The sequence below is a fragment of the Numenius arquata genome, chromosome 2 (genome assembly GCF_964106895.1).
Source record: "Numenius arquata chromosome 2, bNumArq3.hap1.1, whole genome shotgun sequence".
In the NCBI taxonomy this organism is placed as follows: Eukaryota; Metazoa; Chordata; class Aves; order Charadriiformes; family Scolopacidae; genus Numenius; species Numenius arquata.
The window spans coordinates 98716703-98784722 of record NC_133577.1 but is presented as its reverse complement, the minus strand read 5'-3'; the positions used below and the strand labels follow the sequence as shown (position 1 = coordinate 98784722).

General features: G+C 40.8%; 1 protein-coding gene across 1 annotated transcript; it reads right to left on the bottom strand.

The window, feature by feature from the left end:
* Positions 1-7897: 7897 nt before the first annotated feature.
* SCAF11 (SR-related CTD associated factor 11) lies at positions 7898-45751 on the bottom strand. Its single transcript, XM_074144657.1, has 15 exons — positions 45695-45751; positions 40792-40870; positions 39804-39958; positions 29765-29842; positions 28013-28110; positions 26933-27000; positions 26237-26292; positions 23733-23839; positions 22262-22351; positions 21630-21736; positions 14846-17362; positions 12574-12917; positions 9605-9823; positions 9053-9172; positions 7898-8679 (listed from the first exon to the last, which is right to left on the bottom strand). The coding sequence occupies exons 2-15, from the start codon at positions 40850-40852 to the stop codon at positions 8551-8553; spliced, it is 4149 nt and encodes a 1382-aa protein (XP_074000758.1). The 5' UTR covers positions 40853-40870; positions 45695-45751; the 3' UTR covers positions 7898-8550.
* Between the last annotated feature and the right edge of the window lie 22269 nt (positions 45752-68020).

The window sequence follows — 68020 nt, the reverse complement described above, 5'->3', positions numbered from 1 at the left end:
GGACTAGATGATCTCTAGAGGTCCCTTCCAACTCCAACAATTCCGTGATTCCCTGAGTAACAAATCGTAGAATGTGGGGTAAAGTATAGATTATATAGTTACAGTCTGTGATGTGGAATGGTGGCGTGTGTTGCTTATTTGTGGGCATATTCAGTGTTTTACTGTGAAATATTTACTGGCCGATTGCTCCAGGAGAACATCTCTTTTCAGAATATAGTTGCCAAAAAGCAAAAAGATGCAGGACTTGCAGAGGCACCTTAGCGCTGTAACCGCTATCGTGGTGTGATCATAGAATCATAGAATTGTCTAGGTTGGAAGGGACCTTTAAGACCATCTAGTCCAACTGTAAACCTAACTCTGATAAAAACCGTCACTAAACCATGTCACTAAGCACTATGTCAACCCGTCTTTTAAATACCTCCAGGGATGGTGCCTCAACCACCTCCCTGGGCAGCCCGTTCCAATGCTTAATGACCCTTTCAGTGTAAAAAATTTTTCCTAATATCCAACCTGACCCGCCCCTGATTGCCAGGTCTGTGTCATCTGCAATTTAGTGCTTGTGAGCCTCATAGTTCTAGGTGGGAGTTTGATGCAGGCTTGCTGTCACTTCGCTCTTCACAGCTCCAAGTTGTGACAAATCTAATTTTTGAAAAGTCATTGAGGAGGAGAGCAAGTAGCAGCGTGTGTTTCATGTTACACGTGATACACAGCATACTACCATCGCAGATATTTTTGGAGCGGGTAAATACATAATTTCTATTTTGTGTATTCGTTGTAAGTTACTTCAGCGACAGCACCGCTCGCTACAACTGATGGAAAACGTCCTGTGGTCTCCAGTGAGGGTCAGCTCAGGAGCACGGTCATAAGGGATTCCTGCTCTGGCTTGGGCTCCACAGCAGCTTTTTGAAGAAGAGTACAAAAAACCGTAACGAAACACAACTATATTGTACTAATTTCAGGTTAGGTATGTATTTTAAATGAGAGAATCTCTTGTATCTACAGTTCAAGTTCTTTTGAAGTGTCTCTCGGCGTGGGATGCTCATAGCACCTCTTGCCAGAGTAAACATCATTCCTCAGTCATCAGCCTGGCTTTTCTAGAGGTTGTTAAGTTACCAGCACAGTAACCCAGCGCTTTGGCGTGTGGTCTCATCTCCACTGACAACTATTGCAACAGCCTTCCCTGGAAGGGTTTGGGAAAGCGTTACAGTTGTTCACCTTTAAATTGGCTCTTTTCCCCATTAATTTACCCTTGGCTTTGCCTGATGATCTGCTTCCCGGTGTTTCTTCTGCGCTGCGTGACAGCCGTGGGTGCTAATTACTGCCTGCCTAACTAGGGTTTGGGGCGGAGCACATCCTAGATTGAAATAATTTTATTACTACTAAAAATATTTTGTTTTCAGTTTTTCCTTTGTAGTTTCATTCTCCAGCTTCGAAGGGGAGTGGCCCGGAGAGGGGAAGAAGCACAGGAGCACGTTAGCGAGGTTTGAGTTGAGTTCACGTCGCTGCCAAAGGTCTCCTCTGTGGCTTGCAGCGAGTCACGGCGCGTGGAGCTCTCTCCTCTGCTGTGACACGGGGATCACGGTACTGCCCTGCCTCCTGGGAAGATACAGCAGGGGTTTATTGTGATAGGATGACGTGCGGCGGCATGCGATACCCGTAATCATCCCGTCCGGCTCTTCCCCCCTCCGCTGCCGTGTCTGCCGGGCTGTTGCAGGACTGCCAGTCGTCCCTTGCAGGGGTGGCTGTGGAGAGAGCTTTGTCCTGGTGTCCTTCTGCTTGCTGGGTGAGGTGGTGTGTGCGCAGACTGCAGAGAGGTGGAGGTTGTGGAGCCGAGAAGTTGCTCCGTGTGTGCCCTTCTGGGCTGCAGCTGGTAAGGGGTGGGTGAACTGTGAGTAGCTGGATCCGTGGGGCGAGACGGGGGTTTCACACGGAGGGGTTTGAGTTCAAACGGACCGTTTTCAGGTGGCGGAGAATTCAAGGCTGATGGTTACGAGTGAAGTTACCACTGCTTGCTTTGTGGTGTTCCTGGCAAGATGACAGTATGTTCTTAAATTGCTGGGATTTCAAACCCAACCTCCGTGGGCTTTAACAGCCTGCTGGATTTTGCGTGGCTGTATCACAACTTACCCTTTCTCACAACATCACCCCATTTGTGCCTGGCTGTGGTAAGATAACCAGAGAGTAACCTGAGCCGGTACCTTTAAAAAAGCTGGCTGCTTTTTACCTGAGGTGGAAAGAAACGCAACATTAGAGTGACAAAAATCTCGTAAAGATGAATCATGCTAAGGTCTGTCTTCTGCTCCTGTGTTGGGTGGCTTCTGGACAGCTGGTTTAAAGTGGCCTTCGAATACCTCTTAGGTGGATTTGCCGCAAACTACATTGTGAGAGAGTTTGCTGGGTTTGTTGTTTTGGGGTTTTTAAATCCGGGTGTCCACAGGTGACTTGCTGTCCTGGCTGAGAGTAAATTTTTCTGATACCCAAATGTCTGCTTGTTCCTTCTCTTAGGGCAGAGCTTTCTGTCTTTATGTTGTTTAGGATGGAGTTATGTGGTGAACCATGAAGTATGGAACGTGTCCTCCAGGATGGGAGGTTGTACCCTCATCCTAGTTCTGCTGCTGGCCTCGGTGGCCTCCTCTCTGGCACAGGGCCTCAGGAAGGTTCGCTGGAGCTCAGGTGCATCGCCAGCCCCGGGTGAAGGGAGCAGGAAGGGAGGAAGGAGGCCAGCAGTTGCTTTTTCCTTTGGAATAAGATCCTAGAGACAGGGAGCCAGCACCTTTACAAATGATTATGTCATTCCATGTGGTGTCATTGGGGTAATGAAGGAATGAGGTGGGCGCTGGTCTGGGTGCGTCTCCCTGTGCTACTCAGATGGGACGTGACCTGCACAGCCCGAGAGCTCTGTCACCGCAGTGTGATGGTGGGGCTGTCACACCTGCGTCACCTGGGGTCCGTAGGGTTTAGAAGGCTCACAACTCCAAATCTCGCTTCTGCCATAAGCTTCTCTGAAGTCTTGGCCAACTGGGGGGGACCTGGGGGTCCCTGCCCAACCTCTGCCCGTGGGAGGAGAAGCTCTGCTCTCCTGCTTTCTTTCGTCCCACCCAAGCTTCTGGGGATCCCTGGCTGGTTTTGGTTGATGCTCCTCATCAAACATTCAGCGGTTGTAGGTTTAATGTCTGCAACGCTTTAGGGCTAATTATATGACGACCTGCTGCCAGAACTCCTTGGGTTTGGCTCCTGCAGTAATTTTTCTCCGTGCTGGATTCCACTCTGGCTTTGATTGTTTACCGGGTGTAACGAGCACCTCCTGCACTGCTGTAACCCCCGGCACTTGGTGCACAAACGCTCTATGAAAATGAAGAGCAGGTTGAACTTTGCGGTTGGTGCGTGAGATTCTGGGAGGAGTGAAGAAGATTGGAAAAGTAACAGCCAAGTTTGAGTCAAGTTCCATATCCCAGCCTCTGCCTTCTCACGGCTTCACCTCCTTATACGTGAGTAGTTACTTGTGCTTTTTGGTTGTTGGGTTTTATTTTTTAATTTCTAGGTTAGTGATTTGGTTTTTTTCAGCTTCATAGATGAAAGCTGCTGCATCTAATAAGGACACTTTAATTACTGAAATTGGTTATCATCTACTTTATTGTCCTTACTTACTGTCTCTACTTTTTTATAAAGTATTAATATGAATATTGTAATAATAATGAAAAATGTTGCCAGCATAGTTTCATAACTGTAATTCAAAAGGTACAAATCCACCTTTGGAATCAACGTATTTGTTTTACACGCGGATATATTACAATGCTTGAGATGTGACTTTTGGGGAAAAAAAACCAAGCCCTTTTTTTGGCATTAGGTTCCATCCGGGTGAGCCCTACGGCAGCGCTGAGTGAAGGCACTGCAAGGCGCTGCTTGCAGCGGCTTTGGCTGCACAAACCCGGCTCCACTGGCTCAGCAAAATTACAAATCCTGACTGATGAGCTACCTCTGCCCCTGCCGTTTGTCCCCACGTGCTGCTCCTCTCCCCGTGTTCGGGGCCGGCGCACGCTCAGACGCATTTCTGTCCTGGTGGTGCCACCACAGCTCAGACCCAAACCGAGAGACCCTGCCTCCCACCAGCGCACTCCATGCAGCGACGGCCCTTTGAGGAGATCAGGCAGATGGGTTCCCCGACACGCAAGTGTAATTCGATTTTAAATGCATGAAACTCCTCACCTGCTCGAGTGTGCAGGACACAGATCAAGAGCTTTGCGTGTGTAAAAATTGACTTCTGTGTGCAGCAAACTGCAGGTGGAGGCTGAGAGGGGACCAGCAGACGTAGCTTAAGTCAACCTGATGTACTGAAAAGGCCTTTGCAACAATAGGTGGTGGGTTTTGCTGTTAGGCTGCTTGAAAATGTCCATGCCCCCAAGCAGGCACGTGGAAATTGAACTGGCTTACAACTCTGGCAGTAAGATTTAAACTGCAGTTGGTTGGTTTTAATTACTTTCTTCTTCAAGACCACCCTTTTTATTGGAAATTATGTCTTTCAGCATGTCTTCCCTCAGCTTCCATTGCAGTGAGCTCAACTGTATCGCCAACTACTTGAGGTAACGTCACAGCCATCATGACTGACCAAACCCTTCCTTGGCTTAGTCCGACTAGCCCAGCCTCACTACATAATTACAGCTGCAGGACACGCCGCTAGGGGCTCTTCTGCCTTCTGGAGGCTTGGCCTCAAGGAACTGACACCACTGAGCCTCCCTCCCTCTTGAGTCTGGACCTTAATTTCTACCCTTGCTCCTCAAAAAGTGGTGTGTGCTCTTCCCTAAGACCACGCGCCCCTCTATCAGGGCACCTTTAGTGAACGTAGAACTAAGCCACCACCTGAGCAGCACCAGGGTAAGACTGTCCTGTCCCATCCTGGATGGCAACACCAACCCACATCTAACAAAGCTGCTTTGACTTTCACAGAGCAGCCACGAGCCACCTTGAAGGCCATCAGGCTCTCAGCTTGTGCCTCCATTACCTATGGAGGAACCTTGTGGTGGTACAGTGGGGTTAATCCTAGGAAGTGAAGTGATGCCTGGACTACATCGTGCAGGGAAGGCAGGCCATGTGCTAAACTCCCAGCGAGCTACTTTTCAGCGAAGCCCACTGTTCTGGTTGGTACCTCTAGGACACGGCCTACTTGGTTTAAGTCCTGCCCTTGTTTGGCCCAGGCAGCAGATGATAAACCACACTGAGGCCCACAGCCTTTTGCCAGACCCAGCACCCGCAGTCCTCACCCCGACACTCACTGCCCTCAATGCACGTTTTGCCACAGGCATTTGTTATTCTTTCAGCAAGGCAGGGTAACGGTTTTAAACTGAAAGAGGGGAGATTTAGATTATATATTGGGAAGAAATTCTTTACTGTGAGGGTGGTGAGACACTGGCACAGGTTGCCCAGAGAAGCTGTGGATGCCCCATCCCTGGCAGTGTTCAAGGCCAGGCTGGATGGGGCTTTGGGCAACCTGCTCTAGTGGGAGGTGTCCCTGCCCATGGCAGAGGGGTTGGAACTCGATGATCTTTACGGTCCCTTCCAACTCTAACCATTCCATGATTCTATGAAGTCAGACTCATTGAAAACAAACGACATGTAAAAGGAGAGGGAGCCCTGACAACACAAAACAAAATTAGGTATATATGTGTGTAGGTAAGTTACAGTGATTACATCACTCTCTGAGTTAAAGCAGTGGAGCCAGAGTCATCGAAGACCAAACACAGACTACTGCCGGCTTCGTGAAAAGAATTTATTAGAAACTGTTAAGCACTACACAAAACTAGTTTTTAGAGTTTTTTTTTTTCAGTAGACAGCACTCCAGCCGTTCGCTACAAACACCGAACTGTGGACGCTGGAGAGCAGCCACTGCGCCCCCCAGACCCATCCTCAGGCTGAGCCACGGGAGCAGCAGGCACAGGGAGACAGCGGGAGCTGCGCAAGGAAAACCCTCTCCATTCCCGTGGGTTGACAGAAGGTGACGTGGTTTTGTACTTGTTTTCCTCAAGGCAATTGGGATGGAAGGAGTTCCCGACGCCCGAGAGGCATCGGGGGGGGCTCCGCGTCCCCAGCGCTTCGCCGTCAGTGCTCCTGCGGGGCGGGACCTTCAGTACAAGGAGGTTCAATAAATAGAAATACAGCTTTCACACTTTTTTAACAAAAACCATGACCCCGTGCCTTCTCGGGCGGCCACACCAACAGAGCCCTTACTGCTTTTCAGGAAAAATAGGAGGAGAGTCCATGTATTAAGGCAATGCATTTTTTTTTTTTTTTTAATTTGACATAGAAATTGTAGCGAACTGCGTATTTTCTGAGTATTCCATCGTAAAAAATAGTTACCGATCACATGCTACTCTACCCGATGTTCTTCATTTGAAATACAGTGGAGCATCACTATAGTCACTGCCCCAGCAACGTGGCAGCAGGTGACATCTGATCTTCCAGCCAGGAGCTGCAAAACAAGAAATTAATGACCCCCCTTCTTCCCAGTTTAAACCCTCCATTGGTCCTTCCCACCCAATTTCCACCTCTCCTCTAAAAAGAAAAAAAACAACCAACCAAACCCCATAAAACATTTATTTGTCTCCTGAAAGGAACTTTATAGCAAGGCTCAACTGTATAGAGTAAAAAGATATAAAAAGTCATTCAAATCCGAAGAGTCAGAGAAGGAAAAATGTAATAAAAATAGTTACGCACGGCGTGAGAAACCAGGAGAGACATAGCAATTTGCTACAACATTTTTTTTTTTTTTCCAAAAAGTGCTAACCCATTTTAGCTTAAAATAGTTCAAGAGATCATACAAATTGCTACCACACTGTAAAACCAAGTATTTTGAAAAAATCTAAAACCTGGCTTGACTGTAGAAAATGTATTATATCTGTTTCTAATTTACATAGTATTTTTCTTTAGGCACACAAAAATAAATATAGCCAGTCAAATGCTTCATTAAGTCTGTAGAAAGCTATAGTTAAAACCAAGTGAGCAACTGTTGTGATAACATCACGTTTTTTACACATATATCTCTCTCTATATACTCGTGTGTGTGTACAGGGGTGCGTATCCCTTATTTCATCCTCAGGCTTCTGTAAAAGCTACTGCCAGGGTAAGACTGTTTCCTGCCACCAACAGTTAATTTGGGAACTAGTGGGTACCAAGAGGCAATTTCTCAGAAAAAGAGATTGATACTTTTTGACAAAAATGGTTTATTCCTGCTCTTGGGCCAGGAGCCCTGGGCTGGAGCAGAAGCCGGGCTGAGCCAACGCCGGAGGCGCATGGAAGGGCTGGAGGGGGAGCACTGGAATTCTATCTGTGCTGTCTGGGAGTAGGGAACAACTACTTCTATCTCAGAGCACGGCTCCTTCTCCACCCAAATCCAGAAGGATGCCCAGCTGCTCTTTCCCTAAGGAATGCACAGCTAAGGGAGTGGTTCAGCACCTCTCCCTGCTGCTACCTCAGTGAAACTGGTTTTACCTCACTGGATGTCCCCACACCCGCGTGTGGCACCTCTGCTACCCTCCCTGCCTAACAGCGCCGGGGGAAGGAGAAAAGCTGCTGCACCTGGCCTCGGATCGCGCCATTCCACGACACCGGTCTGCTGATCCACCCTACCAGCCCTGGTTAACGAAGGAAAATATCATACAGCTAAGATTGGCACAACTGGCCATCTCTGATCAAGCCTAGGAACGCATTCCAGCTGTTTTTGATTTTACTTGAAGAAGAAACTGATTTACTGACCATCCAGCTCTCACTTGCACATCCCCTACTGGCTCAGGGCAGGGTGAGACCCCAGCTGAGGCTGTCGGCGTGCGGTGATGGAGGGCTCTCAAGCACATCACAATTATTCAAGGTCATCCCACTATCTTAAAACAAACTGAAAAACGTCACAAACGAAACCAAGCAGCATACTTTTTATTTGGTGTTACAACAGATGTGCACCACCCGGGGCTTTGGGCGCTGCATTTTACTGTTTATGATTTTTCTTTTTAAAATCCAAACAGTTCTTCTGTTCAGGCGACTCCATGTGCTTTTTTTTTTTTTTTTAATATATACACATTGTGACCCCTGCATTCAGCCTGTCCAGTTAACGCTAGAAATATTTGTCAAGGCAATACATTATTTTATCTTTGCTATAATTAAGGAGAAATCAAAAGAAAAAAAATTTTCCTTTAATCTGACCGATTCCATGTACTGTACATACCTGTGCCAAACCCAAGGTACTCAGACAGAAGCTTCTAATTTAATGCACTCTGTTATTCAAGTCAAAACGCTGTACATCTAAGTATCCACACAATCGTACATTCCTAATGATTCTTCTTTACACCTTTATATTTTTTTAGACATCTGTTTTTAAAAAGGAATAAAGAAGTTGCCCTGTAGATCTATATTTCTTTAGAACAAAACATTATATACTACATTGAAAAATAATTTTATCAAAACCAGATTCAAATCACTGTCATGTACAATTTTTCAGTTAACGGTTCATGTTGAAATTGCACTTTGCAGATAGAATAAAATTAAAAACCGAAACCACATTCTATTTCATTTCCTTTCACAGGAGACCGCCTCTTCGGGATTTTTCTTCCGCGAATGTTTGTATTTGTCTACATACGCTTTCACTAGATTTGCCACTTTCGCAGAATTAACTTCTCCGCTCTTGCTATGACAAACCTATAATAGTTTTAAAGAAAAAAAAAAAAAGATGCTTGAAACACTTCTGTTCATTGGCCGTTGTTTCATGTTATTTATTCATCTTCCCAACACCCCAGGTTTCTCCATCCAGGCAGGACATCTTGGAAAACTCCCGGTACTCCCCCAGCTGCTCCCCAAGTACTTCCCAATCTCCATTCAGCTCCTTCAAACAACGAGAGTCACTTTCTGAGGAGCTGAGAAAGCTCTCGTGGATGGAGAACGACCAAGGTGTTTTTGCTTTTCCTGTTCCCCTTCCCAGCAACCACCAGTTGTTCCCACAAGATCCAGAAAACCCACCCCAAGCCCCAGCTCAACTGCAACGTACGCATTTCAGATGAACAGATCAACTTACTTTATCTACAGCTTTCCGTACAATCTCTTTGTATTCCTCCTTAGTGATGTCTTTATTTTGGTAGAAAGGCTTAATAGCTAGTTTGACCTCTTGTGCCGCTTTTTCTTGAATTAACAATTTCTGATGAAAAAACAAACTTGAGTTTTAATTTTCAGTGCCTGGGTATGTATCTCTTTATCCATCGCAAATTAAAACTTCACAGGTCACAGTTACTCCAGAAGACCAGAAAACCACGCTCCCCTCGCTCACATTTCAGCTCCCGGGCGAGCTGCCTGTCTTCTATCTACTAAGAAGAGAATGTCGTCCCACAGCAACTTTTTATTCATAATAGTGCTGCTTTAAAGAAAACTATATTAAAAAGAGTCAGCTTGCTAGTTTAATGTCCTACAGCTGCCAGGAAAGTATCACATATATGATGGTATTAAGTATATGACACAGAAGGGCTATTGCCATAGCTTGCTATTTTTTAGTATCTCAATTTTTTTATTTTATATAAAACATATATATATATAAAAAAACCATATAGATATAGACTCTGAACTTTGAACTTGCCTGGTCCTTCTTGGAGCTATCTGCGCTGGCTTCCACCGTTACACTCGCTTTGTTTTCTCCTACTTTTACCGCTGCATTAGAACTTTTGAGGTGACTTGACGACGTCGCGTTACCCGAGCTTGGTCCCTGAACTGTTCCCACGCTTCCCAGGACTGCTGCTGGAGCAGGCAAGGCTGGAGTACTCATGTTATTACTCACGTGAGCAGCATTTGGAATACCCTGTTTTAAAAAGTTACCGGTAGTTAACACATTATCCTGCAGCATGACAACGTGCCTTTCTAGAAGTCTCAGCAGCTCTAGAAAGAGCATCGATCTGAAATGCTAAAGCAAGCGACACAAAGAACAAGATGAGTGACTCTTCTCCAGGTCCCGGGTGACCTTGGCTGGTCTCTGTTTATGGCGTCTCTGGGGTAGGTAACGCATCTGCTTCTTGCATCCTTGCAGGAAGGTCGGACTAGATGACCTCTGGAGGTCCCTTCCGGCCTGGACCAATCTATGAATCTATGAATACTACATGCTTGAGTTCGTTAGCTCATTTCCACACTGTCCATTATTATGGAAGGCACAGAAACTATATCGGATCCACTCAAAGGAAAAAAATAAATATAAAGCTTGAAAACTAAGGCGTCCTCCATGTCACCGCCACGTGGTTGCTCAATTCTGGCTCTGATCCCACTGATAAAGCAAGCAAAGCATCCTGCAAACAGGCAGGGAGGGTGTTGGCACAAGGGGAAGGGAGCTTAGGGCTGCACAACCTCTCTGCTCGCCACAGGAGAGCACAGGAAGCCCTGTTCTGTAAATCAGAGTAACATTTTTTTCAAAATCAGCACCTAAACATACATATAAACAGTTACCTTCAAACACACTTGCATTCATGCAGCCTAACGAAGCTGCTTTGAAAACATTTATTTTCATGTTTGTTAGCAGCTTGAACTTGTGAATGGATTTCAAATGCAAACACAGCGATAAGTCTACTCCAAGCTAGAGGTGAAACACTGGCTGAAGCACCAGGGGCTGTTCTTCAAGGAAAAGCCATTTTCTGTACATTTCCAAACATCACCAAAAGACCATAGGCACTGTTCATACTTTGGAATGGAGATATTTAGTAGCTCTCAGACCTCAGATAGAGGTCATTTTTAGTAAAAGCCTAGAACACAACATGTTTCCGGTAGGCTACCCCAAACGCTACTTTTTTTGCAGGTAATTGCCACTACTTATTTTCACATCTGCATTTATCCAGATGGAAAATAACGAAAGAGGAATTTGAGCTCCTCAGAAAGGCCACAGCTATTGAGCTGTTACAGTCAGTACACTAAAGCTCACCAGTGTGTGCTCTTCATCTTCCTTTCAGGAGGAAGGACAGGTGGAGCCCCGCAGTATTCACTGATTTGTATTGTGCTACCACCAAGGACTCGTTCAACGAAAGCTCAAAGCAAAAGCAGCAGCAGCGGCTCCCAAGAGCATCCAGGTGCACGGAGACCATTCCCCAAGAGCAGGGAAGAGCAACAAATACAACAGGGGCTTTTCCCTAACAGACAACTGTATTTCGGAGCGATAGCAATCTGTATAGGAAGGTTATTTGTTGCTGCACCAGCCACTGTATTTCAGAGAGGTGTGTAGCCTACATTCTGACTTCTCACATTTTTAGAGGTTAAACCTACTGAATTTCCAATTGCGAAGATATTTTAATTACAGACAGCAGGCTTTAACGAAATCAGCAAGCAATCTACCAGCATTTTAGTTCCAAGAATACCTTACTGTTTTACCTTGCAGAGTATTAAAGTACTTCATCCATCTGGCCTGTAACCCCACCCTGTATCCCCCACAGTACTTAACTCCTTTTGTTCTAAGTTAATGAATATGAATGGGTAACAGCAGCTGGAAGTGAAAAGAATGCAGGTAATTTATCAGTTCCCTTCAAATCTTTAGAGATGACGCATGAAAACAGAGGGTTAGAAATCACTGTTGTAAGACATCACTTTTTCAACCTGGAATGCAGGGAAAGCATTTTAGGTGAGAGCGGGCAGCCTGCAACAGGAGGAAAGCACAAACCTCACTCAACCCCTGAGGAGCCCTTTACACATCACAGACGCAGCGTTTCATCCCCTCGTGGGGCCACGCATTCTCCTGGAAGTTGTTCATATTCCTTTCCCTGATATGAAAGCTCTTAATACATAAACAGCTGGCCACAGGAGGAACTCACACACCCAGAGGTTGTTTTAAGGTATCTTGAGAGGCACAAAGAGACGGTCTGACCTACCCCAGGCAGGGCAGAGTCTTTTTGAAATTGGAGAAACGAAGTGGGAGTTAGGTTGGAACAGGGCATGCAAAAACAGGAGAATCAGGCAAGAAGAGGAAATTAAATATACTAAAGAAAGCTTGGAAATTTTTAACAAAAAGGCTCAAAAGATTAAACAGAAAAGAAAATGGGGGGCGGGGGGGAAGCTGCTGAGATACTGACAGCTGGAGAATGGAAGTGTGAAACAAATGGGTGCCATGCAGTACTCAATAGCTTTCCTCTGCTGATACACCACACGGGATGAGAACCACAACAAAGAGGTTGGGGCCACTTCCTAACGCTGCTGAAAGGGGATTCAAGCATAAGCTCAAGAATCAGATTTTGAAGGGGAAACCTTGGTTTTGGAAACAGGGCACTTCCAAGAAGAAAAAGGTAATGGACAATGTTGATGGAATTTTTCAGCGTTCCATTCCCAGCTGGAACACCTCATTACCACCAGTTATGGTGGCGTGTATTATTATTTAAAAGCTACAGCTCCGTATGTATGAGCATACAACTCATATCCTCGTGGATACTTCCACTTCAAATTTGGTGTGGGGTAGAAAAAGCCAGGCAAGAGAGAAAGAAACAGCAAGTATAAATTTATCAAGACTATAGTAATTCCATAGAAGAAATCCATAACTGATATTCCTTCAGAACTGCTCTTGCCATGGCTTTCGCTAAAGCCTACCTGCAGTTGTTTTCCATCCTGCTGGGAAGCGATGTAGCTGACTTGTTGAGATGGTGGGGGTGGAGGTGGAGGCGGAGGTAATCCCTGAGACAAATTAGCGGGAGCAGCTACCTGTATGAGAGGCACTCCGGCAGGGAGGTGCATGGGCATCGGAGGGTGCATGTTGAAAGGATTTCGTGGCATATTCATCATGGGAGGAGGGACACCCACTGGGTACGGGAAGATATTCATGGGTTGGTGCTGCGCGTTCACTTGTGGCATTACATTCATTTGCTGCTGCATCATATTGATTGGTAACTGAGAACCGTCGCTTTGCTGGCTGCCTTGGTCTTTGAGGTTTGGATCTGTCAAAAGAAAAAACAGACGGTGTATGAAGTAGAAAATCCCTACTTTATAAAATAGAAGTGGAGCCAGGTGTCTGACTCTTCATGAAGGATGGAGTATCAAAAAGCTTAACATTATTACACTCATCACCAGACACGTCACAGAGCCAATGCTGGTTTCTGAGCTTAAAAGGTTTGGGTTACTATGGCAGCCTGCATTTTGAATTTCTATTTTCTCTACTTGTTCCCACAGCACAGCTAATAAATTGTTTCATCACAACGAAAAGAGTAATTCTCCCCCAAAGAGCAGGAAGACAACATAACTTATCCAGTTTCTGCAGTTGCAGTCACACCTTATCACATCTACAGTGCCCTCCTCCCCTTGGCCCGATTCACACACACTCACTGTAGCCCTTTCTGGTAACTATAGAAATACTCTGCTGTTTTGGCTTTTTTTAAACTGAATAATAAATCATCCTCAACCAAGTTCAAAGATGTTCATACTCAGAAAGAGTTGTTCAAAACCCCTGTAATGGTACAATGGGTAAAGCCTAGAAGTAAAAATAACCTCTTGGGGTGGCAATTACTTAAAAAATTGCTACCTCACTTTATCTTCAATAGAAGCCAAAATATTAAAGTCTAGATACAAGCAGCAAACCTTCCGAAAGTCAAGAAATTAGTTCTGAGCAACAGCTGATGGGTTATAATTAAGATATCCTTCCCTTAAAGTCCCTTCCCTGAGGAACTCTGTCACTTAATTCACAGGGACTGGTATTTAAACGCTTATGCCTCACCCCAAATCACCTTTTTTAAAGATCACGGGATAACAGAATCATGGAGGTTGAAAGGGACCTATGGAGACCATCAAGCCCAACCCCCCCCGCTCACACAGGGTCAGCAAAAGCAGGTTGATTGCCAACCCAGCCTGTTTTATCCAGTTTTGAGAGATGACTGTACTATTCTCAGCTGAATTCATGTTCCAAAAGTGAATATAACTATGATTGGTCCAGAACGACGTGAAATAAAGTCTGCAAATCACACAATACTTTTCAGTTAAAGGTTTGATAAATTTTGCCTGCAGCAGGCTGAAGGTTGACAAAGTTGCCTCAAAATTAAGAAGCCACCGATGCAGTTGTCTCTGAAAAGAGGGAGAAAACTGCTGGCATACAGGATGAAAATGGATAAAAACAAAGGACAAAACGAGAAGCCAATGGGAAAGTGCAAGTGTGGTTGCCTTCAGAACTGGATTTTACAGGTTTTAAATACAATAGGCGTCTGTGTCTTACTTCAGAGCATTAATAATCTGTGGATGACTTTGTAGCTCTTCAGAATCTATCTCATCCACAGTTAACTCACTTTCTACCAAAAAGTCTTTTTTCTGTCAGGATGGTTAGTTTTTTAGATATAAAATAATCAAAAGTATTAGACTTCTATTGAGGCTTTCGAGGAATTTTAATGAAGTACAGTAAAAGTATACCATTTTGGCATTTCTAAATCTCCCTAGGTTTTTTTAAGCTTATTTAAAAACAAGAAAAAGGTCAACTTAATGATTTGTCATCTCTAGAATCTACTGTGTGGGTCTGCACAGGCAAATGCAAACCTCCTTGAAAAAAATTACCCTTTTTAAAAGGTGTGTGGAGGCTAAAAGTAGCCATGAAGAGGACGTGCTTTCTCTTCAACCAAATCGATTTACTTCAGTAGCACTCTTCAGATGCATAGTCCTTATATTATATCTAACTTTAAGTAAAACCAAAAAGCCATTAAAAGGCCACGAAAACACAAGAAATCCCTAAACTCCACACCTGCTGTCCTCCATATTGCAAAAAGACTATAGATTCACCTCAAATTATTTTGAAGAGCTAATCAACTTGAGATGGGTCAACATGACTAGGATTTTACTCGGCTACTGCAGCTGTGACTAAGCTTTTACGTTTCAAAACTATGAATACCTTGTTCAGGTGTCTCCTCTTCTTGTCTCATTCCCCATCCAGACTGTGGGCTTGATGAATTGCGTCCCCTTCTTGAATAATAATTCTGCACATCAGCAGGTAAAGTCTTTCTTACAGCCCAGCTCGATGCAGATGTCCACCCAGATCTGTCAGCAGGCGTATCGAAAGAGTAATCTTGTTCATTCTTACGCTTGTATGGCTGATGCTCTGGGAACCTTGAAGTTTCATTCCCAGAACCATTTGAGTTCCCTGAGAGAGGTTTTCTATTTTGCCAGTGATTTTCACTCTGGTCTCCATACATGAAACCACCTCTTCCACGCCCACCTCGGCCACGCTGACCTCTCCCTCGATTTGGGATCCAACCCGAACCAAAGTTTTTATTCCAAGAGTGTCCTGAATTATCGTGCCTGCCATCTTCCCAATGTGGCTTCTCTCTCTCTCTGTTCCTGACTTCAGGAACGGAATTTATTCTTTCCATTACCCAGTCTGGACAATCATTCCTCCGCTTGTCGGAAGAACACTGATCCTCATTGTTTTTTTCTGTATTGTCTTTCTCTTTTTTAAGACTTTCATTCTGTTTCTCTTGATCACTTCTCCTGTATCGATCATTTCCTCTCGGACTCCTCCAGCTGTCATTTGCCCATCTCTCTTTCCATCGAGGTGAATGACTGTCCCTCTCATTTCTAGAGAAGGAAGAACCTTTATTTCTTGTCCTAGATTGAGATCTTGACCTAGATCGCGACCGTGACCTAGACCACCTCCTATTTCTTCTGTCTCTGTCACGATCTCTTCTTTGACTATCTCTATCGCTGCTTCGAGATCTAGATTTTTGCCTCGGAGACGAATCCTTAGTTCTTGACCGAGAAGACGATCTCCTGCTTTCCCTGGCAGTTTCCCTTTTGGGAGATCTAGACGGTGTTTTTTTCTCATCTTTGAGTGCCTCTCTCTTTGGAGAATGAGATGAGGATCTCCTTCCCTCCCTCACCGTTTCCTTCTTGGGTGATCGTGAGCTCCTATCTCTGGTCATCTCCCTTTTAGGGGATGGTGATTGAGATTTCCTGCCCTCTCTCCTAGAAGGAGACCAAGTTGTTGATGGAGAGTGAAACCTAGACCTTCTAGTTCGAGTCTTTTTCTCTTTTTGGGGTTCTGACTGGCACTCTCTTTCTTGAGGAATACTTTCATCTTTTTCATCAGAAAGTCCTGAAACTGATGTATAGTTTCCTGCATCACACTGTGAGAAGTTCACTTCTCCTTGCTCTGTACTTTCAGCTGGTGGTAACGGCTCAACCTGAGGTTCGTTCTGGTCACTGCAAAATGAGTCACAATCCATTGGTATCATTTCATTGTTATCTTCAGCAAAATGCTTATGTTCAGCATTTACCTGGGGTGACTCTGAAGTACTACCCTCTTCACTTTCTGGCATGGTGTTCTCTTTTAAGGATTGTTCTGATGTACTGTCTACAGAAATATTGTGTACTAATGTGTCTGGTTCTTCATCTTGAACAGCTTTTAAGTTTTGAATACTCGTACTTGCACAGTCTACTACTGTTTTTTCTTCAGCCTCAGAAACATCTATTTCTGTGGCTTCTGGATGCTCAGGCAATTCACTTCTGGGGCTCTCTAATGGCTGATCTTTTTCCAAAGGTTCTGGATATTCCAACGATTCATTTTCTGGGCTAGCTATGGGTTGATCTATTTTTGTCAGAGTTTCTACATTCTCCATCGATTCACTTTGAGGACTATACAACGTCTGATCTACTTTTTCAGAAGTTGCATGGTCACATACTTCACCTCTGGGACTAGCTACTGTTTCTGTTTGTTCAAGAGTATTTTCACAGATATCCTGATTCTTATCATCTACATTTTTTTCAGTAACATCTTTTACTTCAAATTCCTGGCTTTCATCCCCTGAAGAAACTGGAGGTTCTTGGGCAGAAACACTTACATCCGCGTTGTCTGAAGTATCTTCATCTTTGTCACATTCTCCTGTAGTTTCCTCAATTTCTGCATGTTCACTACAGCTTTCCAATCCGTTAGCAGATTCTGTTTCCATGTTATTTTTCTGCAGAAGGCTTTTGTTATTGCTTTCATCATCTGACTGCTGGTCTTTATCCAATGTTAGAACCGCTTCAGACTCAGCAACATCATCATCTTCCACTGAATCACTGGACGATTTTTCGGAACGTGCAGAACTTCTCAGTTTCTTTTTAACCACAGGTGTTTGTTGTTTAACTGTTCTTTTAGACTTCCTTTTCGGAGGACCCTTCTCTGATTCTGAAGGAGATTTATTCAGAGACGGGTTATTGCCATCAGAGGCACCGCACGCAGAACTGCTTGACCGAGGTGAGCTCCGAGATTGACTCAGAGTCTCGTTTTTGCTGTTTCGTGCAGATCTTCTTCTAGGAGTAGTGTTCACCAATTTCCTTCTAGTTCCTCTAGTGCCAGATGAACCAGAAGCTTGCTTTTTCTCTTCTCCTTCTTGGGTACATGCAACAGCATATCCTTTGCCTAAAGATTCTAAGAAAAGCAGAATATATTAAAGTTTGATAATAACCATTTATCCAAACACAGTTAAAAACATAAAATGACCAGTTTAACAGATCTCCTCGAATAATACAATTTAAGATTTAGTAGGAAATGCTGCCATGGCATTGTTTTTTTGTTTTTTTTTTTTTTTCAGTGCAGACTTCTTTAAAGAACAGAATTAAACTAACAAAGTGACACGTCAGGCATCTAAACACACATTTTAGAAGCAGTATCGGCACGGCTACATGGACATTAATGGCATTCACAATGAAACCACGACTGAATTGCTGTTCAAAGACAGTCAGTATTTAAGCTGTTAGAAAAGTAAGGAATTAACCACACAACATTGTTAGCACAGAGCAGTTCCCATCATTCTAAAATGCAGGTCTCTTGGCAGTGAAGTCTCAATACTACAGAAACGAAACTCAATACTACAGAAAGTGACATTTTTCAATGGCCATCAGTGGATGATCCCATGGGAAGCAGTTGATCAGAAGCAGCCATGGCAGCATACCTCTCCACAAAATCTAATTTCAGACAAACTCATTCACCAGTTATAAGGCAGACCCTGCACGCTCCATGGCAAACTGGACAAACTCTGCTGCAAAGTCCCCAGGGTTCCTGCAGCATCTAACAAACCGAATAAGGAGTGCAAGTTTTGGTTCATCAAAAAACCTAAAGCTTTAAAAGAATGATCTTAAGCTGCACACGGCAGCACGGGAGCTCTTGAGTGGATACTGTAATAATATATTTCCCACTATCCACAATTTAAGAAAAGTCTCTGTAAGAAAGCCAAGAGTTATATTCACTGCAAAGGGAACAGTCGGTACTCCCGATACCTATGAAATCTTATGAGGGGCAGCTCAGGAATTAACAATTGGTGATAATTAAGTAAATGTACTTGAATTTAATAGTCACTTCAGAACTAAATTAATTTCTTGAGATGTCTGTTAATTTGACTCTTACTTTGTGTAGACTTCAGAAAGCATCAGGAATTTGGTGTTTAAATGAATTCTTTTTGCAGCTTCGTTTTCATAAACAAATAGTAGAAACTTGCTAAGAAAGATTAATTTCAATGGATTTTGCAATGGTTTTATCACATCACACTTGAACTCTTGATTCTCACCCTCCATATAACATTATTTCCCATGTTTTTACTGCACTAAAATATTTGTTAAATGTATTCTTAAACAGATTATATAAAAATCAAATAGGAATAAGACAAGTATGTAACAGCACAAAATCCTCTTTCTACCACTTACTACTTTGTTTGCAGAATCAAAACCATATCAACTGTCTTTTAAATGTAAACTTATCATCTGATAACCATAGAGCTGTAACTCTGCAAGCATTCACTAGCTTTTAAAAGGCTACAGCAGAGCACAGAACTATAATCCCCTCCTCTGACCTCCCTTGTAAACACAATAATTTGACTGAACATGAGAAAAAAAATACCTGGTTTTGGTTTTCAGATGTTCACTGATCAAATTACTACTTAAGAGAATGAAAACCAACGGTATTGATTGTATAGAAGGTACCACGTATTTAAAAGACAACGTGTGTGGTAAAGAATTTCCAAAGGAGTTTTAGGTGACTAGCACTATTTGAGGTACCTACTGGAAGAGTCTCCCCAATAATTTTGTTAGGAAGCGGTTAACCAGCAGTTATTCAGCCACGTGTGGCTGTCTCAGATTAACTATGTCTTCAAACCTATTACAGTAGCCAGGAAAACAAGTCAGATATTAAAAATTTTTAATGACATAGAATATCTGTGATGATTTGCTTCAACAGGCAAGAAATCACGCTGGCATAATAAAAACTCAGAATACAAATGGCATGTGGGAATCCTGACAGAATTAAAAAGGCAAGTAATTTTTGTGGCACTTTCAAAGTTCACTTGTGAAACGCAAGCCTCTTTTCAGCGTTCCATAATACCTGTAAAATTTTAACAGACAAGCTTCACAAGCTTTGGACTTGGACCAAATACAAGGCATTTCAGTTCACTGACTCTTTATTTAAAAATATTTTAATCACACAAAAGCACTGCATAATGCCAGCCTAAATCACAGCAATACTTGTAGATTCACTGACGCATTTTCAGGTCAAATTAGTAAAACAACTATTTAATGGTAAGAGAATCTAAGAACTGCAGCATCTACAGGGAAGATTCAGGCAGTACAGTTAACATCACCATCACTGATATTTGTATGATTCCTTGCACAACCCTGGAAGCAACTGTCAACTACTACTCTGATGCAAGATTGTACACTTCAGGTGTGACCAAGAGATCGGGGAGTGTGTATAAAAATAAAATGAAAAAAATGTTTATGCGACCATCTTTCAGACACAATTTAGTAAGAATCACAAGATCCAGTTTGCTTTTTTTTTGTAAATGTGTAGTTTCAATATTTTCTTCATTTTTCTCCTATTTTCCACCTTTGCAGAAAAGTCCCACTGTCCCCTCTGTTTCCTCCATCTCTCATACTTCCTGTAAACCCTTCTCCTTTATATATATTTGCCAGGCATCTCTAACAGTATTCAGGTTAGGCTTCTTGCTTTTGTCCTTACCTTTTTTTGTGCATGTCTCTCTTTTCCTCAGTTTCTATATGAAAACCGAATAGGGAAGGAACACTCACTCAACAGAATGTGAACAAAATCCTCAAAGGACATCTTCACATCCAACTTACCCTAGTTTCACTAGGAAATTTGAAGACTGTCTTACTTCCTGCATGCTTCTTACCAGTAGGAAGTCTTTAAGTCAAACTTGAAGATGACTTAAATCTTTGGTGTTGACATACTACAATGTTTTAAGATTCTATCTTGATGACTTTTACACTTTGTCCACAATATAAGTAATGTATTACATTAAACATCTGAACTTCAGGTGTGGCAAGAACACATGGAAACATATAAACCAAAAATATCTGGAAAAAAAAAAATATATTTCCTTTTCTTTCATTGTCAAGACTCAAACTCAAAATCTCCTGCCTCTCCCAAAAGATAGCATAAGGGATTTAGTTCCATATTCTGCTTTAGGACTTGACAATGTTATCAGTGTTTCTAGATCAGTTGCTGATATTATCAACAGCAATTACTCACATGTCCTAAATAGTCCAATGTGGAAAAATAAATTTGGAGCTTATTTAAATATTCTTTGTCTTTCTGTTGAGAGAAAAAAACCACTTTGGTTTTTTTTTCGGTTGGTTTGTTTGTTTAAAAAAATGCTTCTGGTGTATATTAACAAAGAAACCTGACTGTGTAAGTAGAAAGGTAAAGTGAAGTCAAGAGCTATGAGCTAGCATGTGTACTTGTTACCACTAGAAGCAGAAATGGTTAAGCATCAGTTAAATTGCAGTGATAAACATCAAAGGCCTGAGGAAGCAACCTATCATTTTTTCACTGGGGAATGCAGAGGTGAAATAAGTACCTTTAACAAGAATGCAGAAAATGAATGAATAAAGCATCTTTTTCATGATCATTCTACTACTTAACTCTTTCCAGCAATTCACTCACTTCCTCACAATTTTTGTAAGCCAAGACACCCAAATCTCTCCCATCTCTTTGCCTACTAGTCAAATAAAAGTAATATAACTCCCAATTCAAAGAAGGTATTATCTCTGGCCTTAAAAAACAGCACTCCTTTGTTTTCACTTCTTTGAACTTGTGCAACCTGTTGGAAGAGAAACTACATTCTTGCTGCGTATGGAGAGAGAGGCTGTAAAAGCAACTGGAGGAAGCTAATTCCTTCCATGTCTTTGTCTTCTGCTAAATTCCTGACAGACCCTGAGCTTGAGCACCTTTGCAAGCTTTTGCCCTGTAGGGCTTGTAGGCACATTGAAAGAGATCCGTACACTGCATTATTTCCTGACTACTCTTCTTCTCTGTCAGGAAACAGTTTGTTCCTCGCATTGCACAATATACCATTGCAATATGTCAAGCAACTCCTAATGTATCAAAACGAGATCTTAAACAATAGGAAAAGGGAGTTGTAACATGAAAGAAGTGTTGAATTTAGAAATGGAATTAATCTCCAAATGAAGAACAGTTATGCCAGTTGTGGGGCGGCTGGGTCATCTTCTATATTGCAATTTCTAAAATAAACCAGCTGGTTTTGAAATAAAACCAAACTGCATCAAAACAGGTTGTTTTGGTTTTTTTTTTTTCTGTTAACTGTACATATATATTCTGATTTCTAAGAATCATATTTTAACAATACTCCACATGAGCTATAAATAAAACTTACAAAAAAAAAGTTTACCAAAGTTTTCCAAAGGCCTGATATTTGTTGGAAGAATTGTCCCTGCAACTGTAGTAGAAGTGAGAAGAAAGGTCTCGGCTTCAGCTCCATAAGACATTAAGGGAATTCTGGAAAAGTAAAAGCATGAACATTAGTAGTTTTAGCTGTCTGGAGCAAGTTTTGGAAACAATGTACAAAACCAAAACAGTAGGCAACAATGACACTTCCAACCACATCACAGTGGGAGAGAAAGGCAAAGCTGACAGAGAACAAAACTTTCCTACTCTTATTCAATTTCAGGCTTATATACAGCAATATAGATTTGGCTTTCTTCAAAGCCAAACACAGAACTGCAACAAAGAGTCCGAATTAGTAGGCTATAATACCGGAAACAAAATTCTGGACACTGATTTAGTACTTCAGCAGAAGAACAGCCTTTTCTGCAGAAAACCGAGGAACAGTCTACACAACAATTTAGTAAAAGCTTGTTTTTCCCCCCTCCTAAACATACGAAATAAACATACATATATTCAGACTCCTTCAGCAAACCTTGGGCAAAACCAGAATTTAATTACAGATCAAATGAATTAATCACATGCCAAACTTGAAGTTTTATATTAAGATTCTCTGCATTATGAATACTAAACACATACCTTTCAACTCTAGCAAGCGCAGATGAACAGGACAACTCCAGTTCTTGCCTCTTCTGTCTCATTGCTGCATCGACTTCTGTGAATTCTGTACTGAAATACAAATTTCATACAAAAAGTTACAAAAAGTAACTTTGTACTACGAGAATTTTGTATTTCAGTAATTGCTTCTATCAATGACTTTTTTTTAAATTTCACTGTATTAGAACTCTCAACAGTCACGATGAAACTATGCGTTGTTATTTAGAGGGAAAAAAAAGTAATAGCAAACATAACAGAAGTCCTAAATGAATGAGGCAGATAGAATGGAAAACAGGAGATGAAACGTGTCTTCTGGGGAGTTAGAAGATGGAGAAACTTTGCATCTTTGAAAAATTAATAGTTACATGGGTTTTTTTTTCTGTTTACAGCAGACGGCTAAAAACATATAGACACAATTTTTTTTATTAGATCATATTATTGAAATAATGTTCTTCCAGACTATTCTTGTTCTTCTATTTTCTCAACCAAAACAATTTTTTTTTTTTTAAACATCTGTTTTTAAGTATTAGGCTCACTAAGCTAAATTGCTTCATGTATGTTTAAAGTATTCCTCTTGGAGTCAAGGAACAAGAAGAAAAAGATTGTTTCTGACACAAAACAGGGTATTTACTGTTAACTGTCCTGGTTTCAGCCGGGACAGAGTTAACTATTTTGCTAGCAGCTGGTGTAGAGCTATGTTTTAGATGTGGGATGAGAAATACTTTTGATAGCACACTGGTGTTTTTAGTTGTTGCCAGGCAGTAAACGCCTCTTCTGCTCCTCACACTATCCAGCCAGTGAGGGCTGGGGGGGGAGGGCACAAGAAGTTGGGAAGGGAGGATGTTCAGAGTTATTGTGTTTGTCTTCCCAAATAACTGTTATGTGTGATGGAGCCCTGCTTTCCTGGAGATGGCTGAACACCTGCCTGCCGATGGGAAGCAGTAAATGAATTCCTTGTTCTGCTTTGCTTGCACATGTGGATTTTGTTTTGCCCATTAAACTGTCTAATCTCAATCCACGAGTTTTCTCCCTTTGACTTTTCCGATTCTCTCCCCAGTCCCAACCGGGGGCAGTCAATGAGCGGCTGCTTGGTCCTATCTGCGACTAGGGTTAAACCATGACACTGTTTTGCTAACCGCTGTTGTAGTAACAGGCCTAACCCTTTCCTATCCAAGGCTTCAATTCAGCAAGCAGTTTAAATATGAGCTAAAAATAAAACTTAACTCCTATTGAATCAATGAGATTAAAACACTTAAGTATGTGCTTTTAATGCTGAACACATGACAAATGGTTGTGCCCTTAATAATACTAATTTTGAAGTGTTTGTGTTTATCCTTTATATGCTCTTCATCAAAATATTTTAAGGCAGTACATACAGACAGAAGAAGAAGGAAGTACAGCATCTACAATACAGTGACCCAGCAGTTTATACTAAACACTAGTATATACTAACCAGTCATTTCTACAGCTAAAAAAGGATTCTTCATTGCTACCACCAGCTGGAAGTGTGGAGAAGAAATTGGTTCCGAAGCACTCATTCCAGCAGGTCTGTCTTCTGGGCTACAAAAAAAAATATTATGAATTAAAGACATCCACAGTAAAATAATTAACATGTAATACACGAAGATGCACTGAAATTAAATCACGTCCACAAGACTTTCGCTCACAAAAAGCGGGCACAATTGCAGCTCCATAGTTACATGTAGAAATTTGCAGTTACAGCAAACAAATTTTCTTTATTTGGTCTAAATTTTCAACACCTGCTCCTTGCAGATTAATGTTATATTTTATACAGGCTTTCCATGGCAAAATCTTTAATGCTCCATAAAGAAATTGAGAATAAACGAGCACGATCTCTACTGTTTCACAATTCCCATTTCTGGTACCTAACGAAGCAGAGTAAGCACAGTGCTAGCACCTTCAGGCAGACCCCTTCACAGCAGTTCACTGAACGTTTGGTTTCAAAATAACAGGAAAATGCGATGTAAGTAGCTGGGACTCTCCTTTGCCTTCGGGTAGGCTTACAGAATTGAAGATTGACTGGTGCGTCTGTTTACTGGGCCCTCACAGAAAGGCACAATACTCAGAATCCACTTCATATTTCAACAAATGCCACCTTCTATTTCGATCTCAACGCCTACCACCTACTGTGTGCTACTGTATTGCCTTTTGATTGCGTGCAGGAAACTCTGTCGCTGTCTACTGGGCTGGCTGCAGGGCCAAAAAACGATGAATTATAATCCTCCAGACGCTTTTCCCAGACTGACCCACTTACCTACACTGACCCATTTTTGCCTTTTATGTCCCTTCACCTAAAGGGTTAATGCCACCTCAAATCTTACTAAAACATTCCTGTTCATTCCCCATGACTGGTGTTTTAAAATGGGAACTTACCAAGTCTTCCCATCATTTTCTTTCAGGATATATTTACTCTGATGAAAAATAAGCTTTGTAATAGGACACATATAAATATATGTCTCAAGTACGCAGTCATTACCTATATGCTTCATCAAACCTTGGCACAGAGAGCTGGTTTTGATGGGAACACGCCCTATTTCATCAATGTGCAAATTTTAAGTTTCTCCTGAAAAGCTCTTGGGTTTAAGTTTTATTTTAAAAATACTATCATTTTGAACATTAACATTTCTCTTTCCATCTAAAAACAGCTATCCAGATGTTCCACAAATATCCTTATGAAGTGTTTGTTACTAAATCAGTGCTTTCTTTTAAATTCTTTTAAATTTTGAATACTTATTGAATAATTAAGCCCTGTAAGCCCTCCTCAAGGTTTTTAATGGCTCTACTTTTATTTATGCACCTTTTTTGCAACAGGTACCATTTGAGACATTAATGCTATTAAATAGTGCACAGTAAATCAGCGAAACTAGATATGAAAGCATTCCCCAACCTTGAAGTAAAATTAGAGGTTGATCTACTACTAAGCCAAATCCTTCCAGTTCAAAACCTCCTTCAATTCAATGAAAAGTACCTTTAATTTTACATGGTAACAGAACCAAAATTTCTAAATACCTGACCTAGAAGGGGAAGGCCAGAGCTAAAGATATCCCTGAGAACAAAGGGGTACAAGCACCGAAGAAAAGTGACAACTCAGGCCACCAGCTACTGAAAAGACACATGATGTAGCATGTGCCCATATACAGTCAACAGGCAAAACAGGGACTTTGTTTTTCCTCCAAATTTTTAAACTTCGAGTAAGACAGAATGGTGGGGAATGCTGACATTGACACTTTAGAATGAAATTTATGGCCTAGAATTACCTCATGCAAATACATTTATGGGTATAACTATGAGTAAGAAAGCTCCAATCACAAAGTTGTGTCCCAGAGACACTAATTATTTTTGAAAGGAGGGAAGTCAGAAATCAAACAGAGCCTTTATAGCACCTTATAAATTCTGCATATTATGAGCTTGTATTATAGGCTAAAATTTATGAAGTAAACAAGAAATTTCGAAATACAAACATTCCTGGGAGTAATCTCCCATGAAAAAAACCAAATTGATGCAAACTATAATGCCCATGGCTTATTCATATTAACAAATTACTTGGTTGATTACAATTATGTATTTTCATGAAAATAGTGAAAACCTTCACATCCTTCATACAATACCTTGGCTATAAGTTTGTAGCTCATACCACCTTCTTTTGGTGAAGAAAGATGAAAACAGGGTAGTTACAGGATCTTATAATGTAACATCCTAATCTTAATGAAAACTTTTACCACCACAAAACTAAATTTAATCTGAGAGAGAAGCTCATATAACCCAGAACCATATTCTAATTACTTCCTTCAAGAAAAAAAAGAGACAAAGTAACAAAGTATGGATCATACCAAAATTAACAAATAAAAGTTAACCTTAAAAATAAGCAGAAAGGTACTTTTAAGAATGTTTTCATGAAAAAAAAAAATGTTTACAAGTTTAATTATCAGAACCAACCTTGTTTATCTTCACAGACAAAGCTTTTTTGTTTCGTTTGTCAAACAATATATTACCTGTGTGGAATAAGAAACAAAACTGTGATTATTACTTAACATAGCAAGTTTTGTCAAAATCATTAATGCAATGAGCTGTTAATGACAATGTATCTTAAATGTATTTACCATGTGTTTACATACAAACTGAGTAAAATTAAAATGCAGGCACCTTCACAATAGCTTTTTATATATCAAGCAGTTTTCACCTCTTCAGATATTTGCTGTTTCATAAGTTATGAACACACTTATGGAACAATATCTATTAAACAAAAATCTCTCAAAATGCTGGCCCCAAAATACACCTAAAGTGCTTCTTGTGTCTGAACTCTCAGCAAAAAACTTCCTGTGAATAAATGCCCGTCATTAGCTGCTCACCAACTGTCTGATGCAGAAAATGACTTTAGGCTGAAACCAAATCCATTTCTCTTCTGACTGAAACCGAAGAGGCAGTCCTTCCAGTAAAATAAGAACAGTAGTTTCACATACTGCAAATTTTGTTCTCTGAAGTTCCATGCTTCTATTCCTTGGTATTTGGTTTTCATATGCAAATGCAAGTAATTAAAAAAAAATACTAAATTGGCTCATCAAGAAAAGAAAATCTAGCGTTCCATAATAAAAACCAGCAATTCTAGCAAACGGAGGACAAATACCAACTTACTGTATTTTTTCTTCACAACTTTGCTTAATTTTGCTGTTAATGGCCCTCTGTCTGGACATAGAGCTCTTCTGCAAGATTAACAAAAGATATTACAGAAGTTATTTCTGGGCATATTTAAGCTAACCATACATACATCCAAACAAAATCAGCTCCTATTTTAAGGAATTTTTATTTTGTGCACATAAACAAGTTCTGACTGCTACTAAGACCTGAACTTGCATCATGTATAACACCTCCTACACACTAAAAGCCACAGTGCTTCAAAAAAGCTTACATATGGAAAAGAAATATCCATTTACACAACACAAGTTAATATCCTGTATTAAATCTGAATGCTTAATTTTGCTTCGTTTCATGGCAACACGTGAAAGATCTTACAATCTGCTTGCATAAATACTTTGAAGAATATCAAAGTCAATGGTGATTCAGAATGGTGAGGTGGAAAGATCAGTGTTTTCTAATAAGAGCCAGAAAAGGTAATTAACTTCCAGTTATCTTTTTTGTAGTGAAGTCCGCTTCAAATTCAATCTCAAGAACTCTGTACATATCATACATTCCATTGAACACTGACTTTATATTATCACTATTTAGTGAAACTTGTCTGAGCTTCCCCTTATACAATACTGCAAAGGTGACAAGATAAAGCTTCTTAAAACAGGAATGGTGTTTCCACAACTCGCTCTCCAACTAGGTAGTAAAAAAGGAACCCCACCAATGTTTATGATAACATGCAAGAAAGGGGATGTCTGTTTAGATAACCAAAGATTTATATTGTTAAAATATCGTCTAGCCATAAAATCTTAATTCTAATTAAAAAGAAATTAGTCAGAATTGCTTGAAAAATGCACACAGCTTAATGCAAGAAATGCATTGCTCCTTACTTCTTCCTCACTATTGTATGTATTCAAATGGGAATTACATCAGTGATAGAAGTAAAGCTGAACTACCACTGACGAAAAAATAGTTTATTTTAAAATAAACTTATTTTTAAAAAAAAATTACAGGGTCTACATTTTAAGAGAGTTGAATTTATATTTTGAATGTTACAATTACATGCTTAATTTTAAGTGGATGACCAACCTCATAAAACTTCTCATCTTTGCATGGCTATATTTTCCCTTGTTGCAGGCACAGTTTTCCTCTTCTTCCTTCCTTCTTAGTTGTTTTTTAACCTGAACCTGTATTGAAAAATAAAGTCAATCCAATCTAGGATCTCAATACACATGAGCTTTAAATACATTCAAAGTCTCTTAAGGTCTACAGAGCTCAAACAGGAGTCAAAACCATTTCAAATCATTACTTCTTTAACCTCCCACTTTGCAGATGTCAATTTTTTTTTCATTTGTTTTTCATGGAATGGAAAAACCCCACCTTGATATGTATATTGGCTTAGATGCATACTAATTCCACGAGACCAAAGACCCCTGAACATTCAGACTGCCATGGCAAGTATCTCAAAGCTATGCGCTATTTGGAAGTTAAGTTTTTTAAACCGAGCTGGTTGATCTGAATATACAAGGTTCAGCTTGGGAAAACGCTGAACTGCCAATTTCAAATGCTTCCTCGTAATTAAAAAACACCAGATTTCCCTCTGTAGCAAAATAACTTATGGGCTTCATATAATATTGGGGTTTCTCCACATCTTCAAAATTCTAAGAAAGCAATACAGTTTTTATTACATACTATGAAGTTACTTCAACGGCTACATTACAATAGTTTGCATTAGATATTCTGTATTTCTTCATTCTAGAATGCTAGGTTTATACACAACTCCTTAAGCCAATAGCATTCTAATGATGAGTATTACAAAGGGAAAGCTGCCAATGCCCTGATGGTGCCCCTGCTAACACTGACCACGGTGTCAGCATTTCTCGGTACACATTCCATCTGCCCCTACTGCTCCAGTGGCTCTTTTTCAGACCAGGACCCTTGTTCTCTGCCCACCTGTTTACACTGCAATTCTATGGACAAAGAACCTTTCAAACTATATTTTGACACAGCCTCTACACTCTTCCCAATGAAAACTTCAGTTTATCTTGTTTCAGCTGCTTCCTTGATTCTTTAGAGATAAAGAAGATAAAATATGCTAGCATAATTTTCTATGAGAAGGAATTATCTGCGGCTGTCAGTCTGGTGGTTCCTTTGCAACGGACTGCCTGGGCCTCTAGAAGCACAAGAAATGGGTAGTGGGAGCTTGTGTTCTAAACATAGCACAATGCAAACCCAACATCTTCAGAGTTATTTATTCTGTAAGTTCATCACAGAATTAGCAGCATCTTTCTATATGCATTTGCAAGATCATCTATCAGAATCAAGTTTTATTTTCCTACTTGATAAACTATTCTCCATAAAGTATTCAGAAGACTTGAAAGCTGAAAAAATTCAGAAATTTAGGTTGAATGAGGCTTAGCATTAATTAATTCCTCTTGCCTTCATGTGTTTTTGTCTGTGAATTGGAGGCTGTGAACATACAAGATTCACCTCAGCTGAAAAAAGGCAAGATTGCATGCTAATTGATATAGCACTTGTTTACAAAACCTGGTTAAAAAACATTTTGAGACCAATTACTGTACTTCTATTCTTGGATATATCGTGAACACTCAAAGATACTTTAAAGTAGCAATAGCAGCTTTGTGATTATTATTAATGTAAACACTTGCTTTGAAAAAATAATTAAGAATAATTCTTAGCTTCAAATATGTAATAGAGACATTAAAGTAATAATTATTTTCTTAGGAAAGCTTATTTAACAGACGTGTGAATAGAAGGCTGCAACATAACTCAGGTGTTCCTACAACTGAAGTTATTTAAAAAAATAAGTCTGGAACTTACCTTTATCTGCTTTTCTAATGCATCAAGCCTGCATACTGCTCGAAAGGGTCTCCGATCAATAGGACATGAAGCCTGTCTCTGAAAAAATATTTTTCTTATTGCAAAATTTGTAATAAGTTAGGAGAAGCATCAGTTTTCTATATTTTTATTTGCTATTATAGTAGCTTCCAGAAACACAAATTATGACTTGTGCACAATAAGAATGTATTTGCACACATTATCCATACACTCAGTATTTTGTTTCATATAAGTAGATTTCTCCTTAGGGGAAAATCTAAAGGAAACAAGAACGCAACTCAGAAGTTGTGTTCAAAGAAGGGAAAGCATTTTACATCATTAGCTACATTTTTTAATTCCTGTTAGGTAACTGATTTTATACCAATATGCAAATGTCCTTTTCATTTTTTATTGTTTTAATGTTCTATTTCTTAATGTTCTTTTAACGGAAAGTGTGTTGGATCATTCCCCCCGCCCCAAACATAAAACTGGGAGAACCAACAGGAAGCAGGGTAACACCTTCCCTCACCTTGCATATCAATTTGACTATACTACATCTCCTTTGTGGCAGTCAGCAGAGAGAACAGATTCCTATGTGTGAGACAACAAATGCCTTTGCAAGAGGATGGAACTAGAGGTTACCCTACAGTTTGATGCAGGTATAGATCTATTGTTTTTTCTCCAATCACCTAAACGTCCTCTTATTGAGGCTGCACTACATCAGACAACACACACACACAGAGAACAACAGAATGTTATTAACAATGGAACTGAAAGTCCACCCAACTGGATCATGTAGTGAATCAACTTTCAGAGAAATCCACAGTAGACAACATTTGCTGCTAGAGAACTGTTTATTCACTTAAATTCCATATATGTATTTGTGAGGGGTTTGGTGAGTTTTCTTTATTTTTTCTGGGTTTTTGTCACCTTCCTCCCTCCCTCCCCCTTCATTCCATTGGCCTTCTCAGAGAACTCTTCTAAAACAAAGGGAAAAAAAAAAACCACACCCAGGCTCCAGCCCAAATTCATCCACTGAGTAAGAACCAGTATATGAATTCTATGCCCTTAAGGGGCATGCAATTTCTGCCCTTAAGAGAGCTACCAGAGTATTGCACTTTATACTTATGCAAGCAAGACGCAGTATTATAATTGCATAAGCAGCTATGAGAAACTTGCATGTGAACTCTGTCCTGAAATTCAGTGGTAAACTTCATTCTTGTCTTTTCATCTGGGCTTCATCTTCTCCCCCCCCCTCCCCCCCCAATTTTCCAGATCATTCTGTTCGTTTCTCAATTTCAAAGAGTGCTCAACTTCTTTTTCACTTACACAGCCCCCAAACCTTGAGCATTCAGGCAGGTTCTGATTTCAATTGAAGTAGACAGAACAAAGTTAGACCAATTAAAAAAGAAAAAAACAAACCACCAAACAAAACCAAAAAACCCAGGGGTAGTTTCATGAACAAGCTGTTGAACAAGAACTTAAGTTAAAGCCATTACCTCTCCTTTTGATGCTCTGGCATTTTATCCTAACTAAAAACTTCCCCCTGTTGGGGGATACCATTGTTCCCAGCAGTGTCATGGCCTTGGTTAAGAAAAGCATATTGGGTAATTAAGCCAGTTCCCTGAGGACTCGGATCATGAAGACAGTTTTTGTCCTGTAGTCAACCTAAAGCTACCCCACGCTAACATAGCGGTGTATTGTTCACTTGGGATATCCGATAGGATGCCATGCACTGTAACCACTGAATCAGCTGCAAACTTTCAAGTAATACTTTGATTCTTAGATATACCAGACTGTCAAAGACAGGTGGGAGGAAGTTAATTTTCTTATTTTCAGTCTCAGTTCAGGATTTAACTTGGCTGAAAAGTAAGTTTTCCAATAATACAATCTGTTTCTACATAAAATTTACACATGAATATTAAGTTATGTTCCCATGTTTAAGTCACAATAAGTTATGTTTATTCTTGCAATGAAGCATCATAGAATACTGAGTGTTACAAGCATTTTGCTTCCCTAGAAAAAGTGTTTACTGTTGTATGTTCGGTTCTTCTGGACAAATGTTTAACATTTTCATACAGTTATACATAGTAGTAGAAAAAGAGGAAAACGTTATGGAAGAATCAAAAGCTACCGTTAGGTTGGGCTGTGTTCAGAAACAGCAGATGCTCTTTCCACTCCCACTCAGTTGCTTTTCATAGCCCCAGCATTATCTGATAGCTCGCAACAAATCTCAAGAGAAACTCTAGTAAGGACAGGACAGTCCCATGTGCACCCCCTTCCCCTCCAGTGTCGTACAATTGTTGGGTAGCCCTGAGGAAAGCTAGAGGTTTCTTCATCTATGTAACAGTTTTGTCTAAACATAGAATCAGAGAATGATTCGAGTTGAAAGGGACCTTAAAGATCATCGAGTTCCAACCCCCCTGCCATGGGGCACCAGCTCTCATCTGTCTGCTAACATATAAGAACAAGCCTTTTAAGAAACAGAAGAAAAAAAAAAGTTTCCCCTGTCCTTTTTCCCCCCAACAGCAAAACTCAATTTGTGCTGCTATGCAAAGGAGTGAGGGGGAAAAATACATTTGACTGCATTTTTACAAGAAGCAATCATGAGGAGTGGAGGCCTTTCACTCATCTCTTGAATTTTTTTTGAGAAGATGGTTCAGTGACCGAAGGTGGTGTTGAGTCTTCTTTCATTCAAGGTCAGTTAGCAACTCCTCTCTTATGAGCTTTCTGTTCAGGTAGCATCATAAATAATAGTGAATGTACACTGTCCTTTTTTGGGAAAAATATTTCAAACAAGAAAAAAAGCCATTGAGATGGAATGAGTCCAAGCAGCAGTTATCACTTTTATTGTGCACAAAGGAGGAGGGGTGTGGGATGCGCGACAACCTTAGAAGAACCATGGCTTCATACAGTATCTTCTTTTAACATAGCTCTTTAAAAATCAGAACATGTAGTATTTAATGCAATCATCAAAAATCATTAGAACCTCACAGCTGGTATTTGTGAGTTGCTTTGCTTTTCTTCCCAACAGTGCGTTTCTTGGAAAAACACAGAATAGTAGATCAGAACATTCCAAAGTGTCTTTGATTGTTTTACTCTTCACACGAAACTACTCATAGTTTTCATGTTAAAACTGGTAACTCTGCAGTGATTCATTCTTTCACCTATCCTGTGATACCCTGAGAACTGTCTTCATAAATATGTAAGCATCCATGAAGTCTGCAACCTCTGAAAAGCTCCATGAGCATGTGCGTGTTTGTTCTTAAGTTTTCCAAAAACTCATTTTATTTGTTTTTGATGACACTCTAGAAAAATCTTGCTTTAGCTGCCCTATACCTGGCAGTTATACCTACTTAACGTTCAATATTCCTGTAACTGCTAGAGTACCCCAAACCTGTCATCTCTAAACTCGAGGAGTAAGTGTCCCTTATTTTAACTGCATCACTTCAAAAAGCATTTCAACAAAGTGAGACAGAAAAAAGGCTGAAGCAGTTCCTATATTCCAGCTGGGGATTTTCAGAAAGTTACACAAATAGGTACAAGCTAACCTCAGAACATATTTGGCTGATAAAGTAACTTTGGCAGATATCCCCATCTCATCAAGTGTTATGTTACAAGAATCACAGAACCTTCATGGTTGGAAGGGACCTTTGAGATCATGGAGTCCACCCACAAAAAAACCAACCAACCAAAAAAAACCACCACACACCACACCCACCCACAAACAGACACAAACCAACAATCTCGGGCACTAGAGCATGCCCTGAAGTGCCATGTCTATACGTTTCTTAAATACCTCCAGGGATGGCGACTCCACCACCTCCCTGGGCAGGCTGTTCCAGTGCCTGACCGCTCTCGCAGTAAAGTAATTCTTCCTGATATCTAATCTAATCCTCCCCTGCTGCAACTTCAGACCATTTCCTCTGGTCCTGTCATTATTCCCTTGGGAGAAGAGGCCAACACCCACCTCTCTACAACCTCCTTTCAAGTAGTTGTAGAGGGCAATGAGGTCCCCCCTCAGCCTCCTCTTCTCCAAACTAAACATGCCCAGTTCCCTCAGCCTCTCCTCATATAACTTGCTCTCTAGACCCCTCACCAGCTTGGTGGCTCTCCTCTGGACACGCTCCAGCAGCTCAATGTCCTTCCTGTAGTGAGGGGCTCAGAACTGAACACAGTACTCGAGGTGAGGCCTCACCAGCGTCGAGTACAGAGGCACCATCACTTCCCTATTCCTGCTGGCCACGCTATTCCTGATACAGGCCAGGATGCCGTTGGCCTTCTTGGCCACCTGGGCACACTGCTGGCTCATGTTAAGCCGGCTGTCCACCAACATCCCCAGGTCCTTTTCTGCTGGGCAGCTTTCCAGCCACTCTGCCCCAAGCCTGTAGCGTTGCCTGGGGTTGTTGTGACTGAAATGCAGGACCCGACACTTGGCCTTATTAAACCTCATCCCATTGGCCTTGGCCCATTGATCCAACCTGTCCACTGTTTCATAACAAGTAGTAACAAGATGCGAGTATGGAATAAAGTTGCTGCAGTAAATCCCTTCCCCTATAATTTATTCTTCCTTCAAGTGGCCCTTAATGAAGTCTGTTCTTCAACTACTGTATTGAAAAGGTGATTCAAAAAGGAAAATGGTCCTGCACTCTTTACTGCTTCTTTATTAGCGCGCCTGTTAAGCAACACAAATAATACCAGATCCTCATAACTAAATTCAGGGTTAATGGTGAGGTTTAGATCATAAAAGTAATGTCTGTGTATTTCACTCCACCTAGTAATACTAGTAGACTAAAAAGCCCACAACAGTTCTGGCTCCAACTGAAAAGGGAGACTGTAACAACACACATAGTGAGAAACACCTCTCCACATTTTGGTGAAAGAAAAGGAGGAACAGAGCAGGAAATGCACTATTTTCTAGAAGCGTGTAAAAACTCAGGATAACTTTTTTCAGTCTACTTACAAAAAGCAAGTACATTTAAATTTTTTGTAGTTATGCATTAGGAAAGCAGAATTTCTGACAAGAGATGTTAGGGTTTTGGGGTTGTTTTTTTGGAAGTATCATTTATGCTATAGTAAAGATACAGAATGCATAAGAACAGAGATTCTAGTCTCAAAAGCTAATCAGCAACCCTAGTTAGAATTCTATACAGCTGTCTTCTCTCTACCTACATCACACAGGTGGCTAGTCACAGAATCACAGAATGATATGGGGTTGGAAGGGACCTCTGGAAATCATCTAGTCCAAATCCCCTGCCAAAGCAGGTCCACCTAGAGCAGGTTGCACAGGAACATGTCCAGGTGGGTTTTGAATGTCTCCAGAGACAGAGACTCCACCACCTCCCTGGGCAGCCTGTTCCAGTGCTCTGCCACCCTCAAAGTAAAGAAGTTCTCCTCATGTTTAGATGGAACTCCTTATGTTTAAGTTTGCGCCCATTTCCTCTTGTCCTTTCACTGGGCAAAGTCCTTAACTTTCAATCCAAAATTGCCATGAAGTGTTGACAAGTTCTACTGGAATGGTGGCTGTCTTTAGGAAAGGATGAAATGGTTCGTTATTCATAAGGATCTGTCAATTCTGTAAGAAAGATATTGCATGTGCCACTGTATTTCCTTTGACACTATATTATTGGAAGAATTTAAGTTCAACTCAAAACCACAGACTTCTGCACTGCACTTAAGCAACATGAGCTTTCATAAGTTGCTGCGTGAATGTACTCGATAAGTAACAGAATCACAAAATGGTTAAGGTTGGAAGGGACCTCGGGAGGACATCTTGGCCAGACGCCCTGCTTAAGCAGGGAGATATGCCAAGAACAACTGTATACCACAAAGACAAATATGCAATTTGAAAAGAGTCATCTAAAGCCTAGATTTTCTGAAAGAATTTGATTAATAGTTTTTCTGTGCAGCAGTTCTCTGATGTATTGTCTATGTATGCATTGCCATGGACGGACTTGAGCAAGAAGGTTTTTTAATTGTTGTTTAAATTTTCAGATTTATTGTTTCTTTGAACACATTGCATATTTGGCTGGTGAATGTAATCTTAATCCTGCCCGCAGTGCTCTGTACTGCTGATCACTATGGAGCTTGTTGCCACATAAGCTGATTCCTTCCTATCTCCTTTAGGACAAAAGAAATCCAGATCAGAAAGAACACACATTAAGAATTCCAGTTACCATACAGGTAACTCTCTTTTCTCTCCAAAGAATATACATGTGCCATATACTCTACATAATCAATGATCCAGACCTTATCCCAGCACAAAAGTAACAACTACTCTAAAAGAGAAATCTGCTAGAACCGTAATGCAAGACTTTGTGCCAACTGTTTAGTTTTATTTAGTCAACCACTGATACTGCACAGGGCCTACCTGAATATGCTTTGGGGAATTCACAGCTGAACACGCTCCACTTTCAAATCCTCCAGAGAAGGAAAAAAGTGAATGAGGGAAACCAGGTGCAGAGACTGAGAGATATGAGCTTAGTAGGAAAGGGTCACCGAAATCAACATCTCCCACACAGTCACTGCGATAATGCAGACAACACACTGAATCTTTTCTTTAGTACTCTTCTGTCATGATGGTTCATAAGAGAAATTAATAGAAGGGAAAGGATAGAAATCTCCAGTATATTTATTAGCACTCTGAAGAACAGAAGGGAAGTTAAAAAAGCGTACTGTAGAGCAGAGTAAATATTTATCTCCTCCGATTTAGTATTTTTTTCTTTGAATAGAATACAAAAACATGGAGAGTTTTCCTCTAATGCATACAGGCAAGAAACTATTGCTGCTAAAGCAGCTGTCTTAGCTGAGGTGGTTTTGGCTACTGGCTATTTCACACATCTGCTTGCCATAGATACCTAGTTAACCACTCTTCACATTAGCTTTACTTAAATGCTTTCAGAACTGATTATTATAAACTAGAACACGTGCTTATCAACTCAAATACAAAATACAAGCATACCAGGAAAACAATCTTAAAAATGTATAGTTTTGAGCCAACTGATCTACTAGTGGAATTACAGACAAGAGAAACACATGATGCAATTACTTCACTTCATGTATTTATTAAATCTTTGCATGCCTACTAAAAACAGCCCAACAGTCTGCCTGCCCAGTGCTGCCCAGCAATTCTTGGGAGAGTGCTTGTTAGCATGGCCAGAGGCATACAAGATGACAGTCTAATAGTATAGGAGAGTTTAATAGTGTAGGCAACTAAATTTAGTGCACAGCAATGCTCTCAGATGCCACAGTTACCTACAGTAAACATAGCTAAAGACAGTCTTAAAAGACTAGTTTCTCAGAGGTGATTCTGGTGTCCCCCTCATTTTTCTTTCAAGAATTGGACACCTTTCCTCAAAGGGAAAGAAAATACAGCAGAGTCAATTGTAATGCTACTTAATTCTGAAACTAAATGCTCAGATTTAGCCATCGGGATCTAATATATTAGATGTTCTGAGGCAAATTTCCTCTCTTTTTAGCCCTTCATGGAATGAACCAGAAGATACTCACTTAAAAACGATTTTAACGTATTGCTTTTAAGTGCACATGTATCTATCTATATTATCTCTCTCTTCTTAAAAACTGAGATCCTCAAAGTGTTATGGCTGCTGCTTGCAGACAGAAAACCTGCTGATACGGGTCACTTGAATGCAGTTGCAACGTTGAAAATCTCCTATAGATAGAAGGAGCAGAATGGTAAACAAACTCTTACCGTCTGCTTACGCCACCCTGGTTTTAATTAGAATCTAAGTAGTTATATATAAAAGCCATAAACTCTCGGAAGAACAGTGATTATGTACAATTTGAAAACAGCACATTAAAGAAGTAGTTGCTCCTGTTATATTTTGAAATCCAGGTGCAACACAGAAAGAGGAAGTATCCAACTTGAACACAGACTGCTGATAAAACCTTTAAGTGTATAAAGCTTAACTGTAGATACACAAAAGAGCACTTCAAGTAATCTCAGCATTAGGCTTTTTTTTTTTAAAGATTATGCTCAATAATCTTATTCTCAATTTTGTTAATTCTCTGACACTTAAACAGGAAAACAGTGTTTTTAAAACCAATTTATTTATACCCAATGAAAATACTTAATCTTTAAACAGAATCTGGTAGCATGTTTTTTAAAGAGCAGATAATTTTTATATCTTCATTATTCAGAGTGACGTAAAATGACTACTTGTCAATTACTTAGTTTTTCTTAGTTATGATCAACCAAAAACTAGTAAACCTTATGCAACACTTCTCAAAAAGATCAAAGACATTTACTTACTAAATATTAATAGCGGACACAAAAACCACATGGCATCAGCATGCTTCAGATGGCCGCACGCTTATAATGTGTTTCTATCATTCCAAGCTATAAAAGCTCATCTGCTTCTCAGAGCTGAAGCTTCTGAACATGTAAGCCAGTTTTCAACATTTCTTCCTCCTCCCCCCGCCTCCGCTCTACTTTTAATTAAAACTACTAGATTAGGCAATGGACTTTCATGAACTTAACACGTCCAACTGTCAAGTATCCTCAGAAAAGGAAGGCTGGATGGTTTTACCCATGAGATGTCACTAATGGAAAGAAGCAGAAGCCTTACATAGCTTTAAAAACAATGCCCCACCATTTTTATGACACCACATCTACTTAATCTGTGAACTTTTAAGAGCATAAGTTGCTTTTATTCTTTTATTCTATATGACATGACAAGAAAAATGTCGTACTCTTTAAAACAAGAGAATTTCCTTTCCTCATTGGGCTTAAAAGCATGTGTTAGACAATGTGAACAAACTCAAATCCACCAGCAAGGCCTACATCTACTGCACTTCATTTCTTCCCTGTGCATCTCACTATTTCTTGCCTTTCAGCTGCCATTATAACAACCAGCAAAGGAAGTCAGGATAAAATTGTGGATAACAATTTTCTGCTCTCTTATAAATAAAAGAACTGCAATTAACTGTTTGCAGAACAAAAAAATCTGGCAACAGAAGACTTAGCTTATTATCTGGTTTCTGAATCTAAAGAAAGATTCATCTAATAACCTCTGTTTAGTACTCTGAAGTTCATACAAAATCTTCAGAAATAAGTGATTTATGTTACTGCCTGCCTTCAGTAATAAGTAACACAGAAGGTTAAAAATATAGTAAGTAAAAATAATACATAAACAAATATATTGTGTATCAACCTACATATAAGTGATATCAACCTTCTAAGGGATATACTGAAACAAAAATGATCATTTACTTCAAAAGAAAGTTATTGCAAAGACACCAAGTAGTGGTCTCTACTAAAACGAGCAACAAATTCAAGTTCATAGAAGCAGGACAAAAAGCACCATTTCATTTGAGCACACCCCTCTCCCCTACAGTATAAAGCAATTCTAATTTAGTGTTTCATATTGAAAAAAGTTATCAAAGACTTAATGCAATCATTACAGAACATATGTGAGGAAAAAGGGACTAAATAGAACATCATCAAGAATTTGTTGAACAAGTCATTTTACTTTAAGGTTCCAGAACTATCTACAAGAGTATTAACATAGATGAAATAATAGCCATAGTTACCATTAAAACAAAAATTTTTAATCAAGAATTGCACTAAACCTTTTAGCTGAATTCTCTTTAGAGTTAGAAAACTAAGGTTTTATCAGACTCGTATTGTAGATTAAACATGAAAACATATTGGTTCCAGCCCTGAGAGCTGACAGTATGACAAACAGCAATAAGGGATAACAAAATAAGATTATGCTAATGACCCTGAGTATTACATGTACATAATACTGTCTGACCTTCCAAAGAGTCAACACCATTTTTTTTAACTGATCCCTAATCTTCAGTAACCACTAGTAAGTCAGGATGTCTAGTGAAAGAAAACAAAATACTTTACACCATCAAGGAGAAAGTTTCCTATGATCTGCTTATAGACTGGTCAGTGAAACACTTCAGTGCAGAATCAGAATGCATAACTTATTTTCTTAAAAAAAAAAAGTATGTAGTTATTAGATGCAGTAGATTTTATTGAAAAATAAACACACACTTTGGATCTAAGTCTTACCTCAGCCCATTTAAGAATACAAGTCATGCAGAAGGTATGACTGCAGTTCTCAGGAAAACCAATCTCTTGTTCTAGAAGGCAGTTCAGACAGATGGGGCATGTGTCACCTTCACATAATAAAGTCGAACAGGAACAGTTTTCTTCATTTTCTTCACCTGGTATTATTAACATGGACACTTAGAATTTTTGCCAGTTTTTGGAACAATGCCCTAGATTTGAATAAGGCAATAAGATACATTTTTCTGTAGTTAAAAGCAAACTAATCAAGTTTTCAGGTCTAATGCAGTCAAGACACTGCCCAGAGTAGTTAAATGAATGTATTTCTGGTGAAAAATATTAAGCAACATATTTCAGACTACTGTACCAATACTAAAACAAGTGAAAGTTAGCTCTAGTGCTATTTAAATAAGGAAAGCACCATACAGTGCTTCCTATTGGTGATGTAGCCATTTAGAAATTGTTCTCCCAAGTTCATTCTCCTTGGATGTTTGCACTCTCTCCCCATGAAATACATTAGACCAGCATATTCTATATTCGTTATCTTATATACACATGGTCTACCTTTATTTTAGTTTTCCAGTCTTCCAATTATTTTAATCTGAACATCCTCAAATATTTACCTAATCACGTACATTAAATAAAAAATGTTCCCAACATTGTTAAAGGTAGAAATTGTTTTCAGAATATAAAAAAGCAAGGACTTTTATTCATGGAATTTTACTCTAAATTAATTATCTTTCTGAATAACAATTGCTATCTCCATTTTTGTTCCAGTACTAGAAGTCAACAAGCAAAAAATAGAAGAGACAGGAAAGGACTTCGAGACCCCACAGGCCAAAGAAAAATATTATGCTGAGATAGTGGTTATGTTTACCCAACTTCTTTCAAAACAAGCAGCATACTAATTAAGACAGCAAATGTAAAATCTGACCTTCACAGCTTGAACCTGAATAATATACTTGAATATTTTCACACACAGCGACTTTACCTTCCATGCCTTCATGCTTCTGACCCTCAGTATCTTGGATACATTGCTTTCTGTGCTTCATCTTCCTAAAAAACGTAGTCTGGAAAACATAGAAAGTTTACACAGTTCATTTAGATTGCAACTTGAAAATAAAAATGACTACTATGGATTTAATGAGCGCGCTCCAGAGCTCTCCATTTCATTATACCTTTGTAGAGTAGAAATACGACACCGAGTGAGATGCAGATCAGCCACAATCTGTTTGCAATTTATGATCATCATTAATGCTGTCTAGCAACCGATACTGCCAACTTAAAAACTGTTTTTGTTCAACAACTGCGAAGTTTTTGCAGTGTTTTAAGACCACCTATGGTGCTTTTATTTTTTTAAAGTTAAATGTATTGCTAAGTTTCTACGCAAACCACCCCACCTAACACTGCACTAACATCTGCAAATTGCCCTTCACAAATGGTTGAAGTAAAAATATTAAACACACAAGCACCAGAAGAGTTAGTTGCTTTCCACACCTAGCATCACTGTAGTAGCAGCAAGCCAAAAAGGTGAAAGCAGCTTACATTTGCTTGCTTCCTGCTTTTGTCATACAATTAGAATTACTGGCCCTCAAAAAGAATACAGGGAAAGCTGTATCATCAAACAAGGGACAGGTGACAAGCACAGGTGCAGGGGAGTACCATGAATAGGGAGGATGCACCTTTTAACTCTTCTCCAAAGGAGCAGTATGAGTAACACAGATAAAGAATATCCTTCTGATCAACATCAAATAGGTTGAAAGAATTCGATCTCGCATGAGAAACAGCAAGTGTATGCTCTTTGGAGGCCTACCTGCTACATGCAGAATGAAACATACTTCAATAATAAAAAAAAAAAAAAAAAAGTTGTCTAACACCAAGGACTGAATCTCCTGCATTTCAAACCCCTGTAGTCACAGCAGAGATGGTATAAGCATCTAAAGCTCTAACCCAAGAACCCCAGAGGGACCAGCAGTTTTCTTCAGAACTATATAAAGCTTTAAAAATTATTATTTAAAATGATGAATTAAAACTTCACAAGAGATTGAAGAAATCTGAAATTACCAAGATCCACTATTTAAGCAGATTTTTTTTTTTTTTTTTAAGCAAACTAACTGAGGTTTCAGACCCTTTACTCTTTAACATCTTTGCTACAAAAAGCAGCAGGACAGAGCTAAGAATGCCACTATCCTCAACTAAACTTCCTCCTGCTTCTCTAACAAACTGCAATGGTTTTCCCTTTATCACCTGGTTGACCAGGAGTGGGAGAGACAGAATTTGCCTCCCAAAACTTTTCTTCTGATCAAGTCTTTATTGTTTGATCTTTGCAGCACGAAGCATTTTAATGATTATTTCTTTTTACTGAGAAAAAAACATTTCCACAGACACCCACCACATAACACACTTCTCGCTTTCTTAGGCAATGCAAGCAAACAGGATTCGGATCTGGAACACAGACAGTTCAGCAAAGAAATAGTAAAAACTGTGAATCTAATCAGAAATCTGTAATTAGAATTCTAAAAGGCTACAATGCTCCCATTAGAAACTACTCTTCAATCCCCCCAAAGGAACATGTGAATCAAGTTAACTGAAGGTGGGGGAAAGCGAAGGGAGAAGGAAACAAAAACTTAGCTATGAGGGAATTTCCTCCCTACATTGCTATCCTATTTTGATACAATAAAAAGACTTAAAAAGATATCACTAGGATAAATGCCATCAACTGTAGAGCAGTTACTAGCACTAATATTAATACAGTCTGTGTTGCAGTGAATGCCGTAGGTTTTATGCAAGTTCTGTTAGAAGAACAAACACTGACCAGACCATCACCTATCATCCTTTGCAGGCCAGCAAGATGAAACCCAACAAAAGCCAAACCGTTACTTTAAAATTTAATGCCTTAAACAAACAAAATCTGCAAATTAGAAAAGGTAAGACCACCACAAACACATTTGAACTTAAAATATGAGATCACAGTCTGCTGTTTTCACTCTGATTTGCAAAAGTACTTTTAAGTGGCTTTGGTCCCAAAAAGTTTAAATCATATGATGGTGTGTGGTATATGGCAAGTTCTATATATAAAACATAAGAACATTCCTTCTGTTCTACGTCTTAACAAAACCTTAGCCATGCTTCACAGAAGCAGAAAAATCCATAAGCTGTGGTCAAACCTCTCTCAACTTTAAAAGTCCCAGGACACACCACTGCTGAGACCATTAAAAGACAAGATCAAGATTTCTGGACTCTGCATCCATCCACAGAAACAGTTTTAAATAGACACCATCTAAATATCAAATCTTAACTTAAGCAGTAGCTCTAGAGTTCATGCTGATTGTAACACAGGTCTCGAGTTCACCAAGACAGACTGCAGAAATAGAATCTATAGAAGCTTTTTAGATTTGCTTTTCCCTAGGAAAAGAAAACCAAACACCAAAAAACCCAACTTTTCTCCATCGTACTCCTTCTAGACACAAAGACATCCCAGAAATTCCTGCAGTTACAATAATTAGAAAAACAGAGATTCTAAAACTTTGACAGAGTATCAGTAAATCCAAGATGTACAGCAACCGAAAACATTTATGTGGTGTTACATCGTTCTTCTCACAAACCTCTTCTTTAAACAGATAGCAAATACTGCTAATGCATTTCACAGACCACTTTGCACAGCACACCTTTTTGCCAGTTTGACACCATGCATTTCACACTTCACAGCAAAGGAATTTAATACTACTGAAATGTAAGTATCTATAAGTAAAAGACACCATCAAAAATTACATACTATTTAACAAATTAACTTCACAAAGACTACTTTCCCCACTACTTTAAAAGGGGCATCACAGGCATTGGAATAGCAGAAAAGGAGTTACCACTAAAGACTGCCATTAAATTTATAAAATTAAAACCAGAGTTAGGAGAAGAGAACACAGTGGTTTAGGAGAAGCAGACAGCACAGAAAACAGAATTCTTATTTCTCCGAAAATGTGATATATTCCTTTAGATTCTTTTAAACTTCAAGAAGATTTGGAAGTATTTCTCAGATTCGTTCATTCCAGCTGCATGCTGTACAAGAAATCTGTAGTCTTGGTGGGGGGGGTGAGGGGTGGGAGGGAGAGACAGTCAAAGAAGCAAGATAATTTTTTTTGTCATTCTCCCAGTTACCAAATTGTATGAGTTCACATAAAGATCATATTATGTCCATATCCATGGCTAATCATGTCCGATCAGGCTAATATGTATTTGAAGAATGCTAATATCCAAAAAGAACTTCTACCAGATTCCACTGACTCATGACCAACACATTTTAGTAACAATCATTTAGTTGTTGATGTGAAATTTTAGAGAATACCCCAAGACCCACACATGCAAGGCACTTGAGAAGACAGCAACAAGCACTATACTACGTTAGTGCTGACAAAAACCAGAATCGACCCCCCCCCAACAACTCTACAGATAAAAGACTTTCTAAGAATGCCTGAAGACAGCATAGCATTACAGCCAAGATGGTACTTTTCTGGTGCTTGTATATTTCAATGGAATTACTTTGTAAGAGAAATACCTTATTTAATTTCATACTTGAGATAAAGGCAAAAATACTCTAGTATATTAAACTGCAAACAGTGAACAAGGACATTACCATAAGCACACACCACCACCCCATCTCCGCATTATTTTTTAAGGGAGTTAAACGTTTAAGTTTCTAGGCTATTCTTCAAAGGAAATTCCTGTTCTTGTCTTCGTGGAAGGCAGATGTCAATGACATCTGCCAACAAAAGTGCTTAACAAAGACACGTTAACTGTAGAACGTGAGAATAGATTCGTCACTGTCCATCTGGGGAATGTAGCTTCATGATGTACTTAAACTCCACAAAGCAGACTGATATGAGTGCCATTTACACACTAAACAGTTTCCTGTATCACAAAAATATGAGTGATTTATATTAACACAAACTATTCTATACAATTCATAACCTAAAAATAAAGATGTATTTCAACACTAATTCACTGTGCATGCAGAAAGAAAAGACTTGGTCTGTTCAAAGTCATGCAACCGAATTTCTTACTGAACTAAAATCTATTAAACTCCTAAAATTAAATAGGCATAGAAAAATCATTGGATGAAAATTTATAGTAGCCTAATTGTAAGTGACACATGAAATTAACATGTGTCTCCTTTTTAACTAACTACAAGACAAGGCCTTTAACAAGCACTCTTTGCGCCCTGTAAATAAAATGCAACAGCTAAATACACTCTTCCTGCAATACAGGAATGGTCCAGAGCCCTATCTACACAGAACTACACTTGTTCAATTGGAAAGCGGGATGAAAATCAAGAACACATGCAACAAGATCTTCCGTAAGCAAGGGCAAAAATGATGTCCAAGACTGGCTTATTCTTATTCCCTTCACACACTTAATATAGGAAACATTTGTAACCTTTCAATTTCTTAGATACATGTTGCATCAATACTTAATAGTAGCGACTTATTATGACTGTTCTGTTTCTATTAAAAGTATTTTCTTTTGTTCCAAGAAGGATTTGTGGCACTTTTAGTTGTATTTTGATGTCTTTACTAACTCAAAAGACATCCAGTTTCAAATATGAAACAACAGTCAGCCATACATTCAGCGTACAAAGTTTATTTGCTTAATAAAATACCACCACCCCCCTTTATTCCCATCAAGATGTTGGGCACCCATAAGTAAGACTCTATTTTGCCCTACGCATTTTGATGGTTTTTAAGAAACCTCGGAAGGAGGTTTATGACTCTCCCTCAGCAAGCATGTTTTTAAGGAAAACAGATCTCAACAATTAGCCACATTTACAAAACTAGAATTTTTTTTTTAGTAATTAATGGCAGCCCCCGGAGTGTCCTCTGGAGTTCCCCATATGGGCTCACCGTAACCTCTGGACCATTATTGGGCAAACGTCCAGCTGCTGATGAAAATTTTGAAAACTTCTGACAGAAGTCTCATGCCCTCTTTGAGATGGGCTGAGGAAACACCTAGTATTTCCAATGACAGCTGAACATTTGAAAAGCTTTTTACCTACTTGTATCATTAAGCCCAACAAAACACATAGGCCAAGAAAAAAAAAAAAAACAAAAAAAAAACCACCCACAAAAGACAGTCTTAGGTATTTGCAAAAGTATATCAAGAACCTTCACAGCTCTTTTTATTTGGACAAACTTTAAATTTGTCTGAAAAGCCTGGAAGGCAGACTTACTTGTTTCAAGTAACAATTCAGTAATGTTGTTTGTGTTCCAATAAATGAGGCCTAAACTGAGGATCTGGAAGCACTTATCCTGGATTTGCTCCTTTTTGTACTAAAATCTCATGGCCCAGAACGTTAGGGAGAATAGAACCAACAGGCACACTCAAAAGAGGGCATGTAAAGAGGATCTTTACTCATTGTGTGCTCAAATTGCACCTTGTCTGCATTCCCAGATGGAATGCCATAGAACAGACGAAGATGAAGAGAAAGACTAGTGCTTTGCTTTGGGGAATAAAAAGGGAAATCTTTTTCTATAGGTGGTTTAAGCCTGTTCACGTAGATCCAGTGTCTTGGAAAGAATCAGCACTATTCAGGAGAGGAGACACTGCTGATTTAAAGACTTTCCAGACCCTCTAAGGATGCAATTACCCAAGAAAGCTAATCTAATCTAACAGTTTGCTGCCACCGAAAGAAGCAGCTGTGCTTCTCACCACTAGTGATGGTGAGCAGACTCAGCTAAGAGCCACACATGTGCCAAAGAAATTGCAAGTTGACAGAATGGGGGAGGGAAGACATAAAACTGGATTGCCCCTTTTGGCAGTGGCAAGGTGCTAGAACAACTACAACTTTGTTGTCAAACTGCCCCCCTCTTCAAGGACACAGCAGTACCTGCCAAATCCATGAAGACACAAGGTAAAGTCACAGGAGAAAACTGTCAGTGCCAAATGGCTACAATTGTACCACCCTACCAACCAACAGTACACTGCCTTCTGCTGACTTTCCCCTTCTCTACACAAAAGAAGAATAAAAACCAACCCCAAAACACAACAGTGAATGTTCTCCTCTGGCCCTCCTTTTCCAGAGTCTAGCAGCAAGACACTGACAAGCACACCGACATTGCAGATGCTGTGGCTACAGCTACGTCCCTGCTAGATTCAACACTTTCATTTTTGTGGCTGCCTCAACAATAGCAAGCTGAATGGTAGCTGCGGACACTCAACGCTCATGTCCAGTCAGCGTTCACCGAAGTAGACAGGACAACATCAGAACTGCCTCCTAAGCAAGGGAGGTGAGCAGAACTCAATGGAGATGTGCAAATACAGCTCAAGAAACTGCTGCAGTGGCTCAGACACAGCGATTATCATCTGGTAACCTGTCTGACCATCCAAAGAGCCAAGAGCTTCAAGGAAGATTTAGAACCTTACAGTGGACACATACACAAGGTGTGCCCTTCCTGTATAAAGCTTATAATCATAAACTGGCTCAGAACCTGTCATACAGACCTTTTCATGTTAAGTGAAGGGAGTAAGCAGTGTTCTTCACTTAAGTCTAACAGAAGAGTACCTGTAAGACATTGGCAAAACATAAAAGCGCTGTAAGAAAGATGTCACTTTGTAAAACCTCATGTATTTGAGTAGGTTCTAAAAACTGTGGGGGCACACCACATCTTTTACAGAATGTTACATGTTGAGATGCTGCTACAAGGCAAACTGAATTCTACTGTCTAGCATTTCATAGAATGGGTAGAATTGAAGGGACCTTAAAGATCATTGAATTCCAACCCCCCTGCCATGGACAGGGACACCTCCACTAGAGCAGGTTGCTCAAAGCCCCATCCAGCCTGGCCTTAAACACTTCCAGGGATGGGGCATCCACAACTTCCCTGGGCAACCTGTTCCAGTGCCTCACCACTCTCACAGTAAAGAATTTCTTTCTGGTATCTAATCTAAATCTCCCCTCTTCCAATTTCGAACCATTACCCCTTGTCCTGTCACTACATCTCCTGACAAAGAGTCCCTCTCCGGCTCTCCTGTAGGCTCCCTTCAGATATTGGAAGGCTGCTATGAGGTCTCGCTGCAGCCTTCTCTTCTCCAGGCTGAACAACCCCAGCTCTCTCAGCCTGTCTTCATAGGGGAGGTGCTCCATCCCTCTGATCATCTTCGTGGCCCTCTGCTGGACCCATTCCAACAGGTCCATGTCCTTTCTATGTTGAGGACTCCAAAGCTGGACACAGTATTCCAGGTGGGGTCTCACCAGAGAAGAGTAGAGGGGTAGAATCACCTACCGCGACCTGCTGGCCACACTTCTCTTGATGCAGCCCAGGATGAGGCTGGCTTTCTGGGCTGCCAGTGTGCACACTGCTGGCTCATGTTGAGCTTCTCATCCACGAGCACTCCCAAGTCCTTCTCCTCAGGGCTGCTCTCCAGCCATTCTCCACCCAACCTGTATTTGTGCCTGGGATTGTCACGTCCCAGGTGCAGGACCCTGCACTTGGCCTGGTTGAACTTCATGCGATTTGCACCAGCCCGCCTCTCAAGCCTGTCCAGGTCCCTCTGGATGGCATCCCTTCCCTCCAGCTTGTCAAACGCAACATCGAGCTTGGTGTCGTCAACAAACTTGCTGAGGATGCACTCTATCCCACTGTCCATGTCTCCGACAAAGATGTTAAATAGCACTGGTCCCAATACCGACCCCTGAGGAACACCACTTGTCACTGACTGCCAACTGGACATTGAGCCGTTGCCCAAAACCCTTTGAGTGCGGCCATCCAGCCAGTTCCTTATCCACCGAGTGGTCCATCCATGGAATCCATGAGTTTCCAATTTTGAGACCAGGATGTCCTGCGGGACAGAGTCAAATGCTTTGCATAAGTCCAGGTAGATGACGTCTGTTGCTCTGCCCTTGTGCACCAAGTCTGTGGCAGTATCGTAAAAGGCCACCAAATTTGTCAGGCACAATTTGCCCTTGGTGAGGCCATGTTGGCTGTCTCCAGTCACCTCCTTATTTCCCATGTGCATTTAACACACTTCAGTTTACTGGACAGCGTAAGAAGGTAGCCAAACAATGTCAGCAGTACCATTTTATGTATCCGTGCCTTGACAAGTCTTGCTGATCCACAGGTTTCTTTACTATTCTACAATTACTAACAATAACCAAAAAATACTTTATTCATCATCTTACATTATTCATATGCATATGGACGAATGACTGTATTCTAGTTCTACTTAGAAAAGCCACTATCCAAAAAGCTTCAGTACAACACAGAACTAAACCAGACAGAGTACCAACTTGAAAAAAAGGGCAACATACTTATATAATAAAATTTGTATTTTTCTGTTAATACCTCTAACAACAGCATCGTGCTAATTTAACGCTCTTAAATAACAGTTACTATCAAAGCAAAAACAAACGCAAAACCCAACAGATTTAGCCAATGAGAGACTGAAGACAGTAACAAAGTTAGTATCACCAGCAGGTATCTATTAAATAACATCCCATCTCTCTCTGTACCGGGAAACTCACGTATGGGACAAGCATCCCTTCATCTCAGAATCCCAGTCATGCAGCTGGCACCCTGATCTACCAGCCTTCATGTTTCTTTCCTTCCCAAAGTAACCAGTTCTCATTGTTTTTTACCTAGTAATAAAGAAAAACAAGGATGTTGGTTACAGAAGGCCTATTAGAACTGGAAAACAAACTGTAACAAAGTAATAAACTCAAAAACCTTGTGCTAAAATTCAACTGATAATAAAGTATCACAGCTATCAGCGAAATTCCAAACCTCACCCCCAATAAACCATCCAAAAGAGTGAGCCATTATATCAGTCTTAAGTAGTAGATAACTTAAAACAACGCAAGGCACCAAAGTTTGTGAAACACTGTTATATCACCCCTCCTCCCTCAAAAGACAGCACACATGCAAGGGCTGATTTGCTTATCAGAATCGCGAGCATCCACATAACTACTGGGAAAATCCACACAAAGACTGATACTTCTACAAGCCAGAAAGAGTATGATGTTTGACCAAACAGGTGAAGTATCAAAGGGATATTAGTTCTCTCTGTCAAAAACACACTGAAGAAAGCTTCTCCATATACATCAGTTCTCACCATGCTATCACACAGGGCTGAGCCCCATTTTTCTGAGGAAGCTCACGAAGAGGTGAAGTTGATTACAAGCTTGCACAGCAGTTAGCAGCTCTTAGACATGTCAAATTTGAGTTTGGTACTGAACTACAGTTACCTCACTGGCACTGATGGGTAATTTACCTGCAGAAGGCAAATTTCATTTCTCATGTTTCTGCACTGTGAACTGTAAAACACTTTGTTCCACTAGGATAGGTGGCACAAGTTTAGGATTTCTCCTTGACTCCTATTAACGGCTCATACCCAGTAAGCAGCAATGAGAAACTGTGCTTCAGCAGATTCCCTCCACAAGTCAATCTAAATCAATTATCCCTCCAGCGTTTCCAGTATCCACCAGCAGCTGTGAGGTTAACTCATCAGACCCCATGACATTACACACCAAAGTACAGCAAAATGACAGCTCTACACTATCAGTACCTTCAGGGTGACCACTGACAACCAAGATGGCCCAGTGCTTCGGCAAATTCCGTTTACAGACTGAGAACTAGATGAAGCTAAATTTGCTAGTCAGCATGGAAAAAAGGAAAAACCAAAAAAACCCTAACCAAAAAACAAACCAAGCACTTTGGGGAGTTAGTTGTCACAGTGCAGTCTCATTTGATTCAAAGTATATATTCACAGCTGATCAATCTAACCTGTAATTTAAATCTGTGCTTGTGTCCCTACTGGCTCTTTAGTGACATTTCTCAAATTTATGAGAAAATCCCCTTCTGCTCTGCCAGAAGACAAACTAGGTTACTCAAGCCTCTGGCAGCTCTTGACAATGCAAAAGCAGCAAGGACAAAGCCACGTAGTTTCCCTACACACTAAAATAAGGCAATTTTGCAAGCTAGCTTCTCAGTAAGGCTGCCGCTCATAACACTGCTTTCCAAAGATATTCTGAATCATACAAGACAATCCCAGACCAAATCTTTACAGAGGCGTATGGCTGGGTCCACAACCGCCATAAAAAAGGAACACCTGTTGGAGCCATGGTTAAATCCCCCTGAAAAAAACAGCTTCATTTAGACAGAAGACAGGATGAATAGAACCTTCTAAAGACTGATACAAGATGATGAAACATATACTCACAGAAATTAAAAGACCACCCTATTTTGCTATCCAAAACAGTATTTTCAATAGAAGGCAGCATGCACTGTGCTGCTGTTTCACGTGTGGGTGTACGATAAGACTCCAAACAGAAGCAGCACTGTACCACAACCACCCCTGTAGGGAGAACATGCATGTAAGCCAGGGGCTAAGTCATGTTGTTTCATAAACTGCTGATAAAACACTGAAGTACCTTAGTGATTAACACAATACAAAGAAATATGAAAGAGAAAACAGTGTACGTAACATTCTCTCACAAATTGTACAGTTCAATACTTAGGTGTTTCTTCCAAGTAGTCTGTGACTAAACTGGATGAAATTGAGATTTGCAAATAACAGGAACTAATTAGGGATTAGGTACTATTGTCATGGTGCACATGCTTCAAGCAACTAAATCAAATCAGTGTAAACTCATGACCTTGCCTTCCGCTGCTGAGGGTCTTTAGTCACATGCATACTCTTGCAGCTGGAAGGGATAGCATTACATACCAAAGTCAGCAAAAATGGCTCAGCCACTTCCAAGAACAGTTAAAAAAAAAAAGTGCACTTTTTTATAGCCACTTGGAAGCACTACTATTTTCATGCTTTCCACCAAAGAGCAGATATTTGGCAGTTGATCGCTGAGATCAAGAACATGCTTTCCACATAAGCAACCCTTCCAAATCTAGCCACAGATCTGGGGAAAAAAAAAAAAACAACAGTTTGCATTTATTCAAGAAATCTTTGCTAGTCATTGCATTTAATTTTTTCCCCCATAAACTGGATCTGTGCTTAGCATACACTAATAATTCTAAGTTCCTATCCCATTGCTACACTGCATATGCAACATTCCCACAAGATGAATGAGCATACTTCAGCCAGTGCTATGGCAACACAGCAGGACTTGTTGGAATCAGTTCTCTGATGCTAAAGAAACTAGGGAGACCATCTTTATTTTTCTTAATACCATCCTAAACATGCCCAAATAGCTGGACTTAAACACCAGGAACACAGGAGCTGAACCAAAAGACAGAAGTGGAAAAGCTAAGACCTCTTACCAGTGGAAGGAAAAATGAGGGGCAAAACTGATGGAGTAAGACTGAACTCACAGGAAAGGCTCATGTGCAGTAGCAATGGCAAGAAGCACATTTAGGATGAAGAAAAATTAATGGGGCAACAAAAGCAGAGAGGTAGGCAATCAGAAAAGTATATTGAGCCAAAGGAGAAAGGGCTGAATCCAGCAAAGGAAGAAATAGCACGCAATTGTTCAATTACAGACTATGATTTTTTTTTCTTTCACATGCATCGTGGCAATCTTATTTCTCAGCTTCTGAATGTTGAAACCCTGCAATCTGAAAGGCATCCCTCTAACAAAATTTATGTAATCTATAGGCTCCCATATAATTTTATGGATTTACTTAAACAGGAAAAAAAAAAGCACTACAGAAGATTGCATAGAACCCTACACACACTTGATAAAAATATACTGAATTTGAGTCCACTATTAAAAGCATGCTGCTCTTTCATGTTAAGCATCAAATCGAGAGTTTAGTAATATGACATGTTCTTTTGGTATTAAAAAAAATTATGTGTTTTCATAAAAAGTAATTTCAGGTTACATGTGAAATACACAGACGCGGATTCAAAAGCAAACAAAAGAAAGGAAATAACATCGCCATTTAAAAGTACATTTTGTCTCTCTGAGGCATACTCTTATAAAAAGCACTAGATTAAAGCTTGCGTGTTAAAAACATGGTCCTCAAGCTCCTTTTGACTTTGAATAACAGTATTTCATAAGCTCAGGTCAAAGGCCTACACTGACCTCTTAAAATCTCAGGAAAAAAAATGCTGTATTTTTGGAAAATGGTAGAAAAACATAGAGTTTGCAAAGGATTTAAGACAACTGAAATAATTTTAAATGTAATTGTATTTTGCAGAAGATCTCCTACAACATTTGTAGACTAACAATGCACTAGATGTCATTTCAGAAGTAGTAGATAGATGGGGACTAAGCAGTTTCAGTCACTGTTAATCTTGCTTTCACAGCCCTTACTCAGCGATAACCTTCAAGATAGCTAAAACAAAGCTAGAAAAACATGGCCAGGAATGGAAGACAGGTACGTGAGAGAAGGTCTTCTTAATGCCAATAGCAACACAAAAAAGGTAACAGAAACAAATAACCACTCAAGAGGGAAAAGCCAGATCTGATGTTTAAAATACAACTCAAACTCCATCACCTTTCCTTTCAACTTGGGAAGAAAGTCTCCCAGCAGAAAAACATGCTAATCACCATTTTGGGTTATTTTTACCATATAGACAGCATCAATAAATCACCTATAACAAAACAGTACTTTACTGTGAATTCTTAACCTAGTTTTTGTTAATAATTGATAATTCTATTTCATTGGAAAGCTTCAAAAAGAACTTAAGCTTCCCACCATCAACAATACTAGCTAGAAGCTCCTTACAATGATGAACCCCATTCTCATTCAAAGTTTCTTGCTGGAATAAACACCACAAAATAACTGCCGGTACCAACTGACTTACCCAAGAGTTGTATAAGGTGCCTCTCTTGCTCGGGTTGATGAAACTACATCTTAAAAATCACAGCTGCCTAGGTTTTGAGAGAAGAATATATTTGACCTTCATTGTTATAGGTACCTTTATTTGCTAACACCTCTAAAACAAAACTCCAATGAGCTCCAGGTAGTCCCAACAGATTGCTTTCCTCCAACTGTTTCATAGGACTTCCAATTACTTTTCGTTACACCTATCTATCCACTGGGGTCACTACATTTTGCATCACAAGTAAAAAATTAAGAATGTTTTAAAAAAGCAAAACTGTGTATAAGAAGTGCTTATTCAGTGTCTGTATTGAAAGCAGAGAATTTCATTATCCTTCCTGTGACCAGACTTGCTCTGGATAGTGAGTAATGCAATTAGAATATGAAAGCAGATGATCAGTCTTATCTTAAAACTCAAGTTTTGAGTATTAGTACACCTCTGTTTCATGTAAAGGTCTCCATCTGCCCTGGGGCACACCAAGAAAGGTAAAAGTCTTCATTGCTGCAGTTTTGGCCTGTGTTGCTATCTAAAGATGTGGATGTACACTGTATCCAACACTGATCCCATGGAATTTCACATTCCTTATTACTGCGGCCAGTCTAATTAAAGCCAGGTAGTAAGCAGAGATACAACAAGCATTAACTTACTTGACGTTTCCAAGCAATTTCAAACTAGCTTGGAAGATTTCCAAACATCATTAAATGCATCACTCAGGTTTACTCACAGATCGTACCTTTGAAGGCACATCACAGTTAAGCAGTACTTACAGACCTAATAACAGAGGAACAAAGATTGCATTTAAATGGGAGTTCACCAATCCTTAAATAAAATCTGCATTAAGACAGACATTATTATTAGTGTCTATTAGAAAAAGTGAACAGATAATGCAATTTACCACAGTGTTAGGCTTTAGAAAACAGCTTCTGGAAGATGAGTTTCTTCTTCCGAAGTCCGTCTACATATTCATTCATATTTTATTTTTTAATATTTATATACACATGCATGCATGAAATAATCTGAAATCATCTCAGAAATTTAAGAAGAAATATCACTGGCCAGAGAACCATCAAATTAAAATGTTACTTTTCCATGTTTGCTGTGATGGAGTATTTCTGAGTTAAAATTAATATTTTATGTTCTCATGGAGATAAAAGGAAAGAGTAATACTACTGTTTCATCAAGACAATTTGTGAGATGGCATTATTTGATAATGAAAATGAATGGGTGAAAATACCCATTTTAGCACAACATAAACAAATGTAAGGCATAGATGCACGTACGCCTGCAGGTGCATGTGTGCATATATATTTGTTACCTGAGCAAATGCATTTTATACAAAGTTTATTTTAATCTTGCCTATTCATACATAATTAAATAGTGTATTTTGATCATCTTTTGTCAAGTCAGTTAACAATTTCCCCAGCCTAGAAGTGACAACTTCCACATTTGGTTAAATTTAATTTGCTTTATTTAAGACTTTTAGTTGGAGAAACAATCTGATGTGCTATAAAAATAAGCTGTAGGAAAGCAGAATGTTTTTAAAAGCAAAAGGCAACTTCCTTAGAATTTTTTTTTTAAAAATTCCTGACAGATAAAAACTACTTGCTGAATCTGGTGTGGGCCACTGAAGTTCAGAATATGCATATTCAGCCTTTGAGAGCCCTTCCAACACAGTCACCCTGCCTTTGGTGGTTCATCAGACCTAGATGTAGAGGTGATGGACAACCGTTCAGGGCAGCAGAGCTGCAGCTTTAGGGAACAGAAAGGCAGACACGCATTCACCTTCTATCTTCCAGCAGCTGCAGTCGTCCATTTGTTATTTGATGACTTGTCCTGGTTTGTTAGGCAGCTAACTACCTATGCAAAGAGAAACATCTTACTCAAGTGGTTTAGGTACCAAAACCAAGCAACTTTCAAATCCAAAAGAGAGCTGTTCACAGCTTTCTGCTTGCAAACTGCCCATATCCTCAACTGTTGGGCAAAGAGATGAAACAAGTAGGGAAAAGAAGATACATGTCACTGCACTGGTGTCCTCTCAGATCGAGGTCAGTGCCCTTCAAGGCAAGGTGGCAGTACATAGAGATGAAACAAAATGTGCCTACGCTGCTGAAAAGCCATGAACTAGCCCTTGTTTTGAAGCGCTCTACAGAATATGCACATTAGAGACTTCTGGTATTTATGACTACAGAAGAATGGTTAAAGTATAAGTCTGTTTAACACTGTATCTCCTACTTGCAAAAAAAGGCAAAGAAACCTGAGCAGTGAGATTTATAAAATCTACATTAATCTTAAATGGTGCAGCAGATTAGCTGCAACCATTTCAGAATGCACTCAGACAAATTGATAACAATGGTTGATAGCACTGAATAACCAGTTTACTATCAGGAACTGGACTGCGTGTTTTCATTACTATTAACTGTAAGGACATTTTTTCTCGCTCACCTTAGATTGCTGGCAAAGTAAATCCCAACACTGAACAGTGGACGGAGAGAAGGCCAGGTTTCAAGAATTCCAGTGTCAGTATGGCAAGCCAGTCCATGAAACTTTTTCCGGCAGTGTTTCCCCCCCCCCCCCCCCTTAATATCACGTATGCTTAAATATAGTATTAATTGAAATAAAAACATCATTAAAGTAACTACTAAATAAAGCCAACTTTAAAAAACTTAAGTTTTTGCACTTTTTTTTTAATATTTAGGACAGCAGAAAACTAAAAAGATTCTGCAAAGAATCCCTATAATAGGAAAAAAAAAAAAACACAGATATTTGTAACCAGAGCAGAACCATAACGTATCATGAGCAGATGCATCTACAGGTTTTATAAAACCAGAGGCTAGAAATCACACATCAACTGTGTCAAACTACAGTCGAGAGCACAAAGAAACTCTTTATCATCTGGATGTTTCAAAAGCAATAGCTGAATAACTGGAGAGTAAGGTAAATGTAAATCTCCTTGTTGAGTCAAACTCTACAACCTCCACATACTGTGTTTGAGCACTATAAATTCATATTCAAAAAACTCACCAAATTCCTGGATAAGTGTCCCAATCTCAAAGATAATCTGAATACAAGATAAACTACTGAACCCAATTATACTGCTGTTAGAGGTCTAAAAACATTCTCTTTCAAGACCATTTGGAAGAGGGAGATTCTCCTTAAGGCCACAAAGCTGTTGTCCATTCTGCTTATTTACAAGCAGGTTTTAAAGTGAGTGGAATGTGAAAGAAAATTCATGTATTTATTATTTGGGCCATTTATCATTCTGGAAGTTGACACATCAACAAGTGTAAAATACTGAAAGGAAAGCTGCAAAAGATTTAACATCAAAAGATAAACACAAAAGTTTAGATAGCTTCCCCTCCCCCCTAACTATTTTTCCTCTCATCCAAGGAAAACCGAACAACAACCATTATATTCCTAGAAATTCTAAAGGAAACATTTCAAAAACGTTGGGATCATTCCCAAGTCTCTTCCATATCAATGAAGAGGATGCTATCCTTCTCTTTTTTTTTTAATCTTGTGAATCTCTAAATACAGCTTTCCAGTTAAAAAAGAAGAGATGTAGATTACCATGTATAATCAACCAAATAAAGAGAATTTTTGTCACTCTTATTTATAGAGGTCTACTATTTATTTCTGCTAAGATCAAAAGAAACCACGACAAAATGGCTAAAGACTTCCCCCACTCCTCTGCTGTGTGTAAGACAGTCTGAATACCCACACAGTAAAACTCTTAAGTTAAATTATACTTCCCACTTAAAACTATGATCCACTGAAAAAGAACTAAAGGCCCCCAATACATTAGTGATATACAAACATAACATCAGACACTAAGTTAACTAGATCTCCCTTTAAGGTTACCAAAGCCCTAAAAAGCTATAAAACCACAATCTTAAAATAGCTGTTCAATAATCAGGGGCATTCCAATCCATTATATAATTATTACTTAGATGTGAACAGCCTTAACCGTCTCTTGACATTTTAAATAAGTGATTCTTTGCCAACAGTACCTAGTTACTGATACTAAACAAACAGTAACTACCTGGCCTCTGTTATCTCTTTCTTCATAAAAACGTAAAATTAATTAGCAGTCTAAAATAAAAACACTGTGAGAGGAAGGTTGATCCCTTTTTAGCCTCACCAAAACTAATCTGTTTTTATGTTATACACGTGGAAATGGGTTGTCAAAGATGAGATGCATCTGGGGCTCAGGCTAATAATATTTTTTAAATACTCACCAAAGGGGAAAAAAGGAAAAAAAATAATTAGGACACAATGTACTCTAAAACACCAGAAGAGTCGGAGAGTTTCGCCCTGGCTGTGTAACTGTCTCGCCTCCAGGCTCCAGCGTTACTCTGTGCAACTTCACCGCTGTTTAAGGCAGCCGCGATTCCGGGGAGCCGGGCTTGAAGTTCAGCCTCTCAACTTCCTCCACAACCGCAAACTCTTCCATTAACTCCAGCTACTCCAGGACGCTCTTCCATCACACGCTGCCGGTATTTACCACTCCGGGCTCCCGGGACGGCGCTGCCTGCCTGCCCCCCCCGCCCCGCCTCCGGCACCGGGATCTTTGTTCGGGCCGGCGCCGCGGCGGTGTCCATTCCCCCCGTCCCCCCTTCCGCCCCGACCCCGGCTCACGGATCACCGGGCAGGGCCGCCGCTCCTCCCGTTGCGCCTTCACAAAAGCTTTCGGCGCGGAGGGGGCCGGCGCTCTCCTGGGAACGGCGGATGGCCCCGGCCGCCCCCCTTTGTTTCCCCTCTCGCCCCGGGAGACCAGGCGGGCGGCCCCCCTCCCGCCCCCGCCCCCTCGGTGGCCTGTCACGGCGGCCGAGCGCCAGCACCGGACCGGGCCGGCGCCACGACGCGGGGGCGGCAAAGCCGCGGGGGGGGGGGGGGGGAACTCCGAGGCCGGGGCCGGCAGCAAACCCCGCCCTCCCCCCGGCAGAGCGGAGGGAGCACCCGAGCCCGGCGGGCCCCGAAGGCCCCGGCCAGAGCGGAACGGCAGCACCCCCCCGCCGGCCCGCCCCGGGGAACGGCCCCCCGCACTTTCTTCGCGGAAACTCCTGAGGGAGACGCCCGCCATCCTCCCTCCCCCCCCGGCCCCGACCGCCGGTGTTCACCTGGCGCCGCGCCGTCCCCTCGGGCGGTCACCCGCATCAAGCGGAGGCTCCGGTTTCCCGGCTCCGGTCCCCCGCCGCGTCCGAGGAACGTCCGTCCGCCCGGGCTGGGCTCGGCGGGGCCCCGCTCAGCGGCCGCCGGGCCACATGTCCGCGCGCGCGCGCGTGGCCGGGGGTGCGCGGCACCGGCGGGGGCCGCTGGGGGGAGCTGTTCCGCCGCCTTCCGCCTACCGCGGGGGGGGCGTGGGCGGGGCGAGGGCCGGACGCGGTGGCGTGGCGGCGCAGCCCGCCAGCGAGACTCCTCCAAACCGTCCCGCGGCGGCGGGAGCATTGTGGGATAGGTCCTCCGGCACCGTCTGGGGGGAGGGTGGGGGAAGGGAGATAGCACGTGACCCGCCGGCGAGGGCCAATGGAAGGAGGGTGGGCGGGCGCGCCGGGCCGGGGCGGGGCGGGGCCGTGCGCTGCGGGCGGGGGACGCCCTCTGGCGGCGGCGCGGCGGGCCGGGCGCGGCCGAGGGGCGCGCGAGTGGTGACGTCATCTGACGGCGACGCGGGGTCAAACCTTTTTTTTTTTTTAAAAATATTATTTTAATAAAATTGTCGCAAAGGTGCTTTGGACGGAGCCCTGTGGCCGCAGGAGCGCCACCCTGTGCGCGACGCGGCGGCCGACGAGCCGGGCTAGGCCCAGCCTTGAGCCTGCTGTCCCCGGCCTGGGGCGATGGCGGCTGTGGGGCCAGAGGCCCGAGCTGGCAGGGAGCCGCTGGCGGCCTCAGCGCCCGCAGAGAGGCTTGGGGCTTCCAGGTGTGTGCCCCCGGAGGGATGCCTGTTGCCGTGTCTGCAGGGTGCCAGCAGCATGGCCAGGGCGGTGTGCGGGGCCTGGGGACGGCATGGGGTTCTGCCCTGTGGAGGAAGGGGCAGCACCGCTTCTGCAAGCGCCTGAAGAGTCCCTCCAGACACCAGTGGTGTCAGTGGCGATTGGTGCTGCCTCGTGCTTGTGGGCCTCACAGAAGTAGTGAGATTTAATCTTTAAATGTTTGTATAACCATTTTTTTTTTCAAAGCGGTTTGGCATATTGTCATACATCTTGATGATAGCAAACAGGAAAGTTGTTCAATGCAGCAGCTTCTGCTGCACACCGGTCCTTTTTATAACATCTCCGTCATGGCACTGTCATAAAATCATTGAATTGTTTTGATTAGAAGAGAACTTTAAGATCATCCAGTCCAACTGTTAACCCAGTGCTGCCAAATCCACCACCAAACCATGTCCCTCAGCACCACATCTACACATCTTTTAAATATCTCCAGAGATGGTGACTCAACCATGTCCCTGGGCAGCCTGTGTCAGTGCTTGACAACCCTTTTGGTGAGGAAATTTTTCCTAATATCCAGCCTAAACCTCCCCTGGCACAACTTGAGGCCGTTTCCTCTTGTCTTGTCACCTGTTACTTGGGAGAAAAGATCAACACCCCCCCCTCGCTACAACCTCCTTTCAGGTCATTGTAGAGAGCGATAAGGTCTCCCCTCAGCCTCCTTTTCTCCAAGCTGAACAACCCCAGCTCCCTCAGCTGCTCCTCAGACTGTGCCAGTCTGCTCATACCTCCTCCACACAGGACCAGAGGCAGTGGGGAGCTGGGGGGGATCCACGGGGGCTCACCAAACCTTCAGCTGAACCCCCAGGGCAACGCACCTGGCATAGCAACAAACAGCAGGGAAGGGGCACCAGCTACTCCAAATATGCGACCTCAGTTGAGTGTCCTCTCACGTCCAGAATGATGTCGTTAGAGCCTGAGTGGAGTAAGGTGTATATCAGCATCAGTCCGACAAGAATGATGACACATTATTAGTTGCCATGATTACTGATGGAATATTAATTTAGGATTAACTCAGAAGAACTTGAATTAAGTAAGAGCAGCCTGTGGGGACAGCGTGTAAGAAGAGTCACAGGAAGAAAGGAAAAGACTTCATTAGCAGGCTGCAGAGAAATGTAATGAGGCATGACTATAGCCATAGGTAGGAAAGCAAAGACTTACGAATGCAGATGAAATATTTAAGGTAAGTCTGACTTTAAAATCATTAAGGTTAATGAACTCCCCAAATCTTCAATGGGATCCTCTATAGAAAGGAATAAGCTTTATTGAAGGTTGGGATTAAAGAAAGCCCTGTTATAAAGTGAGAAAGATGACTTTCAGTGCTGTGTTTTGAATAGACTGAAATCTTGAATGACCCTAGAACAAGACACTGAAGCAATTAAGAAGGGAGAACAATGGCAGAAAAACAGCTGTGGGTTTGACTTGCCGACTACAGAGGTAAGGTTTTGTTGCAAGGAGGGCATACTATACAGAACTGCTGTAATTATTTGTTACTGTTGAGTCTTTTAATTAAAATGACTACTAAGTCACTCGGGACTCACAGATGCAGAGAAAGCCTTGATATTCACTGTTTCTGTCACAAGCCTTGAAGACACTTCTGTCATCTGCTCATGGTGCACGGATCATGCTGTGCAGAAGAGCCAGGCGAGCTGAAGAGAGGTGTCTGTGAGAGAGAGGAATGCAAAGAGAAACACTCATCACTTCTGAGGTGCTGTCTGTACTTTCGTTTGATGTTCTGATTGTGTGTCTTACATCCATTCCAGCAGTGGCCTTTATAGCTACTCACCCAACTTCAAGATATGTAGTAACAGAAGAACGGCTTTGGCCCTTTCTCATCCACCTTTTGGTGGAGATGGGCACGTACCGTACGCTGTTTACGATGGAGAGAAAAATTCGGGGCTTCGCTGCTGTCAGTTCTGGCAAATATGTCTTGAGTTTTCCTATATGTACATGAACTTCCAGCCCCCAGAGGTTTCCAGTCCAACTGGGGCTGAAGGACTGTGGTGTCCAGTTGGATGTCTGCTCCCAGAGCCAGCCTGTCGAGGATGAGTGGTTGGTCAGTTCAGCCAAAGGAAGAGGGCAGTGTGAGATGTTGCTCCTTCTACCTGCTCTGTACCTGGTGAAAGGAGGAGCGAGGAGGTCAGGTTTTGTGCAGGTATATAGAATTAGGGGGTCATGAACTCCAGTGTTCTACTAACCTCTGCAAACCCTGTGGTATAGGCACATTTATAAATATAACTGGTTCCACTCATTCACATACCCATTAGTGTTTTTCTCAAAAATCAAGAAGGGGGGGTGGGTTGGCCTGAAGGGACAGATGAACTGTCATTGGGAATTGAGGTGAAGATGGCAGGAAAAGAGGTAATAGAATGGGACAAAATTGATATGAATGGTTACAAAATAATTTATTAAAATTTCTAGATTAGTGGACTAGTTGGGAGGGCCAGCTAGTTTTGCTGAAAGGAGAATCTTACTCTCAAAATCCTATGATTTGGGACCCAAGCTTGTTATTTTTGACATTTTGTTTATTTTTTTCATGCTTTGGGATGGTAAAAATGTCATTTCCTTAGTCTGGTTTCACATATTGTAAAGTCTTTAACTTCTTCAAGTGTTCTTCAAGTGCAGAGGTTGTCCTTAGTCAAGGTGGACTCCACATCCCATAAATCCAGGACTAGTGAAAACAGTTACTCTTGCCTGTTGTCTTTTGTAGCTAGGCATAAGTAGGACTGTTTCTTAATTGTCCAGTTAGCTCCAGAATGTTTTACTCAAAGGCCATGAGTAAACCCCAAGCCGTAGGAAGCACATGATTTTTAGCAGTACTTCAGAGTCCCTTCATGTGTGCCCCGTGTTTTGTTTGGGGGATGTACTCTACCCACAATTTCAGAGATTCCCTACAGCCACGAGAGCTGGAAACTTCCCTGAAGCTGAGCCTCTTGCTGACTCGTGTGTCTCTCACTTGGGAGGACAGTGTTGTGTGAAAGCAGAAGCGGGGCCATATTCATGGTGCAGCTGTGAGGACAAGTAGAAGCCAGATGTGCCAGAAGGAAACTGGAAGGTATGCATGGGAGAATGGTGTGAGGGCATGGTTGTTTGGAGAGGGGAGCAACAGGGAGTGTGATACAAGAAATACGAGTGGTATTAGGGGGAGGAAGGGAAATGGTAGCAGGACAGACCATAAGATTTTGATCATAGTATGGCAGACAGAGCGTAGAAGGGGAGGTGGTGGGTGAAGAAAGCAGGGATGAGGCAGGACGTGGTAAAAAGTGGGACTCCTGGAGGACAAAATGGTAATTATCCATGAGTGCAGAAAGTAGGATTGGCATAGAGGACAGAGGGAGAGATGGAGACACTTGAGTTTTTGTGCTGTGAATTTGAATTCTTAACTTGGAAGTATCCTGCACTATTGAAACAATCCTATGCCATTTACCATCTACACAGCACTGCAACAAAGGCATAGGCAAGTGACTTTATTATCATTACTTTCTGAATGTCATAAACCTGAATGAGCCTGAAGTGGTATTTTTGGAGTCCTGAAGCTGCCAGTACTATGTTCTGTCTCTGGAAGAGACAAGATGAAAACATTTTAGCATGGTGGGTTGCTCTTCCTGTTGTGACACTGTTGGGAGCGATCGATTAAAGCCACCAAAATATCCTATGTCCAAGGAACAGAAGAACCATTTATGATAGAATATTTTTGCTGTCTGGTTTCAGATGCTCGTTTGAGCAATGAACAATTAATCTATTTGGCTCTTAGATTCTGGGCTTTTGAAGAATGTAGATATATTCAAACAGCATTTAAAAAGTATAAAGTGGACTCAGAGTTTATTCAGAGCTTACTTACCCTCTCTGCCCCCATGTCATGCGTGTGTTGCTTCTTCATTCAACCTCTTCTTCAAGATCCCTGGTTGTGGACTCTCTCTTCCAAAGCCTCCTCAAACAGGCTATTTCTCTACCTTAAAATTTCTACTTTTGGAAAGCTGTTCCTGATCACTAATCAGGATCCTTCCTGCTGCATCAGAAGCCTGTACATTTAGTCCTGTCCACCATGGGCACAAGGAACATATTGTCCCTTTTCTCTTTGCAGCAGATTTTAATCTGGTTTTAACTTTTTTTAATTCCTCCTCAATCTCTTCTTCTTAGGGTAAACAGCATTAAAAGGCGTACTAAAGTCAAATATATGACAAGTGCTTGGTCTATCCTATTCAGGGGGCCCATTACTCCACTATAAAAGAGAATGAGAGTGGTTTGACATGAGTTGTTCTTGAAAAATCAATGTTGAGTCTTTTCTTATTATTATCTTTGAAGTACTTACAAATAGGTTGCTTGATTACTTTCTCTAGAAATTTTCTGGGGATCTCTTTCTCCCCCTTTCCAGCAATGAATTTTGATTATAGCTATAATTTAAAATTCAACTTTGGCTTGTGCTCATATATTATGCAAAAGAAAAAAACTTGCAAATAAATTAGGTGGCTTAGCTCATTTTTCTAATAATGTAGTGTCCTGAAGTCTCTGTCATTGATACTTGCATTCTTATTGCTGTTTAGGGAATTTTTAATTTTGAAGTTCAGCCATATGTCTATTTATCCAAGTAAATTGTGTGTTTTGTATGTCAAGATGCCTTGGATACTTGGCTGCACTGTGAACATTATATCAGTGTTAAAGCTTTTCATTCTTTCCTTGTTTTAAAAATTTATTTGATTGAGATATTATGTTTTTTATTTACATGCAGTATATCTTCACTTGCAAGCTTCATTGTTTGGAAATCTAGCGTGATGCTCTATAAATAAACATAAGTGGGATGAGTTAACACACTGAAGAATTTAAGACTTCCACTTTTTAGCCAAAGGGAATGTAGAAGGTTGGTCAAACACCTAAAAAAACTTTTTTTTTTGAGAGTATAGTCAGTCTGAATGCAGACAACTGCTGTGTATTTTTTATTTTTTTTTTTCCTTGTATTTGTTTTAATAAATGCTAAGGGTGTTGTTGGGGCTAACTTGTTGGAAACAAAATTATCAAACCTCTGTTTCTGATTTTTGGTTGGTTGGTTGAGGTTTTTTTTTGACCTTCTAACCCATTAGAAGAGATTAATCAGCTACTATTGGTTCTACTATTGGTGTTTGAATGAGCCATGTTTACCATTTAGTAAACTAAATACAAAAAACCTCATTGGCTTAATCTTCAGCAAAACTCAGCTTCAAAAGAGTCCAATGGGTGGGATCAGATCAGATAAAATTTGGCAGCACACATTTCAGATTCACAGTGTTTCCATATCAGGAACCATGCGTCAGTTCCTGAGATTTTCCTGTTCAATTGAAGTATGTTCTGGCTCTGAAGCTGAAGATCTTGGACAAAACCCTAGGAAATCAGACTTTCTCATTTCTTTGTGGATAGCAGCAACCCTTTTATATAGGATCAGAGGAATTTTGTAATGGTCTTGGCCAGAATTTTCCTCTCACCATGCCAGGTCATGGTCACACTTGACTGTGCTCTGTGGAGATAGACTGGAATCCTCTGGAATACATCCCACTGTAGAAATGAAAGATGTTATTAGCAGCAAGATTGAATATCATGAAGAAGAAAAGGCTTCCTGTGTTTAGGGCTATGAGGAAACAGGATGTGAGATAATTAGCCATAATTTATAATATATAACCATATTGTTTCCTCAGCAAAAAATGGGATGGATGTTATCCTGTCATGGAGACACCATTCTTTAATTATTCCAAGAGTTCCCATGAGCATTTTGCAAATATTCTAGCAGTAAGCTGTGACCAACCACATTTATTCACAGTCTTAAGGCAAAAAATGCTTGGAGCTTTTAACACCAGCACATAGTATGTCCATACTGTGTGCAATTTCTAACAAAAACCCAACCGCGCGCTCCCTAGCAAAAATAGCCTGCGTTCTTTTCTTGTTCCAAATTATGTTTTCTGATTTTGGGGATGGTGACCTGTCTAACTAATTTAGCGCATTGGACTTAAGCTGAACCACGTTACGAAATGGTCCTCTTTGCCGCCCTGAACAGGCTTACTGGTTTCACTCAAACTTGCTGTAACAGGTTGTGATAAATATTATTGAAAGTGCTGGGTGTAACTACCGCCCTTCGTCTTAGAAGAAATATAGGAGATAGCTAAGAGGAAGCCAAGTTAAGCTCAAATCAAAGGCACACATGGGCTCTTGAACAATTTGGGCGGAGAGGTTTTGCTGTGGGAGTGTGTGTATGTTGGGGGTGGGGGGGAGCAAGTGGAGGATGAGAGGGAGCGGAGTTAACCAGTAATGCCAAGAAAAAAACTGAGGAAACAGCTGAAATATTTAGGGAAGCAGAGTCTTTTAAATTTGTGCAAATAGCCAGAACTAGCAAAAATATGATGAAAGATTCCTTACTTCTCTAGCAACCCCTTCTCACACGGAGCTGTAGGGTCCTGCACTGCTAGCCACCTGCTTCCATCGAGTGGTGTAATGGTTCATAACATACATGAATCCACCACACACACGTGCTTCACGAACGCTTGGGGCAAACACGGCATGAAACACGCACAAGCTGTGTGTTGTGAAGTTACAGTGTGTACTAGGAGCTGGTGGCACTAGGAGCTACAGCTGGGGATTGCACGTTTCAGCCTGTAACTGTGGCTATGATTACTTTCAGATGCTGCCCACGGATGTGCTACATGATTGCAGCTGCATAGGTCACTCCTTCAAAAACTTTGCTGTCTCAAAAGACCAAGGAATGGCAAAAAAAAATATTAAAAAATCCATTTCTGCTTTTTCATACTCTTCTTTCTAAAAGTACTAGTTCATGTTTTATATATAATTTTTTTTTTTTTTTGCATTTTTCTCTGCATATTATTTACTTAAATAGTGGTTGATTAGTGTTTTTAAGATAGATCAGTGCTCTTAGCTTTATCGTTTACTATTTTCTAAATATGCAGCTTGGCAAGACTCAGCTTTTGATACCTCCTCAGCCAACACTGGAAGTGTTTCTGTTTCTCAGTCTCAGCCTGTGCCTGCTGTAGATTCAGCCATCTACTTGGGAAACTCTTTACTGTAATCCTCTTGATATAGAAAGTACATAAATGAAAATAATTTATACTTTTCCCACGTAGTGGTAGAAAGAAGAACATTTAAAATTATATACTGAATTTTTAAATGACCAATTCTTAATGTACTTCTCGTAAGGTCTCATCTTTTCTTGCCTTTTGACATAGGAATAAACCCCTTAATGTTCTTCGTTTATGAGGGGATGGGTAAGCTGCACCTTTCTGGTGTATTTTACAATATTTCGGCTAAAGCAATTGGTAACCGCTAATTCATCAGTTTGACTTCTTTAGCTCATGTCTTTATTACAAACAGGTAATAAATTAGGCATACCTGGATGTTATTGAGGAACTGAAGGAACCCTGTGAAATTAAACCTTTCTGAGGCCTGTCACATAGTTGCATTGATTGGTACTTTATTTGCATGTTGACACTCCTAATTTGTACCATACAGCTGGACTCCACTGCTCCTGTTGCGTACCAGCACCCTTTTGCATCAATAAATGTATAAATGAGCATTCCTTCCCTGTCTCTTTTTCTTCATTTTGTTTGCCCTAAGGGATGAAAACATCTCATCTGTCAAGAGCGTTTGCAGTCTGAACCATACTGGAGAATACTATAACTACAATTTAATAGCTTTGTTTCACTTGAATCAGTATTTTTGTAGTTATATGAATATCTACAAGATTTTATTTTTTAAACAGATGCAAAAGGTCTGTTAGTTGATTTTTTACATGACACATAAGGGCAGATTGATTTGTCTGATCTTTTTCCTTATTTAACCTCGAGAAGCTAGGAACACTCTTTGACCTTTAGTGGTTCTACTGTAAAAGAACTGCATGTATTTCATTTAAAATGCTGAACCTTTAGCACAGACTTACTTTCTCCAAAGTATTGATTAGCTATTACAGTTCAAAAGTACTCAGAAAAAAAATCTGGTTTGAAATCTTTTTCTTCCTCAGTTGTCCAACTTTTTGAGTCTTGCAGTGTCATTTGCCCTTCCTTGAGGTTTTGAATACACCAGACTTCTCCAAATTTCCTGCAGTTGCCACTCCCCTTGTTGAGGAATACTGTATCTGTAACTTAATTTCAGTAACGGGTGGATGAACAGGAGTCTCTGAAATCCAACCTACTATGCCATCTAGATGTGATCCAAGAGCAGCTAAAGAGCCTGCTGCAGAACAGTGTCTCCAGAAAATGTGTGTCTGTTCATACCAAGAGACATTACTTTCCCCTCTGAAGCTGTCCCTCTCCTGAAAGTTTCCATTTCAGGAAAAAAAAAAAAACCAAACACACACCCTGCAAGAAATCAACACTGTTGGTTGCAAGGGTCTTCCACAGAGAAGGCAGAAAACAGGCCCGTAGCTCTGTGTCACACAAGTGGGAAGAGGAGTTGTTCTGAGGCTGCGGCTCTCAGGGGCTGGGCACCTTCTCAGCA

Bases quoted from the DNA above. Each gene is read 5' to 3' on its own strand.
- SCAF11 (XM_074144657.1), bottom strand. From the start codon at position 40,852: ATGAAGCACAGAAAGCAATGTATCCAAGATACTGAGGGTCAGAAGCAT. The intron at 21,737-22,261 runs GTATGTGTTTAG...TTACTTTTCCAG, and splicing joins GCGCTTGCTAGAGTTGAAAG to AATTCCCTTAATGTCTTATG. The intron at 9,824-12,573 runs GTAGGCTTTAGC...TTTTTAAAACAG, and splicing joins AGGATGGAAAACAACTGCAG to GGTATTCCAAATGCTGCTCA.